The sequence below is a fragment of the Primulina eburnea genome, chromosome 18 (assembly GCF_022965805.1).
Source record: "Primulina eburnea isolate SZY01 chromosome 18, ASM2296580v1, whole genome shotgun sequence".
Lineage (NCBI taxonomy): Eukaryota > Viridiplantae > Streptophyta > Magnoliopsida > Lamiales > Gesneriaceae > Primulina > Primulina eburnea.
In genome coordinates this window covers 30,537,091-30,607,260 of record NC_133118.1, presented here as the reverse complement: position 1 = coordinate 30,607,260, position 70,170 = coordinate 30,537,091, and the positions used below count along the sequence as shown (strand labels likewise).

Below are 70,170 nucleotides of genomic sequence, written 5' to 3'. Positions count from 1 at the left end.
TTCCTTAATCTGGTAAAAGTCAGTGTAATAATAGAGAGACGCTACCTTGGCACGGCGTAGCAGGAGGCTGGCCTTTTATTCATCGGGATGTAACGGCTGCGAGGGGTATGAAATCAAGAATCGAGGGGCAAGATCTTTTATCCATTTATTTATCAGTAAGTAGCATGATGCATACGTAATTTCAATTATATTATAAAAATTAAAATAATATGATTTTTTAAAAAATAATTTGAATCATTTTATTATTTATCTGAGCTTAATTTCTTATTATATTAGACGATTTATAAGAACTTATAAACTTACTTTCAAAATTGTTTCCCAAATTAAAATTCAAGCAGTTGATTTTATGTTATATAATAAATTATAATGAACATAATATATAGAACAAAATGAACTGAAACAAAATTTTATAAAAAAAATTATATATTCAAACACAACGTATAAATCATAATAACCTAAAAATCAACCAAATTATGTATTTTATCAATGTATAAATCATAATCTACAAAAGCAAAGCGTACTAAAGACAAATAATTATCAATTTAAAATCACTATGACTAACTCATAAAAACAATATTAATACAAATGAAATAGTAATATTGATAGTAAAATATAATTCATAATATTTAATTTAACCTCTTAATTTTTTTTTTTTACTTTTTATTTTTACAATTCTATATCATGGATGATAAATTTTATATATCGATTTTTCGTAGAGTAACATTGATGACTATTAATTTTTGTTAAATAAATTTTAAAATAATTAATAAATTAATATATGTAAAGATGACTTTTTTCCGTTATCAATTTTTCATATAATATTTAATTATGTCATATTCCATTTAAAAAAAAATTATTTCATTCTCTATACATATAAATGTGTGGATGATAGAAAAATTTTCCAATTATAAATTTAAAATCACCATGATTAACTCATAAAAAAAATATTAAAACAAATGAAATAGTAATATTGATAGCAAAATATAATTCATAATATTTAATCTAACTTCCAAAAGAATTTTTTTACTTTTTATTTGTACAATTATATATCATGGATAATAAATTCTATATATCGATATTTGGTAGACTAACATTAATGACTATTATTTTCTTGTTAAATAAGTTTTAAAATAATAAATAAATCAATATATGTAAAGAAATGCACATTCAAATAAGAATATATGGTAAATATCAAATAAAATCATTTAATAATTATTAGATATAGATTTTAAACTATTAGTATGATTTTCTAATATGCATCACGTATATTAATTTAACCTCTTAAATTTTTTTTTACTTTTTATTTTTACAATTCTATATATCATGGATAATAAATTCTATATATCGATCTTTCGTAAACTAAGATGACTGTTAATTTCTTGTGAAATAAGTTTTAAAATAATAAATAAATCAATATATGTAAAAAAAACGCGCATTCAAATAAGATTATATGGTAAATATCAAATAAATTCATATAATAATTATTAAATATAGATTTGAAACTATATGATTTTAAACATTAAAATTTGAAATATAACAAAAGGAGTAGACATTCATATATATTTTTGTGATACTATAATTTATTACTTAATTAGAAATTGCAATAAAAATATAATTACAAAATTACAATAAAATCATTGGAAAAACATGCAGAGAGAATTAAAAGGATAAAACATTTAAATGTAGTATAAAGATGAGTTATTTGATAAAATTAATGTAGGAGTTACATTCTAATCTTGAAGTGTGAATAAAAGATTAATTATGTCATTGCACAATTAGAAAACAATACCCTTCATCCACACTTTTATAGGTATATAGATATAGATATTGTTTACTTGAATTTGTTTATATACCCGATACTATTATTATTTATTTTTAAAAGGATAACGGAGAATTTAACCACCTTCGAGTTAGTTCACTTTGCAAGCTCCAACAAACTTCGAACTCGAGTAGACGAATCAACCCATCTTTATCACACAGGCATTCTCGGCCATTTCCTTTACCTGAATTCTAGCAAGCGGTATCAGCTGCAAGCTGCTTAATTTTTTTATCAAAACCCAAAGGCCGCAATCCGCATCAAGATCAGTACTTTCTTGACTTTTTTTCTAAAAAGGTTGGTGATCATTCATGAATTTCCGCCGACTGAAGCATCAAGATGACGCCCGTCTAAGTTTGCATGCGTCAGCTTGCAACCTTCTCATTTTCCTTACCGCCGCCGGCCTTTGATTCGTATCAGCTGATTACTTTGAATTTCAAGAAATGATTTAGGAGTCAGAATTTTTTCTTTTTGGATATTGTTTGAAGTTTAATATGTTGTTTTGGTGTGTTTAGTATTCCATTAATTGAATTTTCAGTTTTATTACTTGTACACTAGTATTATGATTCTTGATTTAATCTCCCTTAACAAGTTTATGATTTTGTGAAAGAAAAAGTTTTATATTGTTGTGGATATAAATAGATAATCGATGTGTCTTATGTCTGATTTTCCGCAAGATATTTGCTTTGAGTAGTCACAGTCTAGGATTGAGGAGAACCGTCCAACTCTAACTAGAATAAGCTAAGCTTATGGGCATTGTCAAAATTAGGACTCGAAATAATTCAGTTTGTTGAGAAGGGTAGTTATATAATAAAATATGGACTTTAATGACTTCGTGATTGGGCCTCGTTTTAAGGAAACGATGAATTGTCATACTTTAAAGCTGTATTTTTTTTGTTGGCGGTGTTTGTACTGATTATGTTCGGCCTGCATTAGGATCCAAGCACAATGGGAAGATAAAGTACTGATATATTTTCAAGTTTGAAAGTGTATTAGTCTGATTTAATTATGCTCAGTTATGTGTTTCTTTATGGATTTGTCTATTAGCACTGTGCAGCATGTGCACTATGGCTGTGGGACGTTACTGCTTGATTCTTGGCCTTTTCGGTGTCTAGATCCTCTCTATTTTTTTGCTTATCTCCATATTCTCACTCTTTTGAAGAACATAGCGTGCATGTGAGATTGTTGATTCAGCTTCACTCTAATTTGGTGCTTTGTACACTGACTCAAAAGTATGATAGCAATTTCTCTACCTTTACTTTCTGTAGTTTGATGTGAAAGGCAGTTCACTTTTCCACTTTTTCACTCTAATTTGGTGCTTTGTACACTCCTTATTCTCATCGCCTCCTTCCTATTATTTGCCATATGTGTTTCTTGTATTTATCTTTAATTTCAAACTCGTGTTTTTACATTGTTGCCTAACTATTAACTGTATTTTATCTTAACTTCAAGTGTTTGGTTTAAACTCCGAAAAATTTATTTAGTAACTTCTACGCCCGCATTGTTATTATAGAAGGGGATATATGCATTGAGTGAAAAATACGGCCTTTTCTAGACCTCCGTGTCTCTTTTACCGCTGGAGTGCACTTTGACCTTGTAAAACGTGTTCTGAGGGATATCCAACGGGCTGGACAAGAACCTGAAGAGATAAATCACCAGATATCAGAAATAGTGTATGTCTTTCCTACAGAATTGTCTCCATGATATATGTAGCTCAATTATTATGCTAAATCTTAGTTTTACTGATGATGCACTACAGGATCTTATGGTATCCTTTGCCGCAGGTATATCCCATGTACAAGGCTTATATTGAGCCAGATCTACGAATAGCTCATATAAAAATCACTATTAAATTTAATCCATTCTCTGGATTTCAGAATCTGATGTATATTTTAAAGGTGAGTCTTCAGCTTCTGGCTACCGTGCAACTAAATATTTTGCAGGTATCTGTAATCTACTTTGAGTTTGATTTTGGTCTTGCTATAGTCAAAAAGGGCAGTTACAGTGGATCAAATTGAGGATGTCTTTTCTGGAGATTATAAAGAAATTACTGAGGAAACTTATGATATTTATCTTCTTCCACCTGGTGAAGATCTTGAGGCATGCCAATCTTATTTGAGAATTAGGAACAGGGATGGCAAATACAATCTCATGTTTGAGGTTTGAATGTTTGAGACTTAAGGTTCCTACTTACATTTATCCTTGTTGCAGGCCTCCTGGGATACTATTTTATAATGTCATTACTTTCAGGAATGGGCCACGGACAGTCCCTTCATTGTATCACCACGAATTACTTTTGAAGTCAGCATACGCCTTCTTGGTGGGCTGCTGACACTGGTGTATACAATAGCTTCCATCCTTAAAAGAAGCAGCCATGTTTTCTCCAATGATTAAATTTGTGTAAGAACTGATTGGCTAGAGCAACTAAATCACAAGTATCCAGGTACGATATCAGTCTAATTGTTTTCTGTGTATTATCTTGTTTAATGTTTTGGTGGTTGACTCCAGGATCAACACAAAGTTAATCTATTTCTGATGTTCTCCCTGCAAGAAGTTTTTTAATGAATTTTTGAATCAGGTCATATGATCTAGCTGGAGTCATGAGTAAGACGGAAGGTTAATGTAAATGGGAAATCAAGCCTAACATTTTCATTTTTATACTTTTAACGATACAAGATTGTCAAAGTGTATTTGTTCTTTTCTTTTGTTTCAGGCAGTTTCCTCTATGATAATATTATGTTATCTCTTAGGTCTCATTCTTGTCTGAGCAGCCCTCGTTTTTTTAACTTCACCCATGACTGATTTTGTACACAGGTGCAAGGAAGAGATCGGTTGTATGTGAAATATGTGGCCGAGGAGTTGGGTTTGGTGTTAGAGTAGATGCCCTACAAGTCAACTGTTGACTAGGGATTTTATTGACTCAAGTGTAATAAACAATCTTTATTTTAATATAATTCATTATTTCATGGTTTGTTAATTCTTTATCTGTATACCCATGTTATCAAACATAGATAAAGACCTTGATCATACTTTAATACAAATGAATCGTAATTCGATGTTGAAACTCGTTTGTAAATACTGTATGATCTAAATTCGTTCCTAGTCGATTCAGCCGCCTAAAACATGGATAAAGGTCGCTTGAGCTTGAGACTAGCATCTGTGATGTTGTGTACTGCGTTTCTTGGTAAGGGCATGGAGATGTCCAAACATGCAGATGGGTAATCATATGATGATTATACCGAACAACCCTCCCTCGAACTTTCCAAGTGGTTATCATTCATCGAGAGGATAAGTCCGTGGTTATGATTGTACACCATTAGTCCTTATGACCCGAGACAACTCTGAGGCTCTATATGCTAGGGCTGTGCTTTGACTCGTTTACCGGCTCCAGGAGAGTCATCAGGTGGCGAGGTTGGGTACAGTCGCGACACATATAGGAGCCAGTGCATTGTAGTCGGGGATTCACCGCTCACCTACGGGTGTGGATATCCTATGTGATCTGATGTAATAATAGTGCATGGAATCTCTGGCCAGAGTATGAGATGTACGTTGGAGAAGGAGTTCTCCAATAGTACACGCGATGCCACTATTATATGTAACACATAGTTATCGAATTAATATGCAACCCTCGATGAACCAATGGTTGCAAATTCGATCGGGATATATGAGATGAAGGGACCGTACTGTACGTTAATCATAATCGACTGGTTCTTGCAGGCACTATCAGTGATACCTAGGGGATCATGGGACGATGCTACTAGACGCTCCTACCATGATCCGATGGGTGCAATCAGAAATGAGTTCTGACATTCTTGATCAAGGTGTTGATGAATAGAATGGGGCTAACTAGGGTAAGCCCGAATAAGAATAAATGTTATTCTGAATCACAAGGAGTTGTGAACCCACGGCTAGCTGTATCCCTGAACCATTGAGGGTCACACAAGTACTGGATTGTTTGTTCCCGTAGAGAGAATAAATTCAAGAAGTTGAATTTATATTATATAGTAAATTCAAGGAGTTGAATTTATGATAAATAAATTTTGAGAGAATAAATTCAAGTAGTTGAATTTATAAAAGTGATAATTTAATTTATTAAACTCAAATGTTGGGTTTATTAAATATTAAATTTTGGAGGTGATAAAAATTCAAATAGTTGAATTTATAATTTAAATAATAAATTCAAATGTTGAATTTATACTGTATTTAATTTATTAAGCTCAAAAGTTGAGTTGATTAATTAATAAATTAAATATGGTGGGTATTATGTTTAATGGGCTTGTAGGAGTACAAGTCCAATATAATAAATAATTAAAGTTTTAATGGGCTTTGATTAAATTAATTAAACTAGTTGGACTAGCTCAATTAATTAAATCAAACCCATTAATGTTAATTATGTAATTAGGGTTTAATTAATTATAAATAATACATATAAAGACAAAACCCTAGCCCACCCACCTCACAACCTCACGTGAGCCTCCATTCAAAAGTGAGAAATTCGGCCACCTTGATTTATGGTTAGGGTTTGAGCCGTCTCTCAATTTTTCTCTCCTATGCAAAAGTTCTTCTAAATTTCTAGTGCAATTTAGAAGAGGAACAAATCTTCTAGTCGTGGACCTAATTAGAAGAATCGAAGAAAGTTCGTAGGGAATCATCAAGAGCTAATCCGTTCATACCGGATCAGTTGGAGCCAAGTGATTTAATTCACAAAGGTATAATTTTCAACTCCCTATGAATGTTTTGTTAAAATCATACGAGCGTCCAAACAAATTTTGATTGTCAAAATAAATAAAAATTTTAAAACTTCCGCTGCGTTTGGGCGTGTAGAAAACCGGATCCAACAGTGGTATCAGAGCCAGGTTTTCTGAATCGTATGATTTAAATTATATTGAATAATTTGTTTCTAACCACACAAGAAAATTTTCAGAAATATTGATGCACCATAAAAATTAAATTTTTCGGAAAAACAAAAAAAAAAAAAAAATTTCGCGATCTGCCCGGAACTGTTCCGGGCAGACCCCGCGCAGGGCTGCGCGCAGGAACGCGCAGCGTGCGCGCGCAGAGCGGCGCAGCGTGCGGAACGTCCGCACGCTGTGCGCCGCCCCGCGCGGCGCACAACGCGGCGCAGCGTGCGGAGCGTCCGCACGCTGCGCGCGGCGTTGCGCGCACCTGTGCGCGCCTGCGCGCACAGGTTGCTGCCACTGCCCGAAACGTTCGGGCAGCGGGCGGGCAGCGGGGGCGACGACCCGGGATCGTCTCGGGAAGCGTGCAAAATTGATGGGCTTGAATTGTTTGGGCCCGGGGTGCAATTTTCTGATTTTTCAAAATTATGGGGAAAATTGATATTTTTGAAATTGATTCAATTTTTATTTTGGAAAATTAATTTTTGGAAAATTAATAATTTTCTTGTAAAATAAATAATTAGAATATGATTTTAATTATTTATGGTAAAAATGAGTTTTATAAGAAATCAATTATTATTGATTTAATTGGAAATTAAATAAAAGAGTTTATTTAATTTATTAAATTCTTTAATAATTGTGGTGGTTAGTGATAAAATTATTAGATATATGATTTATCAATTAATTAAATTGTTTAATTAAATTGATGTTAATATTTGATATTAAATGCATGAAGGATGATCGAGAGCCTTGACCAATGTGTTAGGTGTATGTTAGGATATTTTACTGTTTTTATTCAATTTTATAATATTTGATATTATTAAAGTGGGCCTGGTTTATGGCCCGTTCCCACCCCCATGAGATGTATCCCTTATGTGCCATGGCTATTCAAATGTAATAATTAGAAGTAGTGGGAGATCAAGACTGGAAGATGGTGGGCCCGATGATCAAGATGAAGACATGTAAAATATTGGAAGCTTTTGTAATAAGTTGCATTTGCATCCCTGCATTCACCTAGGTTTGGACCTGGATCCATGTATGGCTCACATGGATCTATTAGTGTTGGCAATCGATCATCCTTATTTATTGTTGAATGTCATATTATGATATATGTGATATATAGTAGTATGCATGTATGTATATTATTATATAATATAGTTGCATGAATCCGGCAAACATACAAACTCGTGGCACGCGATTTTCAAATAAAATGATGAGACAAATTTTTTTAATTAAAATCCCTCATTTTGAATATGATTCAAAATTTATATCAAACCGAATAAGTAAAAATTAAAAGAGTTTAATTTTTCCTTGCCTTCCATCAACCGTGGTTGCATGTTGATCGCTACCCGCGGACAGTGTCTGGCTCATATTATTGGGGAGGCCTGTACGCCGGAAAACTGTGACTTCCACCGGACATATGATGTGAATTGAGTGGAACTCCCATGACTTCGGCTCATATTATTGGGGGAACTCATGGCGACCGTCCACTACAATTCAATATTGATGGGTTGGTTTGACACGTGAAAATAAACGGCGTCATATTATTGGGTCCTTATTAAACGTGAGGCAAAACACGCGGAGGTTGCATAGGGATGCAATTGGACTCTACCTTTTAGAAATTATAATTGGCTGATATTATTCGGGATTATAATTGGCTAATTGGACTCTACGTGCCTACTAAGGAAATACGATTTCCCTTTTTCATCAGAGGGTGGTGGAAATGTCAAAATAGTGGGAGGGTAATTTATAAAATGAAATCCATATTTTATATCTTAGAATTATTTTAAAATTATCAGTAACATTTATCTGTTTTCATTTTCAGTATATATACGATGTCTACTCGTAACCCGCTTTCAATCATTCTCGATCAAAACAAATTGACTGGCCCTAACTATAATGACTGGTTTCGAAATTTAAAGATTGTTCTGAACTCGGAAAAGATTCTGTATGTGCTTGATAAGAAGCCACCGAAGGAAGCACCTTCAAATGCCACTCCGACTAAATTGGCTGAGCTTGAAAAATGGTGGGACCATGACATTCAAGCTAAGAGCTACATGTTGGCTTCTATGTCGAATGAACTGCAGAAGCGGTTCGAGGAGGCTGTGAATGCTGCTGACATTCACTTACATCTGAAAGAATTGTATGCTGTACAAACTCGTTCAGAGAGATATGCTGTTGTTAAAGAACTCATGACTACACGCTTGCGAGATGGGGCTTCGGTCCATGAGCATGGTGTTAGGATGATTGGGCTCATCGAGAAGTTGGTGGGACTCGACTTGGTTATCCCTAGTGAGCTCTCGACTGATATTCTCTTGCTGTCTCTGCCCTCTTCGTTCGATGGATTTGTGGTTAACTTTAATATGAATAAGCTTGAGGCCACCCTTGAAGAGTTGGTCAATATGCTTACTAGTTATGAGGCCACAATCAAAAAGGATAAGCCTGTTTTTCTAGTGGGTTCTTCGTCCGGCACGAAAAAGGGAACCCCATACAAAGGCAAGAAGCGTTCTGCCCCTCCAAAGAAGAACAAGCCTAACAAAAAGCCATACAAGAAACCTAATCCGGGGCCCACAAAGCCTGACAAGTCAGAACAAATCTGTTTCCACTGCAACAAGCCTGGACACTGGAGGCGTAATTGCGCGGAGTATCTTGCCCAGAAGCGTTCTGGCCATGGTATGTTTTATATTGAAGTTAATGTTTCTATTAATTCCTCTTCTTGGGTATTGGATACCGGATGTGATTCTCATCTATGCAATGATTTGCAGGTGATGGGAAGAAGCAAGAGGCTTAGAGATGGTGAGACCTTTCTAAGACTAGGAAATGGAGCAAGGGTTGCTGCTACTGCCATTGGAGACGTTACTTTAATTTTGGACAATAATTTTAAGTTATTTTTGAGAGATGTTTTATTTGTTCCTGAATTGGTTAAAAACATTATTTCTATTTCTATGCTTGATAGGGATGGTTATTCTTGTGTTTTTGCTAAAGGTGTTTGCAATTTATACAAGAATGAATGTTTGATTGGAACTGGAGAATTAACAAATGATCTCTATAACTTAAAATTGAAAGAGATTCCTTTAAACAATGTCCAAGCGCATACGAAAACAACAACAAACAAAAGAGAAATAGAAAATCCAAATCCCGCACAAATGTGGCACGCTAGACTAGGTCATATTTCTCAAAGAAGGATGCACAAGCTAGTGGGAGAAGGCATGTTTGACTTGTCAGACATAAATTCTCTACCTACTTGTGAGTCCTGTCTAAAAGGAAAAATGACTAAGACTCCATTCAATGGAAAAGTAGAACGTGCACATGGTCTATTGGATTTGATCCATACAGACGTTTGTGGCCCGCTAAGTGTTAGCACAAAATTTGGGCATTCCTACTTCATTACCTTTACTGATGACCATTCGAGGTATGGGTATGTTTATTTGATGAAACATAAATCTGAAGCATTTGAAAGGTTCAAAGAGTTCAGATCTGAAGTAGAAAATCAGCTAGAAAGAAGTATTAAGGCACTTCGATCTGATCGAGGTGGAGAATACTTGAGTGCTGAATTTTTGGGTTATCTAAAAGAGAATGGGATTCTCTCACAGTGGACTCCACCAGCAACACCACAATTGAATGGTGTTTCTGAACGTCGTAATCGAACATTGATGGACATGGTTCGATCTATGATGGGATTCACTGAATTGCCTACAATGTTTTGGGGTTTTGCGCTTGAAACTGCGGCAATGTTGTTGAATAATGTCCATACTAAAGCAGTGGATAAAACACCATATGAGATATGGATGGGGAAACCTCCCAAGTATTCTTACTTGAGAATATGAGGATGTCCTGCTTATGTGAAGCAGACAGTGGGAGACAAATTGGATAGTAGATCCACTTTGTGCTACTTTGTAGGATATCCAAAGAATTCTATTGGATATTATTTTTATCATCCTAATAAAGCAAAAGTGTTTGTTTCAAGAAATGCCACCTTTTTGGAAAGGGAGTTTCTATTAGATAGAAAAGGCAAGATGATAGAACTTGAAGAAATTCAAGATACTCCCTCAACTTTAGAAGTTGAACCTAATCCCCTAGAACCAGTAGTTGAAGTACAAGCTCCTAGAAAGTCTGATAGAGTTATTAGACCACCTGCCAGATATACACTTCTTCATGGACAAGGCCATGATGGGCCTTGTGTTGGATGCGATCCAATGAATTTCAAAGAAGCAATATCTGATACTGATTCAACTAAATGGCTTGAAGCCATGCAGTCAGAAATGGACTCTATGTATTCAAACCAAGTCTGGACATTAGTGGATCCACCTGAGGGAATCGTTCCCATAGGATGCAAATGGATCTACAAAAGAAAGCTTGGGGCGGATGGGAAGGTACTGACCTTCAAAGCAAGACTGGTTGCAAAAGGTTATACTCAAAGGCAAGGAATTGACTATGAGGAAACTTTTTCACCAGTAGCTATGTTTAAGTCCATTAGAATACTACTAGCCATAGCAGCATGGTATGACTATGAGATATGGCAAATGGATGTAAAGACTGCATTCCTCAATGGAGACATCAAAGAAGAAATTTATATGTCTCAACCTGAGGGATACACATCAGTAGGAAGTGAGCATAAGGTATGCAAACTTCAGAGATCAATATATGGTCTCAAGCAGGCATCGAGGAGTTGGAACCTCAGATTTGACAGCACTATCAAAGAGTTTGGTTTTGCTAAAAATCCTGAGGAACCATGTGTGTACAAGAAAGTTAGTGGGAGTGCAGTGACATTCCTGGTACTTTATGTTGATGATATCCTGCTCATTGGGAATGATATAGGATTACTGCAATCAACTAAAGTATGGTTAGCCAGTAAATTCTCCATGAAGGACATGGGTGAAGCATCATATGTATTAGGAATACAAATCTATAGAGATAGATCAAAAAGGATGTTGGGGCTCACCCAAGCCACATATATCGATACCATTATAAAACGATTCTCTATGGAAGAGTCCAAGAGAGGATACTTACCAATGTGTCATGGTATTTCTCTATCTAAAGCTATGTGTCCCAAAACTGATGAAGAGATAGAGATGATGACACGTATTCCATATGCGTCAGCCATTGGTAGTATCATGTATGGTATGATATCGACACGTCCTGATGTTGCTTACTCTTTGAGTGTTACAAGCAGATATCAGGCGAACCCTGGTCCAATGCATTGGAAGGCCGTGAAAGATATTCTTAAGTACTTGAGAAGGACTAAGAACTTGTTCATGGTCTATGGGGGTGGAGAATTAAAATTGGAAGGCTACACTGATTCTAGCTTCCAATGTGATGTAGATGATTCGAAATCGACCTCTGGTTTTGTATTCATGCTTAATGGTGCGGCTGTCTCTTGGAAAAGTTCCAAGCAAGACACCGTTGCGGATTCCACCACTGAAGCTGAGTACATTGCTGCATCTGCTGCAGCGAAAGAGGCAGTTTGGATGAGGAATTTTGTCCAAGAGTTGGGCGTTATTCCTAATGGAGTTGATCCAGTCCCGGTGTACTGCGACAACACTGGTGCCGTTGCGCAAGCAAAGGAACCAAGGTCTCATCAGCGATCCAAACATGTACTGAGGAAATTCCACATCATCCGGGAGATTGTGGGAAGGGGAGACATATCAGTCGAAAGAGTCCCCTCTGCAGATAACGTTGCCGATCCACTTACGAAGCCCTTGCCAGGACCATTGTTTGAGAAGCATCGCGAAGCAATGGGATTAAAGTTTATGGGTAGTTGGCTCTAGGGCAAGTGGGAGATTGTTAGAGTAGATGCCCTACAAGTCAACTGTTGACTAGGGATTTTATTGACTCAAGTGTAATAAACAATCTTTATTTTAATATAATTCATTATTTCATGGTTTGTTAATTCTTTATCTGTATACCCATGTTATCAAACATAGATAAAGACCTTGATCATACTTTAATACAAATGAATCGTAATTCGATGTTGAAACTCGTTTGTAAATACTGTATGATCTAAATTCGTTCCTAGTCGATTCAGCCGCCTAAAACATGGATAAAGGTCGCTTGAGCTTGAGACTAGCATCTGTGATGTTGTGTACTGCGTTTCTTGGTAAGGGCATGGAGATGTCCAAACATGCAGATGGGTAATCATATGATGATTATACCGAACAACCCTCCCTCGAACTTTCCAAGTGGTTATCATTCATCGAGAGGATAAGTCCGTGGTTATGATTGTACACCATTAGTCCTTATGACCCGAGACAACTCTGAGGCTCTATATGCTAGGGCTGTGCTTTGACTCGTTTACCGGCTCCAGGAGAGTCATCAGGTGGCGAGGTTGGGTACAGTCGCGACACATATAGGAGCCAGTGCATTGTAGTCGGGGATTCACCGCTCACCTACGGGTGTGGATATCCTATGTGATCTGATGTAATAATAGTGCATGGAATCTCTGGCCAGAGTATGAGATGTACGTTGGAGAAGGAGTTCTCCAATAGTACACGCGATGCCACTATTATATGTAACACATAGTTATCGAATTAATATGCAACCCTCGATGAACCAATGGTTGCAAATTCGATCGGGATATATGAGATGAAGGGACCGTACTGTACGTTAATCATAATCGACTGGTTCTTGCAGGCACTATCAGTGATACCTAGGGGATCATGGGACGATGCTACTAGACGCTCCTACCATGATCCGATGGGTGCAATCAGAAATGAGTTCTGACATTCTTGATCAAGGTGTTGATGAATAGAATGGGGCTAACTAGGGTAAGCCCGAATAAGAATAAATGTTATTCTGAATCACAAGGAGTTGTGAACCCACGGCTAGCTGTATCCCTGAACCATTGAGGGTCACACAAGTACTGGATTGTTTGTTCCCGTAGAGAGAATAAATTCAAGAAGTTGAATTTATATTATATAGTAAATTCAAGGAGTTGAATTTATGATAAATAAATTTTGAGAGAATAAATTCAAGTAGTTGAATTTATAAAAGTGATAATTTAATTTATTAAACTCAAATGTTGGGTTTATTAAATATTAAATTTTGGAGGTGATAAAAATTCAAATAGTTGAATTTATAATTTAAATAATAAATTCAAATGTTGAATTTATACTGTATTTAATTTATTAAGCTCAAAAGTTGAGTTGATTAATTAATAAATTAAATATGGTGGGTATTATGTTTAATGGGCTTGTAGGAGTACAAGTCCAATATAATAAATAATTAAAGTTTTAATGGGCTTTGATTAAATTAATTAAACTAGTTGGACTAGCTCAATTAATTAAATCAAACCCATTAATGTTAATTATGTAATTAGGGTTTAATTAATTATAAATAATACATATAAAGACAAAACCCTAGCCCACCCACCTCACAACCTCACGTGAGCCTCCATTCAAAAGTGAGAAATTCGGCCACCTTGATTTATGGTTAGGGTTTGAGCCGTCTCTCAATTTTTCTCTCCTATGCAAAAGTTCTTCTAAATTTCTAGTGCAATTTAGAAGAGGAACAAATCTTCTAGTCGTGGACCTAATTAGAAGAATCGAAGAAAGTTCGTAGGGAATCATCAAGAGCTAATCCGTTCATACCGGATCAGTTGGAGCCAAGTGATTTAATTCACAAAGGTATAATTTTCAACTCCCTATGAATGTTTTGTTAAAATCATACGAGCGTCCAAACAAATTTTGATTGTCAAAATAAATAAAAATTTTAAAACTTCCGCTGCGTTTGGGCGTGTAGAAAACCGGATCCAACATTTGGATGGTTCATTTGTTCCACGCACTTACATAGAACAAATTCAATTGGAAAAATGACGTTATGGTTCGACCCCATAGAAATTGTCATGATTGTTCATGTTTATTTCATCCATCGGAATCTTTAATCTTATTTCAAACTTCACAGGCACTACCTGATTATTTGAAGACAAAGCTCAGTATAGATAATGATTTGGATTCCAGTCCTAAAGAAGCTCTATCCTAGCCTCTGGAGACAGGAGAGCGAAGTTCCTCAATCGGTATGCTGCTTTTTGCCATTAGCCTCTTGTAGTAAATAGAAAATTATGACAGATGAAGATAGTTCTTACTTCTTGTCTCATTACCCAATTTGGTGATCGTTTTCTCATTTAGTCTTTTCATATTTTTTTCATGTCCCTAATATTATGGTGCCGATTTCTTGAGGAGATCAATATGTAATTTATTTTTGTCCTTTTTGGCAGTGGCATCCCACACTCATACTCTACACAGCGTGATAAAAGTACACCAAAGCTGACAAAACTTGCTGTACAGTAGGAGGTATGATGGAAGAACCCCAGATTCACTAGCAGCCCTTGCTAATCAGGTCACCTCACAGGCATATATTTGGTTAACAGTGCTCTTTAATGTTTTATGTCATTAGATTTCTGTATCTCCTCGTCTTACATGTTAAGGTTTTATTAGAATGGAGATTATGGTGATGATTAAAACAATTTAGTATCATGACAATAAACCTTCCAATTTTCAGGGAATCATCAATCAGTTATCTGACCAAATTTCAAAACTGAATCAGTGAATGGATGAGTTTACATCACGAATTGAAGAGCTGGATTCAAAATTCTCTGCAAGGAAGTGTCTGCTAGTCTACAAAATTTGGTGATTTGGGCTAAAGCTTGCAATGCCTCCGTGCCCACTTCTCTTTTTGTTTCTGGCACAGACAATGTCTCATCGACTGGTTCATGATATCTACCCAATTCCTTATCATCTTCCCAGTTGGCAAAAGAGTCTCCTTTCATGGAAGAGGTAATTTTATTACCCCAAATCTCCTAAATATAGATAAAACCTCTGCTGAGAGGGCAAAAACTCAAAAAGACGAAACAAGAAAAGAACGGACCATGTTAGTGTTGGTTCTTTTACAGGTTCTTTTTGAGAGATGTCATAGAAAACATTTCAGGATATGAAGGGTTTGTTTGACCATGAGCACGTGAGTTAGAGTTGGGAAATAAGACTTTGAGATGGAGATTCTTTCTGCATTTATGAATATTTGAAAATACCATGTTTTTTTATTGTTTTTCAAGATCTTGATCTTTTAGATGAGTTGGTATAAACTTTTTAATTTTCTGTTTAGTTTTGATCTTGGTAAATTGTTTGTTGTTTCATTTGTTTCCATCGACTTTCTTAGACAACTGTTATCTGGGAACAGATTTTACTCGTTGCTCGCGGAGAGCGCGAAATCATGCTTCAGATAGACAATCTTAGTAATCTCATGCATGAGTATTTCGGGGAAAGATCTCATCAAAGACGAACAAGTTTAGCCCGGCGGTGTGACAGACATGGAAGTATTCATCGGCATTCCTTTTCTTGTTTCTTTGGCAATTGGCGTCATCGAACTCCTACTGCGCTAAAAAATAATGTGCATTCCGCTCCTGAACAATTGTATTGTGTGCATATTTGTGCTAGAGCTTGATACAAGTGATTTTGAGTAATTTGAGCTTCTGAAATTATATTTTGGGAGCATGAGAGCATCTATCAAAATTTGAGTTCGGTTGTATATAGATTTGGGGATGATCGAAGAGATTATTTGGACTTAAATAAATTATTGTTTGGATTATAAAAATTAATTATATTTAAATAAATTTTATAATTGAAAGTATTTTGTTTAACATAACAGTAAGGATTGTGTGTATCAGATATAAGCATTGTATCGGATGTCATTACAAACTTGTGACAACATGTATTGGAATAAAATTAAACAGATATAAGTTACTATAATTTAAAGTAACACATAGATAATTATGTACAAGTAAACATACTTGTGTGATATCTCGTGAAAAAATAATCACTAGAAAAGAAATCGAGTTTATAAAATTAATACTAGTGAAAAAACGAAAAACTATATTCTTTTGCATACTAAATATCAATAACAAAAATAACCAAACACAAAATGCAACTTGGTGTAACCGAAATTCGGAGCAACAAAATCATTTTTCAATCAACACTTTATATGAGTGTTGTCTTCAAATGTCTGCAACACGTCACGTCAACACACTGAAACAACGATGTTTCGTCTTTGCGAGTTCTTCAGAAAAGTTTCTCTTTGTTATCTTGTATCTCGCTTTTTTTTGGTGCAACTATTATTCTTAAATATATATACACTTGTGTTGATTTGGATATGATTCTTTGAATAGATTCCTAAAAGACAAGGAAAGTAATTTTTCATTTGTAAACAAATTATTTTAAATATTAAAAATTAAATCTAGAAATGAAGAAACTCAATATTTTAAAAAGGTAAAACTCTTATTCAAAATCTTATTAAAAAATGAATAGAATTTAGGAGATAAATCAGTGTCTTGAAAAGTAAGGCATGTTTCTTTTCAATTTCCCTATTTTTTTCTTTGTGGACAAAATGATCACAAACAAGTCCACGTAAATTGATTCAACTTCATTTAAGTCCCCCTAAATTTGACCAATATATTTCCTCCTGAATTTTATCATGTTAGCTTAAGTGTTAGTAGTATTGACAACACGAGGGCAAACACATTCATCAACTGGTACCAAATCAAAGCATAGCATTAAAAACATTTAACATCTAATGAATTAACAAGAACTTAAATAAACATGAAAAAAGCTTAAAGCTAAACAAACTCAGAGCACATAAAATGATAAAATAATATCACTGATATCAGTATTAGTGTTAGCAACTTCTTCAGCTTTACCTTCAGTGTTATCACTTTCTTTTGTTATTGATGGTCATGCTTCCGAAGTTTGTGCATTACTCATATCTCTCTTTTTTTTGTCCATAATGGACAGCCAAATCCAAAAGGAGACAATATTTCGCCACTTGGGCTTCATAATGAGCAATTAACTCTTTAGTCTGGACAATTTGTTTGAGGGCAAAATCAATCTTGACCAGAGAGAGATATGCTGGAGTGATCAATATGAAGTCAGATGGGGATTAAAATTTATCAAATGGATATGACTCGATGTAGGAGGCCTAATTCCTTAGTTTTGTTATTAAAAGTCCATTTTGTTCCAATGACATTAACATGTTCAGGCCTTGGAACTAAATCTCACACATCGTCACGGACAAACTATTCAAGTTCATTATGCATAGCATGAACCCAAGATTCATTTTTTAATGTTTCATTAATGCTCTTTAGCTCAATGTGTGACACAAAGCATGAGTATCTTACCTAAGAGTATAGGAAACTCATACATACTAGTCCAATCATCTTTTGGTATTCAACTTTTTCCTTCCTTCAAGTTTGCATGTCCTCATGTACATCTCCAATTATATGTGACGATTGATGTTTCTTCTGTATTTTGTTGAGAATATATTTTCTATCATTTTTTATATCATCATCACTTTGTTGATCCTCCTCAGATTCTGTCGATCTCAACGGCCATGTTGTGATGGGCGTTACAAAATCAGGCACAACATCTGTATTATCAAGTGTCATGAACACTTCCAACAAATCTTTCCTATCATCTTCAACTCTACTTTCCTATGAGATCAGCTAAATCATCAAATACAACATTAATAAATTTCATAATCTTCTTAGTTCTTAAATTAAACATTCGATATGCACGACTATTTGTAAATTTTTCAATAAACAAACACTCATCCTTCTTATATTCAAACTTGACTATTTTATCTTTATCATTTAAAACACATCATATGTATTCAAAAATATGAAAATATTTAAGATTTGTCATCTTTCTCATGATCATCTCAGAGGATGTCATAGTAGAACCACTTCTCAACTATACACGATTTGAAATATGACATTCCGTATTTAGGGCATCGACCCAAAAACATTTTGAAATATTCTTTGAACTCAGCATCACCCTAGTCATATCTTGCAAGGTATGATTTTTCCGTTCCGCAATAGCATTTTGTTGGGAGGTCTTTGGGGCAGAGAGCTCACGAGTTACACATTTGTTATCACACAATAATGAAAACAGAGATTTCCCGAACTTCTTACCATGGTTGATTCTGACTTTTCTTACCTTCAAGTTATGCACGTTAGTAATCTTTGCAAGTAAATTTTTAAAAGTAATGAAAGTTTATGATTTTTTCCTAAGAAAGTTTACCTATGTGAACTGTGAAAAACATCGACACAAACAAAAGAATACTTTTTACCTCCATAACTTTCCACTTCCATTGGACTATAAAATCCATATGTTATAGCTCAAGGTAGTCTGTTGTGCCAAAGAATGGCAACACAGGTTGCGACACCCGAGTTTGCTTACCATTTTGACAAGCTCCGCAATATGGTACTCATGAGGATAAATTGAGCATACCTCGTACAACATCATACTTATTAAAATTCTTTAATCTCTTCAAGTTTGCAACGACCCAACTTTTGATGTCATATATCAAGTTCACTGAATTTGGGTTATCAACCTCGGCTCCTTAATCGGTTGGTGTTGCTGATCTCGAAATAAGAAATATATATCTCACAAAATTAGATATGAGAAAGATCTCGATATAAGAAATATAAGTTTCACAATATTGAACATGAGAAGGTCTATAATTCTATACGAGTTTTTTGTGTAGAGTAGGTCTTATGTGAGACCGTCTCACGGATCATAATCTGTGAGACGGGTCAGTTCTACCCATATTCATAATAAAAAGTAATATTTTTAGCATAAAAAGTAGTACTTTTGCATGGGTGATCCAAATAAGAGATCCGTCTCACAGATACGACCCGAGAGACCGTCTCACACAAGTTTTTGCCTTTTGTGTAATATCATTAGCAAAACTAATGGTGAATTTTGATTATATCCAAATAACCGAACCGCTTCAATTTAGCAATTGATTTCGATTTTCTTTTAAATAAAAGCTTAGCTTACATTTTTCTGGCGGGAATTGGAGAAATCTCAGGTTTCTGTCTAATGGAAGGAAGCCAAAGCGAGGCGATATTTGAATCCTTGAATCTCAGCCCGCAGCTCTTCATCAACGAGGTCCTTAATGTTGTCGACTATCTCCTCGACGAGGCTTTTGATTACTTCAACCAGTAATTCCCTCACCAATTTCTGTTTGCCGATTCGATTCAAACATTCTACTGAAGTAACTTAATTTTGATTTTTTTTGGTGTGTTACAGGGAGGCTTCTACGCTGCTGAAAACTGAGGGCACGGATCGATCTGAGGAACTAACAAAGGTTTTTCAGACTAACCCTTTTTTTCGTTTTTCTTTTTTATTTGTTGAATTTATGCTGTTGGGGTTGCTTAAAATGGTTTTTTTCCCTACATTTTATGGCTTAGAATTCTAACTTTTCTATGATTTTGGTTTGCATCGGTAGGGGGTGGCGTACATTCAAAATTTAATCCGATCGAGCCTCGACCAGCGGATGCAGAAATGGGAAGAGTACAGCCTTCGCTTTTGTTTTAGTGTGCCAGAAGAATTTTCACTGCCAAAAGCCGTATGTTTTACTCATTCTCGCTGAAACGCGACAGTTTTTTTTTTTTAGTCTTGCCTGAATTGATTGAAAGGTGTCAGAAGCATAAATTTATTGGGGGAAGCTTTGTACAATGCCATCATTTAGTGGGTGTTCCAGGATCTTGACAAGATACAAACTTTTTACGAAATGAAAACTAGACCATTTTTGTAAATGACATTAATTCTGCAGGTGCAGCGATTTGACCTAATTTTCTTTGAAGGATGTTTAGGTAGTTTAGAGAAATTAACTTCTAGGACACAACATTCTAGTCTTCAACTCGAATGTTACACTCCATTGAATTGATTTGGCCTAGTCTGAAATTGAAGAAATTCTGAATCATCGTTTTGGGTATTTCTGTTACATTGGTGGACAAGTGGTGCCCTGAGGCCTTGCCTCTGCAACGGCTACAAAATGGAACTAATTGCAGTTTCTGGGATTACCCACATTTGATTTTTGGTTGAAGTTTCAAGGCATGTGTTGCTTTATCTAACATGCATAATGGGTCATGATATTGTATCAAAATTCTATTGTGATAAGTGAGTTCATCTGTTCATTTTATTCCACTAGTATATGGAACTAAGACTGTAACATTATTTGCTCAAAGCTGCTGTTATAGTTCATGGAAACTCGATAGTTCCATCCTATCTCATGATTTGATATTTCTTAAATACCTTCCAAAACTGTCATTCTAGAATGAATCCTCTGGAGATGATTTAGCAGACCTTGATGCTCTTACTGACACAGAGCTGGATGCACAGTTGAAATCTTTGCGTGACAAACTTGCTCTGGTAACTTCGGTTTTACTGTCTGCACACATTTCCTTCGTAGTATGGTTATTTAAAATTTTTGCTCATGAAACTTGAATTTAAAACTCAGGTTGGAAAAGAATCTGCTGAACTTAGTAGAGAACTTCGTTTACTGGAGAGGCAGTCTTTGTCAAGCAGTCGCTCTGTTGGGTTGATTGATGAAGCATTAGAGTTGTACCAGAAACATGATACCACCAAAATGTTCCAAGGTAGCTATAACTAGTGTCTGACCGTGAAGAAAGATGACTTTGTAGCTTTGTGGATCTAGATTTCCTCCAAGTCTCAGTTTCCACTCGGTATTTTCAGTTTACCTTAAAGATGTGCAAGGTCTCCTCCATGGATATTACCTATTGGCATCCACGAACTAGATTGTGTTATATGGGCTATCTGAATATGAGATAGTTTTTGCCTTTGACTCGAATTTCACTGCTTCATTACTTCAATAGTTTAATCAAAAGAAAAGCTACAAATTTGACAGATAACGATTATGTTACCATGCTAAACACCTTCTTGATTGATTTGGACAGAGCTGATAAACATGGTGTCAGAATTCCGCCCACGCCTGGGGAACCTGAAAAGGAGAAGAGGAGAAGAATTTCGATCCGGTGATGTGTTGCGCAAAAATCATCAAAATGGTAATTACCATAACATAGTTGCAGAGATGGTCTTCAGTTGCATACCTTCATTTTATGCATATCACCGTGAATATCAACTCGATTTCTATTGATTTTGTAGGACTGATCAATGCTCCAGTTGAAGAACTTCGGGAGTTTCTGGATGGGATAGCACCATAATCAGCTTCTGCATTGTGTTCAACCCTCTAGTTGTGTGAGAATTCTGGATAATTGGTTTAAGTGGTTGTTTTTCCATTTTCATGAAGCAAGTGAAATTAAAGTGACTTATATATAAAAAACATATATTATTTCTAATTTTCAAGAAATATTTTATTAATTTATAATGTATGAATAAAGTAATCATTATAATTATATAACCCAAAAATATGTGTTCATATTAAGATCCATAAATCAGCATATCTTTTTTTATAAGTATTTTTAAAAAAACATATTTTTAAAAGCATATTTTAAATAAGTGTAAATCCGATTAGCTAATTTTTTGATTCGTTATTTTCTTTGAATTTTTTTTAATTAATGATCTTCATATTGACGAAAATACAATGTAATATATATAAAAGTAGTCTCCATTGATGCATAATGCTTGAATGCAAACACATTAAATTTCCTAATTTAATAGGAAATTTAATATCAATTATATTAAATCTTTGTATAAATTGTAATTGTATTGAAATAATGTTTTTAAATATTGTATTAAGTTTTTATTTTATCGTTTTTTAGGATGGATATAAAAATTAATGTATTCAATCATCATAAAAGGATGATGAGATAGGAGGGCCATGAATGACCTTCATTCTTTTACATGGAAAATTTTTCCTCTTAAATTACATATTTTTCATTTTTATTCTATTTTCCATTTATTTATGGAGTTACTCCACTATTTTTTTTAAAAAAATTTGTATTCGTTTTCATCATATTATCGTGATATTGGAAAATAATGATGTAATATCAAAAAATAATAATATAGAACCTAAAAATGTTGACATGAAAACCATCAATATCGATTTATCAGATGTCAAATATGAAAAATGATTTATTTGGTTCATTAACTTGTTTGATTTAAATTTTAGATAGTTAAATTGTCAAAGTATATTTTGGTAAATTAACTTTTATTTTCAGAAATTTTGACCTAATTGTTGATATGTTTATATCGCAACATCATTTTTTAATATCATATCAATAAGTGGCGCAAAATAATCGAAAATTAAATGTTATTACGTGAATATCAAACTTTCTAAAATCAAACTCCAAATTGAGACGAAAAGGAAAAAATATTATTATTATTATTATATATTTTTTACCCGCACTATTTTAGCTTCATCCTCGGTAGCTTTGAACCATAGCCTATTGAATGAAATGTCAGCCGAGTAAAACCAAGCAACGGTATGTGTTTTCATAGGAGGTTCTTGACGATGACGATGAAGAAGAAGATTCCTTCTGTTCAAGCTCTCTACGACCTTTGCAAGCAGACTTTCTCGCCTTTCTCCCCGTCTCCGCCTTCTTCTCAGGCCATCAGAAGCATCTCCTCTTTAATGGGTATTTCATCTTCCTGCTTCTGGGCTTTCAATTACTGTGCTGTAAATACCATGGGTTCTTCCAGTAGCGTTGAATTCGTTGTTTAATTGTGATAACTTTGAGACTGAAGAAGATTTGAGAATGGGTTTAGAAATACTGGTGCAATTCACCTTATTTGCTGTTGGATTTGAAAGAGTCAGTTGTTTCTTGGCCTCCTACCATCTGTTGAAATTTCTTGTTCAGAATTCAAGCTAATGGGACGGAAAAGTTTTTTTATCATACTGTGAACTCGGGAATATTCTTTTTTTTAATTGAGTTTATGCCGGTTACTGAGAACAAGCGTATCGTATTACTTTGGATGAAATTTTCGTGTGTGGTTCAAATGTTTTGAGTTCTATGATCTTTTAGTGGAACTCCAATGTTTTGCTTCTTACATTTGACTGCGCAGATTAGTTTTGTTGGTTGTTGATCAGATTGTCCTCATGTTCTTACCCTTCTATTCTTAATCGCCTTGTTCATCCTGAGATGTTCACACCGAATGTTGTTTTTTGTGGTTTTTAGCTCATTGGCTTCTGATCTTGAAATGTGCATGAGGATTTTTTTTGATATCCTTTACTTGAGTAAGCCCAGTTGTCTGTCTGGTGTTTTTTACTAGTGGATTTTTCTGTTTTGATCAAGCTCAAAACATCAGTTTTGACTTTCTATCATAGATTCCGCAACCACTGTCGAGTGTGGGAACAAGTATATTTATGCGTGTAAAAGCTTGCATGTTTTTCAGATTCACTTAGTCCTGCTGATGTTGGACTTGCCGAGGCTGGCAAAGAGGATGATAGAGGTCATGGTCCTTTTGGAGTTCAGTTGTTCAATCGAGTAGATCGATGGGCTCAACCAATAACTTATGTGGATGTGCATGAGGGAGAAAATTTCACGGTATATTACCATTTCTTATGGTTTCAATCTCCTTACTTCATATTTTCATTTGAAATGTTCATCATATGTTTAACATCATATCAAGTCTGCTTTGTGATTAAAAATGTCCAAATTCTTGCTCATTTTGCTCCTACATTGAAGACATCCATAAAGTGTATTCCATGCTGCAGGTGATTTTTTTAGTGCCAAACAAAGTGGCCTGGGCCAATTTAGTTATAAACTCTATACTTGTTTTCTATCTCCTGATTCTATACCTAGTGTCCTAGGATCATTTGCCAGTCGTTGCTCAATGGCATTAGGGGTGCTATAGGACAAAACTTTAGAAGTACCAACAACTTTCACTTGGCCAATGCTGACATTAAATTCCTTATGAACTAAGAAATCGACATTTAAATGAAGGCAGTTTATTGTTATGACATGAAAATGCTGAGCAATATAAGAAATCCTTATACTGTCCATGTACCATTCTTTTACCTTTTATATCTCACCTGATTTGACTAATTAATGTTATTCATACAATACACTCTAAATGCGTCCAGGATGTAATATTGGTGTGCTTCCAGTTGAGGGAATTATGCTATATTCTGAGTTCTCTAAGCTGTATCAACTGATTGAATTATTACATGATTTTTTTGCAGATGTGCATATTTTGCTTTCCAACTTCCTCTGTTATTCCACTTCATGACCATCCTGGCATGACCGTTTTGAGCAAAGTCCTTTATGGCTCATTGCATGTGAAATCTTATGATTGGGTGGAGCCAGCCCAAATACAAAAAAGTGCTGGCACTGAACGTTCTAAAGGTCTGGTATCATATAAAATTTGAATCATCCTTTTGCTTCCTGCTGCATACAGGTTTTCCGTATCACGTTCTGACCATCCTCCATTGGAAACACACGACTTTGTGTTTTCCTAAAAGTAACCATGTGTTTAATATAAAATTAAATTTGTCATCTTGGTAAATGTGTTTAATCAACTTTCTTTCATTGATGATTGAAACTTCATGTCCGTTGAATTTGATGAAACTTCCATTATATGTCAGTTAGATTAGCTAAACTGGTTGTTGATGAAGTTCTGACCGCACCATGTAGTACATCGGTTCTGTATCCGAGGAGAGGAGGGAATCTTCATTGTTTTACGGCAGTCACTCCTTGCGCGGTACTTGACATCCTTGCACCTCCATACGATGAAACTTGTGGAAGGGGCTGTACTTATTATCGCGATTATCCTCGTTCCAGCTTTTGTGAGTATACTCTGCTTTATCAAAACTCTCTCGTAGAACTCTTAGGAAATTGTTAGATGAGTAGTCCTGAGTACATATCTGGCATGGAAATCAAAGAAACCATGAACAGCTGGCCTTAAATTTTGCAGATGTGAAGGAAGATGAGAGCGTTGGCGGAAAAGAAGACGAGTATGCTTGGCTTGCTGAGGTCTCTACGCCAGATGAACTGTATATGCGCCCCCAAAAATATACTGGTGCAGCCATCAAGATTTGATGGGCAAATGATGCAGTGTCGTGGTTGACGGTGGAATGAGGAGGTTTCTTCAACTTTTGGTAGTTGATTTATTGTGGCCTGTGGACTTTATAAATATACTATAGCAGCCTTTAGGAGGTTATATGAAGTTAACACCAAGTCATTAATGGTGTTGCGATTTGATTAGTCACAATGCTAATGCTTGCTTTGGTGATGCTTTCCTATGATTTCCTACCTTTTCTGTTGGGTTAATTACACCCACTTCCTCACTTTGTCGTACTAAGATATCGGTCATATTAAGCATTAGTTAACATAAGCTAACTCTAAGGATGTGCCTGAGAATGCAGTTATGTAAACGTGCATGAGTGCCTCAGAGAGGAGCTTAGTATTAAGGGAAATCTCGCTTGAAACATAAAAGTCATACAAAACACAGAAATGAAGCGGTTCTCTGTGAAACCTGCCTTTTATTTCCATCAGCTGCGTGCATATTATCGAGCTTTGTGTTACAGTTACAGAACCAACTCTAATGGTTATGCCTTAAACCATCTCTCGCGCAATCCAATGAACATAGCATGTTTTTCCTGAATAAATTAAGTCTACTCTTATCCTAAGGGGATCGGAAAGCTTCACCAGCATATCGAACATTTCCGAGTTCTTCTTCAATACGAAGCAGCTGCAACCAAACCAAGAGTAAATGGTATCAACTAGTAACTAATTTTCTGGAATGTTAGTTTAGTTTGAATGACTGTTTCTATTCTTTTTATATATTTCGAATTATCTATTATATTTGGTATCAAATCATCTATCATATTGTCGTTGCAGTAAAAATCTCAATGTTGTACCTGATTGTATTTGGCCAACCGTTCACTTCGGCACGGTGCTCCCGTCTTGATCTGCATAAAGAAGAATCGAGATTTAGATTAATATGTTAGTGAAAACATAGGGAAATATATGGAGCAAAGGTATGCATGTAGTGTAGTTGTACAACCTGTCCACTGGCCAAGCCCACAGACAAATCTGCAATAAAGTTGTCTTCGGTCTCGCCACTTCGGTGACTGACCATTACTCCCCAGCCAGCAGCTTTTGAGTCAAGTGCTGCCTGAATAGATTCAGTGACTGTGCCAATTTGGTTCACCTGCCATATACACAGATGAGTTAGACATCTAGTTAAAGCCATCCACAAGTATACATTATGTCGATTTATACCTTCAGCAGCAAAGCGTTGCAGGCCTTCTTTTGAATCGCTTCGGCAATTTTTTTTGGATTGGTGACCAACAAATCATCACCTACAATCTGAATATCAACTGAAGATTGCAGTGATGACCATGAACTCCAGTCGTCTTGGTCAAATGGATCCTCAATCGAAACAATAGGAAAATCTCGGACGAACTCTTTGTAAAGATCGCGAAGGCTCTCGGCTTTCAGCACGTGGGCACCATCATTTGGCTGTTTCTTGAAATTGAGATCGTATCTGCCATCCTTAGTCAAAAACTCCGAAGCAGCAACGTCCATCCCTATTTTAATCTGAAATATATTTTCCCATGAATATCCTTCAAGAAAAGTACACGCAACTATGAAATACAAAGAAAGGTGATTGTTATACCTTGCTGGTGTAACCGGCTTTTTCGATAGCATCCATGAGTAGTACCAGCCCTTCCCTGTTATCCTGCACATTGGGAGCAAATCCACCTTCATCTCCGACGTTGCATGCATCTTGTCCATATTTAGCTTTGATAATTCCCTTAAGAATGTGATAAACTGCTCACAGAAGACCGAGTATCATAAGCTTTTTCATCCGAATCTAATGACTGGTAGCACATATGATTTAAAATGTACGGTAAGTAGCACCAAACTAATACAAGAAAAACTAAGGATCTGCCATCGATACGGAGATGGTTGCATAAAATTTAAAGCAGTGAAAATCAATATCCATCTCTACCAACCTTCACTACCCATCCGGAGAGCCTCAGAAAATGTGGTTGCTCCTACAGGCAATATCATAAACTCTTGCATTGCCAGATTGTTTCCAGCATGGCTGCCTCCATTTATCACATTGAAAGCTGGGACAGGCATTACAAGTTCTTTGGTGTTTGATATTTCCTGTATGTGCTTGTAAAGGGGAACACCCTTTGCTCCAGCACCAGCTCTACAAACGCTAAGCGAAACTCCTAAAATAGCATTAGCCCCTAGTTTCGATTTATTCGGAGTCCCATCAATTTCCAGCATAACCGAGTCCACTTCAGCCTGATTCCTACAATGAGAACGAATGGTAACCAGATAATCATCGGAACCTAAAAAGGTTTCCCAGCTTGAAGGCATATCAAATTCTTAAAGAATGCACAATCTCTCCCCAACTCCAGTCTCCAAGCACTCAAAAAGATCAAGATGAGCCCTGCCAGAAGTCGGGTCCTGAGCCGAATTTTCACAGACAATTATCTTTTGTTATCCAACGCTTGATCAACCTTGTCATGTGATAAACAATATGCATAACGCCTTTATATTTCCTTGAATATGAATCCAATCAACTATAACTAGCTATGGATCATCCAACTCCAACATAGATATAAGTTCGAAAAATTTTAAAAGCTCGATACCAATAACCAAAATATGGTATTCTGAAGTATAGCCTCGTTACAATCATTTTGCAATATAGAACCAAAAATGCATCCGAATTCGAACTCGAAATAAAATGAAAATGAAAAAATAAATAAATAAAATCCAACAGACTATGCAAATACAAAAGGAATTTTTGTTACCTGACATCGACACCAAAAAGCTTAGGACCCAAATATTCATTGACATTTTTGACTGCATTGAGGACCCCTTTACCACCATAAACAGACTTGTCGCCATCTCTGAGCTCGAGGGCCTCGTAGATCCCAGTAGAAGCTCCACTGGGAACAGCCGATCGGTATAACGAATTATCCTCCGTGATCAGATCAACCTCGATCGTCGGATTGCCCCTGCTGTCCACGATCTGCCGGGCCTTGACATTCTTAACCTTCGCCGAAGCCTTCGACGCAACGGCCGCCGACGGCGTTGCGACTACGGAGCTGCGGATAGTGAAGGGACGAGATTTGACCTTCTGGGTCGTAGGCAGCGAAAACAAAGGTGCATTCGAAGTGGGTTTGGTTGAAAAAACGGGATTTGATAGCTGAATCGGAGTCAAAGCCATCAGAGAGCACGCGTGGTCAAATGTATATGAAAAGAGCACGCAAAAAGAGAGAAAGGGTGGATTTATGGGCGTAAAAATAAGAAGAATATAAAGAGAAAGAAAGAAAAGGGTTTATGGGAAAGTCCGCCCTGGGGAGAACGGGCGAAGAGAGCAGAGCTGGAGAATTTGTCCGATGGACGTTAGGATCGAGGGTGGCAGCACGGCGGCGCAGGTGTTAGGTATGTGAGCCGCTTGTGTTTGAATATTGACGAGTTGGGCTGCTGTATATTATATATCATGTGCATGAAAAGTTGATAAAATAATATTTTAAATTATAAAAAATTTTGAAATTTTATACAATTTCTTTTTTCATTATAATAAATTAATAATTTTAGAACTTTAAAATGATATATTTCATCGATAATAAAATAAATGATGATTTAAAACACATATGGGAATCAAATGATAATTTTTCTGTATACTTTTTTAATTAATAAAATAATTTAGAATTTAGAATTATAGAAACTAATTTGCATACCCTCTTTATTCCCATTTGAATGACAGTTTATTTATCAATTATTATTATATTATTATAATATTAAAAGTTTTTATTGATTGATTACTAAATTTTCTTCGTGCCTAATGTTTGTCTTGTGATACATCTCATGTTATAGTTATTTTGTCATATGTTGTTTAACTTCGATTTTTCTTCATTTTTGTTTTTGGTTGGGTGATTTAATTTTTGAATTATATCTTGACGTTCAATTTTTGCATCGCTACTCCCTTTGGTAGCATTCGAATTAATTTGAAAGTCATATTTCTACCCGGATGTTTTCGAGATGTCACTAATAACCAACGAATGATAAGTGTTTTTCTTTTTATGGATCATATTTTAGTGGAAACTTGATGAGTCGATCAACTTACACTTATTGATATATCATACTTTTATAATTTTGTTATTTGTCGGATATTTAATTTTGAGTTTTCTTTTTTTCTTCTTTTTTGGTTGGAATACTTATTTCCATAATCAAATCTCAAGTACCGAGGTTCAATTTTTTTTTATCATATTTGTTGCTTACTTCCTTTGGAGATTTGAAAGTTTTTCAACTTCGATTATATTAAAATAAAAAAAATAGATTTAAATATTGTATAGTTTCAATTTACAATTTTAACTTAATAAATTTTTTTAGACGGTGATTATTATTCCATTCTCATATGAAGGTGTTGAACTTTTTGAATCAAATGAGTTAATGTATTTTGATTTCACAAAAAGAAAGATAATTTAATGTGTATTACTTTGATTGATAAATCTATACTATCTATATCTATACTATTATATATTATATCTATACTTCTATACTATATTATTAAGTGTGAGGACATCATAATAACTACCTAGAGAGGACATTATCTTTTTTTCCAGTTTTACCCTTATATGATACTAATATTACACATTTGTTTTTTTTTTTTAAATTTCAACACACACTTTTTTTTTATTTTTTTATTTCAATCATTCAAATATCAATTTAGTCCCTTCATAATTTGTCAAATTTCACTTTAGTCCATCGATAATGATAAAAAATATTGCACACACACAACACGTGTGCAGAGTAACTAGTATATTATTAAGTGTGAGGACATGATAATAACTACTTAGAGAGGACACCAATTTTTTTTCCAATTTTAAGCTTATATGATACTAATATTACATTTTTTTGTTTTTTTTTAATTTCAACACACACTTTTATTTATTTTGTATTTCAATCATTCAAATATCAATTTAGTCCCTCTATAATTTGTCAAATTTCACTTTAGTCCATCAATAATGATAAAAAAGATTGTACACACACGAATCGCGTGTACAAAGTAACCAGTGTATAAATAATGTGTGTTCTTCAATTTTTATTCATTTATTTTTTATTTGTTAGGTAGATAGATTTTTTTATATTAATAATGATATATTTAACTTTTTCGTACAAAAACTGAATCAATAGATTGCATTCATATGCATTTGATTTTGTCATATTTATCATAAACAATAAATGTATCCATGATATATATGTTCTCTTTTTGATTTAGTTTGTGTATGTTGTTAAAATGTTCAGAAATCCAATCTCTAACATTGTATTTTAGATTCAAGTCAATTGAATTATTTATATTATTTCATTTCACATCATTTTTAATTAACACACTTAGTTAGCAGTAATTATTTTTAGAAGTACGCCTTATGTTATGGTTATTTTGTCATTTGACTATTTAACTTTGAATTTTATCATTTCGTTGTTTTTGGTCGAGCGATTTAATTTCTTGGTTATATTAGTTACTTTGCACACGCGATGCGTGTATGTACAATCTTTTTTATCATTATCGATAGATTAAAGTGAAATTTGACAGCATATGGAGGGACTAAATTGATATTTGAATGATTGAAAAAAAAAATGTGTGTGTTGAAATTTAAAACAAAAAACAAAAGTGTAATATTAGTATCATATAAGGGTAAAATTGGAAAAAAAAAATTGGTATCCTCTCTAGGTAATTATTATCATACTGTCACGCTCAATAATATAGTATAAAAATATAGATATCGAGGTTCAATCCCTACGTCGCCATTCCTTTTTGGCATTATCAGGAATTTATAATGTTTTCGAATGAGTCAGTGTAATATCTAAAACATGCCCCCACGTTTGCATAAAATAGCGACCACGTGTGTATCCAAGAATAACTGTCTGGCGACGTGGTGACTCCACATCCATCCACGTCACCTTTCCAAGTCACGCGAAACCTAGGAGTTTCCGAATAACTTCTCCTCCAGGGCTAAATCGGTCAAATGACCCGAAACAAAACCGTTTCGATGCAAGAGCGTTACAACCCAGCATTTTTGCCGTATTTTTCTGGCCATTTTACGTTCTCCATCCCTCTTCTTCCCTTCCAAAACAAGGCAGAATTTGCTAGGGGTTTTCTCTACAGATCTGATCACCATTTCCTCTCCATCTTTCGACGAAAACAAAGATGGCGAAAATCAGCAACGGCGTCATCACGGGACTCAACGTGGTGACCCTTCTGCTGGCATTGTCAGCCATCGGGTTCTCCCTCTATTTCCACGTGAGTTCGGAGTCGGCGTGCCAAAGGGTCCTCAAAATGCCTCTCCTCCTGCTCGGGATCGCCTTGCTTGTGGTCTCCTTGTCGGGTCTGTTGGGATCGTGCTGCAGCATCTCTGCTTTCATGTGGTTCTATTTGTTGGTGGTGTTCTTGCTCATCGTCGGCCTCATAGTCTTCACGATATTCGCGATCGTCGTGACGAACAAAGGCGTCGGGAGAGCGCTTTCGAACAGAGGTGTGGGGGATCACAGGCTGGGAGACTATTCCAGGTGGTTGCAGAAGTATGTGGTTAATGCAGAAAACTGGGATGAGATCAAGAGTTGTTTGGTTGGTGTGAGGCTCTGCCAAAGCATCGAGGCTGGTAAGGAAGAGGAGTTTTACAGACAGCGTTTGACTCCTATTCAGGTATTAATTTAGTATTTCTTTCATATTTGTATTAGTTTGTTTTTAAAACAAAATTTGGGTAAGAATTTTAACAAGTTAAATCAGAAGCACAAGAAATTTATTGTTTGTGTCATAAAAATGGGATTCACTAATTCAAAATTCTCATTTATTACCAGTCCGGTTGCTGCAAGCCACCGAACTACTGTGGCTTCCAGTTCCAGAATGCCACATTCTGGACCGTGCCGAAAGCCGGTCCAGCGCAACCAGACCCAGACTGCAAGACATGGAGCAATGTCCAGACCCAGCTCTGCTTCGACTGCGAGTCCTGCAAGGGAAACATTCTCGAAGACATCAAGAGGGAATGGAGGTTGTTGGCCATCATCAACGCCTGTATACTCGTTTTCGTCACCACCGTGTACTCCGTGGGTTGCTGTGCTCTTAGAAACAACAAATCCAATGGACACTCGAAGCAAAGGCCGAAACCTTGATCGGATAAGAATTTGCATTTTATAGAAACAACAAATCCAATGGATACTCAAACATCCTATGTTTGATGTGAAATAGTATGCACTAACTATTGGTAGCTAATTCTGTTCTTGTTCATGTATGAAGGAATCATGGTCATTTGTTTCATGACTAAGACGTAGTTTATGTTTTAGGAAACATATGAAACCTGGTTTGTCTTCTAGTTCTTAGATGTTGGAACTTTTTATTTTTTCTTTACCTATTTGAATTTTTATCTGTGCGCCAGATTCGGGTGTTTTCCCAAAACCCAGAATCTGGGAAAAATTTATTTTTCATCACAGCATCAAAATGTGAATCTCACATTGGAATTGCATTTGCATTTCAGCCCAAAAAATTTAGCTCAATCAAGTACTTTACGAATGGTCGAAACTCGAGATCTAATCTCAAACTTAACATCAGATGAGTGGTAAGTCGATTCGTAACTCGAGATCTAATCTCAAACTCAACGTCAGATGAGTGGTAAGTCATCGGCCGTTTTACTACATGAATTATAAGTATATATTTGAGTTAAAAAATAAATTTGGTTTTATGAACATATAACTCAACAATTACTTAATTGCAAAAATGTAATTGAGGTGAATATACTTGGACTAATGTATTTTTTAAGAAAATAATTTTAGCTCAAAATGAAACCAAAACTTTGATTAATTTGTTATAATTAAATTAATTTTAAATTTTTTGAGTAAATAAAGTATTTAATTACAAATAAATAAAATTTAATAATAGGCAAAATTTAGTATGCCATTGGATATTTATTCTTAATATTGATTATTTACTTAAATCTTATCGTCTGAACTTAGAATAAATATGGCTCTCCACAAAATTGTATGGGCAATTTGGGCCAATTTGAGTTGATATATATTGAATAATTTTATTCATTTCCATACTGAAATTTTTTTTAAAAAAAAATAAATTAGTTTTCAGAAAATGTAAATAATTAACACAAAACTCCTGTGAGATGATCTCACGGATCAATTTTGTTAAACGAATATTTTATATGAGTCACCCACGAAAAATATTACTTTTTATTGTAAATATGGACATGATTGATCCGTCTCATGAATAAAGATCCGTGTGACCGTGTTATGAAAGACCTACTCAATAATTAAATGTGTAAATTTGGTTTATGAAGAACAGATGAAGTAGGCAAGTAGTTTTATCTTTTCACCAATGAACAATATAATATATACATTGAATTTAAAAAATTCATCACAATTTGGAACTTTGGTCACTTTGTGATAATTGCCGTCTCAAAACCCTTCTCATGACTTTGTTTGTGGCGGTTCTTGGAAGAGAAGGGAGGGGAACTACAGCAGAAACCTGCAAGTTCTGTCCTTTATGAGAATGGAATGGCCGATTTAAACGCACACGACCGAAAACGAATCATGTCATACCTTGAACAAAGGGTTCAACTTTTTCTGAAGGGCTGAATTGAAAGTTGCAGCTAAATTACTCATGTCCGGTAATGGCTTGTGAGGCTCAGGATCTTTCAGCACAACTACTACTACTAACCGCTCTGGTCCACCATCAGGAGGTGGCACGCCAACTGCTGCTGTTTCTAGTACACCAGAGTCGACTGCATTACAAATGCGCTCAATCTCAACTGAGCTCACCTGAATGGAAAAGGATAGTGTGGCATCAAATTTTTACATCTATCACGACTTTACGAAAGTAAACCAACAGGGAAATGCTCAAGTAATGTAATACCCATCACAAATTGGTTTGCAGTTTGGACATGTTTATAAGGGGGTATAAAGTGAATCTCTTAAAAATATGGGTATATTACTTTTGTAAATGGGAACAGAATCAGAGTAGTTGACATTCTATCACAGAGAGTTTTGCTCACAAGGGCCTGCAGGCCCAAGGCCTAATAGTACATCCCTGATGTTTGCTTGGGCAACAATTTCCGCATGGCAGCTCAATCTTACTAACAGAGCTTAAAGCATGTATAATAACACCTTTTACTCCCACATCTGATCAATTTAACAAGTGTATGAAGCTCTGGCATACCTTTATACCCCCAAGATTCATAGTGTCATCAGCGCGACCATGTGCACGATAGTATCCTCTTGAAGTGCGCTCAAAGACATCACCATGTCTTCTGAGAACCTGTTAAGGAAAGATAAGGAAAAAAGACTGAAAAGAAATAAATAGCTTTAACAATTCATGGTATGAGTCGGAGAGAAAAATGGTCAGCAGTGCACCTTTCCATTCCATGATGGCATATGCTTAAAGTAGATATCATCGTGGTCTGCATTAAGTAACGTGCTTGAAGCTCCAAACATAAGTGGACCAAGGGCTAATTCACCCATTCCAGGAGAATCTGATGGCTTCATAAAATAGATTATATAAATTGTAATTTCACAAGAACTTCTCAGGGGGAAGGGAAAGTGAAACAGCCACTATGCTTCATCTTCCTTTTATTTCATTCAAAATACTGAACAAATGGAAGATTTTCTATCAACTTAACCGCATATGCTCTTGGAACATTTGAATATTTTCCAAGAATAATTTGAATAGCATGCGCAGCTAATCTGAACACAACTATTGTTGTTTCAGGATCAAGTTTCAGGGATTCTTACAATTGGAAATCCATCCTCTCCAAGTATAAATAGACTACAGCCCATCGCAGGTGTGCTAAATGCTGCAAGAGATTGATTTTGCAACAACGAACCAGTAACAAATCCACCACCAATTTCAGTGCCACCGCAGTATTCGATTACAGGCTTGTATTGAGCCCTTCCCATAAGCCAAAGGTATTCATCCACATTAGATGCCTCCCCCGTGGATGCAAAGCAACTATCACAGGTCAATAAATGCATTATATTTATATCAGGGACATTTTTAACAACATTAAATGCATAAACATACATTACGTGCATAGTCACTGCAGCAGGTTCGTGAAACAAATAAGAGAACTGACTGATATCATTTCTAAGAAAACTAGGAGAAATCTATATGATATGGGTTCACTCACTAAAAGCTGAACAGGAACAGTGACGGATGATTTTTAAAATAAAACAAAGCATCAATATAACGTACCAACAGGGTTAATTAATATTAGCGATTCAACCAGTCAATTTCCAACACTCTCAATCATAACACAGACTGATCAAATTCATGTTACTAATTTTTTTTTCTGTGAACTCATGTTATTAATTTTATTTTTCTTCTTTAACTTATTTTTCATGTCACAGAAAAAACTTTTGTTTCATTTCTCTTCCTTTCTGATTGGTGATTCACATCTGAAGCATCTGCGGATAGAACAAGCTAGAACCTGCCAAATTTAAGCTCTGTTTCTGATTAGCCATTATTTTGTACTTATAGTATAGCATGAGTTACTATTTGTTTCGCCAGTTCCTTAAGGAATTATGCATCATTTTGCCAGAGATCTCAATGAATCTTGTACGGTCCTTGAATACAATGAAGAATTATTTCTAAAAATGATTCCAGCAACTTAGAGTCTTCAAATTTTGCCAGTTAGCAATCAGATCTCAGTTTTCACTCTTCATTTTTATACGAGTATACAATGACTTTAATCTCCAGATGTTCCTACTGATTTTAAAGCTGCACACTCCACCTAAACTCTAACAACCATAAATAGATTTAAAAAAAATTAATAGACAAGTCACTTTTAATAGCAACCTATGACCTCAAAACAAATTCCCACCTACCGGATGGCTGACCAATCACAATTAGCTGTTGAATTTGTATTTTTCCATGCCCTTACGATACTTGGGATCACACCTAGCATTGTAACTTTTGCATCCTAAAAAGTACAATATTTTTTTGAATCAGTGCGAAACAAAAAGGTAAGACCAAATTAAACCAAACCACAGGACAAATTGATTCAAACTTTATGTGTGCCTTCATACATAATATGCCCTAATTGATATAAATTTTTAACTACTCTACAATATTATAAGTATAAAAAGAAGAATGAAAAAAGACGTGATTATTCTCTCTTCTTTCACGTCATATTTACCATCATTCATAATTTGTTCCTTTATTTATCCCTGTTGCCTACAAATCAAGAAAGTAAGTTGATGGTATAAATAAAATATAAGTATAAAGCAATATCAAGTACGCTGATTAAATTTGAAGTTCAAATAATCATTACTTTTACCTTGTCTTTTGATATGAGCTAGTAACAAACCCTTCTGTTTCTTTTTTCATTTTCAAAATGTAATGCAAAACTGCAGATGATGTTACTTAGATTGGAAGGTATAAAGGTTGTATACAATCCACAATTTTCATATAAAGTTCTCACCAAAATGCACCTCTAAACAATAAAACAATATCAATTACTATCTCACCTGGACAAATTTGGCAAACCCAGAACCAAGGGGAGATCCAATTATAAAGAGCCATAGAAGCACCATTTAGAAGTGAAGCATAAACAAGCCAAGGACCCATCATCCACCCAAGATTAGTGGGCCAAGAAACTATATCACCTTGGCGAATATCCATATGGCTCCAACCATCGGCGGCAGCTTTGAATGGGGTAGCAACAGTCCATGGGATTGCCTTTGGATCCCCTGGGGTATATGAAAACCACAGTTAGTCTGATAGTTTCTTGCATTTGTAGGAAAATTCTTAAGACATACAGCAGTTTCTGCCAAATTAACTTTAGAAAGCTGCCAGTAAGATTATAAAGCATGCCTATAAAAGGCCAATGAAGAAACTTCACTCACAAGGACAAAATCAAGGACTGATGTATGTTAGTACTCCATCCTGCTACTGAAGCATAAGAAGTCAAATACTTGATGTTCGACAAAAAAAATTTATGGTTAGGTACCAGAAAAGCTTCTTAGAAATAAATTTGAAGTTCACCATTTATTATTCATCACTGACAATTTTTGGTTATTATAGTCCAATGGAGAGCGCTGGGAGAATTGAAATGTAATGCTACCCTTAAATTGCACTACATAAAATTCAGTAACAGATAAACTTTATGTTACATCATCTGAAGCAGTGCAAAGGTGGAGCAGATATCACCAAACATTTTAACATGACAAAATTTTGGAGACTTGCATTACAGTATATGACAGACAAGGGGCTAGGTATTTCTTGATTGCGATTATGACTATGAAATGACAGATCATTGTGGTACAGATATGACCGAAAATTTACCATGACACTTTTGGAGATTAGCATGTCAGCATGTGAAAGACAAGGGGGTAAGGTCAAGGTATTTCTTATTGCAGCTTTCAGTTTGAGTACAAGACTATAAAATCGTTGTTTTAGAAAAACATTCTGAAACAAGCAGGAAACTTTAAATCCCCAACTTACCTGTAGTTCCTGATGAGAAAAGAATATTAGTGAATGCGTCAACTGATTGTTCAACAGCAACAAACTGGATATCTCTGCAAGTTTCTATCGTGTTGGTATGAGAGAGTAAAGTTTGAGTTGTTCATATTAACAAGATTCTAAGATGACTCTTTAACGCTATTCCTGAACTGTTTATCACTACTAGTGAATCATAAGTCTCCTTGACATGATGAGAATGCATAACAAAATTTGAGGGGTGCGTAAATGATGATAGAATTTATTGTTTGTTTTACATAATAAAGTTTTATTTGGAAACAACAACAGAGGGAAAATGTGAATGAATAGAGGGAATATTCTATTTAAAAGCAATTCCATAACACTATACTTCCATTTAAACTTGTTCTGGAACTCAGAGTAGGAGAGCTTACATTATATCACAAAAAAATCAGTACATCATATAACAAAAATTCAGGTAGAATGAAGTTTCAACAACCAATAAATAAATTCTCATACTTCTGTGGAACAAGAAAGAATAAATTTCATATGGTTTGCTATCTAGAATAGAGGAGTTCAAGCAAATACCATAAAAAATAATATTGATCAATATGCTTACTTTGAAACATTTGCTCTTTCAAGAAAATCATGCCACGAAATGTCCTTATCACGCAATTTCGTACTGAAGTTGGAGGCTTCAGTTGGAATTACAATTGCCATCGGGGATTGAGCATCAACAACTCGACTGCGGTATTAACAATAAATATGGTAAAAGAATGATAGTAACAGTGGATAAAAATATAGTGGGAAATCAAAGGACTCTGGATGTAGTGGCAGAGGTAATTTGACAACTGAGATTGCTTAAATTTGACTAGGAAGAACAACTAAACATGATAAAAGTAACAAGGACACAAAGTGATGGCAGTAGTAGCAACTTCCCTACGAAACTGACTTCCTTGTGTCAAATACAAGTAGTAGAATAGCAAATGCACAACAGATTGATGTATTTTGAGGTGGAAATTAAGTAGCAAATCATTATCAACACTTCTCTTTCGTGGGCGAACAGTCAAAGAAAATATTTGACCTAAAAGATCACTGAAGATCAGTTGTATACTGTCGCAGGTAGCTATTTTATAGGAGATTTCAATGCAGAGCCTTTTATTCAAAGTCAGAGGGGTCTGCTTTACAAATAGAGTAAAATACTGTTCTCTCCATTTTCATGAATTTCCCAACTCGAACAGATAGGGGCATCCTTGACCAAAATTTGCTAGTTAACATCTTGATATAAAATTTTGCCAGTTCCTCCTTGGTCTTACTTTCCTTTATTTACGATTTATCATCCAACATATATATGGTTATAGAGGTCATAGAGCTAGAATGACAAAAACTGGGGATGGTGGGAGGGTAAAGAGAGAGATAAAGACAAAATAAAAGAGTGAAAGTTTACCTGTATAAAGGAATTCTTTTATCACCACGAATGATAAGATCCTAGATATGATAGCAGGAAGGGTGAGAGAACAAAATTAGGAGAAAGAAACAAAGATATGTTAATGCAGGAGAATATGTCCCTTCAACATGTTTCCAACCAGAATACATTTCAAAATTGTAACTGATTTGTTATCCAAATATGACTAATGTTAGAACAACTACAATGTATAATAGGGAGAACATATCAATTCCATCAGTCGTAATAAAATACAAAGTGACAACTGATAATTCCCGAAACGCAGAGAGCTGTCTATTGCTAAAAGTCAAACAACAGAACTATATATTTGTTGTACTTCCCAAGAAGATATTAAAAACACTAAGGCTGACTTTTAAAGTAAGAGGCAAGGATAAACAAGAATTTTGGAGATTAAGTTCATTGGCAGGGAGAATACAATAATTACGTAAACTTCTTGAAATTGTACTGACAATTGTGAAGGTCACGAAATAATCATGTTTTAGCACCTAAGTTTCTTCAGGTTCATCTGGAAAGACCAGTTTTTCTCGTCATGATCATGGAAGTGTGAAGTGTGGTTGTCATCAGTGGGTAAGCTTTACCATTGAAAACTATAGGCTCATAACTTGCCTAACGATCTATCAGTATCATCAGGAATTCTCTGGTTCATGGGGAGAACAGACTCACGAAGAAAGTCTTTGATAGTTCAAACTCGTTTCATGTAGAAAATACTCTTAGGTAGTGGCTTGATATTTCGAGTTTAAGAAACACTATAAGCTACCATGATGCTCTTCTATTGGATAAAGGGAATAACCTGAGTAAAAATGGCTTTGGCTTTCGATATTTTGAGCCTTGCAGATATTTCAGTTGATGCAAAACTATCAGCAATAGACACAACAACGTAACCAGCAAGTACTATGGCCAGGTAGATCACCACAGAATTGACATCCATGGGCATATCTATGGCAATAGCTGATCCTTTCTTCAAAGCCAGGGTTTCAATTGCATAAGCAACATGCCTAGGAAAAAAGATAGTACGCGGTGTTTCATATAATCCAAACACTAAACATTTAGATCTCTTGAGACAATGAGCAGCAAAGAACACAAAGATAATGTGGATGATACAAAAAATATATTAAAGCTCAAGAAACCCACTTTAAAAAATGATTGAAAATATAAATGAGTTTCTCCTAGGACTGAGAAAAACACGAATAAAAATTACTTTTCAGTAAAATTGTAAAAATGGTACAACACACAAGGCTTTAAGGAAAAAGATATTTTAGCCTTCTCAAGGCTGATAATTGACCTTAAAAGCTCTCATTTAGTTCAGAGAACCTATTTGATGCCAATTTTATGAAATAGATGGTGTTATCTACATGGTTTCTGCTTCAGCATCTGCTACATCTCTTATCAACAAAATCAAGAGATGAATCCAATTATAAAAATTAAATCAACTCTTATACATTTGACTGCCAAATAATTCAAATGTGTGATCCCCTGCTCTACAGTTTGCCTGATTGTGGTCTCAAAGTTGGGATGTCCAGTAGTTGCTATCGAGATTGCAGCAGACGCAACTTTACAGGGCGTTTCACCTTAGCTTATCAGACATTCCAAACATTTACCAAAAAAATATCACAACAAAACAATCACAACAACAAAGTACTCGACACAAAAATATCATACCAAACTTCAGCACGCAGCTTCTTGAGGGTCATTTTATTCACTGGTGACTCATCTTCTCCTTCATACCGCCATATCAAGGCAGTGTCATCAAGAGTCCTTTCACCACTTGGATTCAGGCAATTCTTTGCTGGATTGGTGCACGCCTGAGGAAGCCAGTGACCACCAGGGTAAGTAGGACCCTCATGCAAAATGCATTCAGGAGGAACTGAAAATGAGATCTTCATTTCCGCTAGTACAGTTTTCCAATAAACCTAACAAACGCAAAGAAGAAACATCAGATGGAAAAATGTACTTGCATCTTTAATTATCAAGTACAAGTACTCAACCTATCAATACATTCCAACCTCAGGGTTTGAGACTGAAAATTCCTGAAAATCAATGAAGCTTGAAATAGGATCCACATATTTTGTCCCAAAGAATTCACTTCCATGCTTCACCAGTAGTCGTCCAACATTAGTCGCATTTGCACTACCACTGTATACAACATTCATCATGATTAGTTTAAAATGCAGATCCAAATATTTGAATAACTATCTTGATCTTGTATCTCTAAAGTACACCTATTTCACTTATTTTGCAATTTCTATTTCTTGTGTGCTAGTATAACTGCAACCATACAAATGATCAATCCTTTCTACAATAAGTAAGCAATCCTGTCGACTTCTACGTAGCTAAATATGAGAAAATAATGCGATAAATAGGCAACAAAAAACCAAAAAAAAAAAACAACAACTAATGCTTTATCTAATCGATGGAGTCAGAAAGAGAGACGAAAATGTAAAGTGACCAAGATTGAATCATGTCGCAATTTTTTTCCAATAAACGATGTTGGAAAAAAGTACAAAGTGTTTGAGTACTACTAGTTATAACTTCGTCAAGGTCGCTCGCAATCGCACCGGAAGCAAAAATGAAATTATACATACGAGTCCGGCGACCAAGCCGGCGGGTCGGGTCCAAAGTTTTTGTAGCAGCCGTAGTACATCATCTGATGCAAAGAAAATGAAAGCTCCGGAGTGAGAAGGTGCTTGGAGATGTCGTGCCAAGTCTTGGGAGTTCCAGCACCGGAACTACGGATTATTCCGGCGAGTTTGCGGATGAAGTTGATCGGAAACATCGTCAGGAATGCCCAGCGCCGATATATCCTCGGCGGTGATACAGTCGAGGGACTTGTAACTTTCACTCGCCATTCTCCCAATCTTCTTTCCACGCTATCTCTGTGCCACTGCCAACAACAAGAATAAGCTCTATAGCCCAAAATATTTTATATAATTATATTATATATAATAAATAAATAAATAAATATGTAAAATTGTCAAAATACAACATTGACAATTGATTTTCAAAAAATAATATTGATTTTTATATGAATTGTAAAAACTAACAAAAACTTTACATTTATTGTTCTACCTTATTAATATTTTATGGTAAAAATTTGTGTGAGACGGTCTCACGAGTCACGAGTCGTATTTTATGAAACGGATATCTTATTTGAATCATCCATGAAAAAATATTATTTTTTATGCTAAGAGTATTAATTTTTGTTTTGAATATAAATAAGGTTGACATGTCTCACAAATAAAGATTCGTTAGATTGTCTCACAGATAAAAATTCGTGATTCCGTCTCATATATATAAACGATATTTAGATATACAAAATATTATCATTTGAAATCTATTAATTGCTATTCAACTCATTATAGAAAAATCATATTATAATATAATAAAATTGTTTTAATTTTTAAATATTATGAACTAAGATCAGAAATGAAGTTATTCATTATTCTATATGATAAAAAAACAAAAATAAATATTAATAATATATATTATTATGATATATTTGTATATATATAATAATAAGATTGATTCATTGTCTTCCTTACATATGAAAATTTCAAAAACTCTATAAAAAGTAATAACAGAATAATACTATGATAAGAAAATCAAGTACATTTATCACAGCGGTAACAGATTTTATCTCTGATTTTCAGAACATTATGATCTTCGTTTTTTTAAATTGTTGATGTGATTTTCCCTCGAAAAATCATTTGAAAAAAGAATTCTACACTTAATCAGAGCCACCCGGAAGTAACTTGGCCGAGCTTGGTGTGCCGAATCTGCGAGTTGGTGTCGTGATAACTTTCGAAGGTGATATAACTTCAGCTACGGCGAAACTAGCAGTATCCGCCCCTAATCGGCTCTGCAACCAGCCATTGCCACCACAAAAGCCGCCACTCATGATCCAGCAATTCTTGAACCCGAGACTTGTCAGCGCTCTAGCTACTATTTTTGCTGAATCTGTATACCTGGACGACCATTTGTCCGCATGAGAATGGGGGGCGGCGCGCCTTTGTGTACAGACAAGAATTACAAGAAAGATACAAGTTTAAGGTCCAGTTTTCACTCACGAGTCCATTATGACGATGTTGGAACTTTTGCTTATCTTCTTGAGATAAGATATCTTCAGTGCAACGAGTTCAGCTTCCACTATCTTGGTACTTCTGACCAGACCTTTCAGCTTGCTCGGTAAATCTTCTAAACTTTAATAGTCGAGGGAGAAGAAAAATTAACTTCGATCAACTGCCTAAGAACCACTTTACAAAAATAAAATTGATATAGTCTATATAGAAAAAGTGTACAACATACGGGATGGAGATCAATTTGTTTTTCGCGTTTGAGGGAAGGCGAGGGGTGCCATCCTTGCTTTTATCCTTTTCTGGCCTTATATCTATCAACATGTAATTCTTTGTGGACATCAAATCCAAGGTTTGAGCAGGAGTCAGATCACCTGGAGAAGCATCCAAAACAAATGAAAAAATTCAATCCATAATTGCCATTAGTCCTTGGCTCAGTTTCATGCAAGCACAATATGATGTGGGTCGAAAAATTCAGAAGAAATTCAGAGAGTGCCTAAAGCTCGGATAAATATCTCATGTATCCCACATCTCAAGACCATTAAGGTGCCTTTCAGTTTGAATCTCATACAGATATTTCCCGTACTTGTCAGGAGTGGAGGAACACTGCTGCCATTAAGTGGTCTGCATTATTTTTCGGAGCTCAGCAAGATGGCAATCGATTCATGGAATACATTGCAGGTCAACTTAGTCAGCAAGATGATGAGGTATTTGAAAATATTTCGTATTCATGCCAATCCCACAGGCTTGAGGACTTAAAATAATTCGATTTTCCAGTCTTTATAAGCAGGAAAATTTCTTAGTTCATTCAATTCATAGAGTAAGCAGAGTAGTCCCCTAATATTTAACCATGCTATTGAGGAAACTAGAGATGCTCAAATGGATAAGCACAGATAAGTTACCTTGGTAACCCCGAAATTTGAAAGAGATGGCAGAAAAGACGGGAGGGAGCAAGAAATACGCAAGAACTAGCGCACCACCAGTCCCTAAGATCACACTGGGCTCTGCAGATAATATGGTTTCCGCGGTGGAAACGGCTACTGGTTTGGCCTTAACAATAACTTGTGTTGTTTGCTGCGCCGCATCAACTACCGTCTACAACAAAAAATGATCATTTAGCGGGGACCCAAAAATTATGTTGAGGAGGCGAGCCGATGCATCTTGAAGGTGACAAGAATTTTAGGAAAACTACACATGAAACTTGAGTTTTTCTATTATAGATGAGAAACCATCCTGTCTGGTAAGCATTCAACACACTTAATTACCTTATTGAGTGCATAATGTACATTTAGACGAATACTACATAAAGTACTTGACAAAGCACAATGGCACTAACAATTAACTTTCTCATAAATCATCGCAAGTTTACCTTAGCTACTGTTTTCACTGGCTCAGTGTCGATTCCGGAACTTTCAATGGCTTCTTGGGCTTTCTTAGAAGCCTCGGAAAACACAGGAGAAGCTATCTTCACCGCCTCGTCTCCAGCTTGCTTTAAAATTGGCAGTGTTGCATCAACACCCGGCTTCACAGCTTTAACAACAGCTCCAATCACTTGTCCAGCAACACCGAAAATATTAGATCCCACATCTAAAACTTGATCAATAGTTGTCGCCACCTGAAAAACCAAGAAAACTATGAGGTTTCAAGAAATGGGTATCATTTATTTTCTCCAGAAAAATGTGTTATTGGTATGGATGAAAGAGCCCTCAATCTTCCTCTGAAACTAAAACATTCTATGAAGATTAGTGAAGTTGGAGCTAAACACAAAAATCAGCAACTAAAAGAAATTCCAAGAATTGGGATATATGTGAAATTGAAAAACATAACAAAAACTTTATTTTTCACAAACTATATCCATTAAACCAAAAGATTAAACTGAATGGGAAATTGTGCCTTATCGATAGAAGAAACAATCTGTTCCTTGGGAAGTGTTACAGCTCTGGCTTCAAGAGGCACGGCAAAGGGAGCAAAGAGGGGCAATGCAGTTGTAGCAGACAGTAACAAAGAGTTGGGTTTCGATTGAGGCTTTGAAATACTGAGATTAGTTGTATGAATGGAAGTCTTCAGCGGCGACACGGACGGCGGCGGGACAGGTGGACAACACGGTGGTCGCGCGGTGGCTGTTGCTCTGAGGGCCATCACCTAAGGCCTCCTGCCACCACTCACACTTTGGTTGGTGTGAATTGGTCCAGGCAAATGACCGGTAGTGATTGTAGAAATTCCATTATTCTGGTAATTAAATATGAACCCAACGTGGCAGTTGTACTATGAACTGACCTCTAAGTTCAAGCCACGTGGCGTTCAAGATTAGATTTTGGGATTTAGTAGTGTCTTTTCTTTTTTAGATCATTTAGTTGCTCGCCGTGAGACGATAAAATTTATAATTATAGTATTAGATTAAGAAATCAACTCTCGTATTAAGTGAAAACAAAGAATGGTACATGAACTAGGAAATTTTTTTATAAAGAAAACAAATTTCCTAACCAAAGCTCACAATTTACAAATGGTTTGCATTGGCAAATGGTCTGCTTTTTTCCAGGATGAACAACCGCCTTTTGCATCAACAAGCAGCAAATAAAGCATTTGATAGTAACTCTCTACGTTTGCTGTCAACCTTTCATCTTCTTGAGAGAATCAAGCAAAGAGCTAGTTTCTTGGTTGTTGGATGACTTGGCGAAAGGGTTGGAGGGGCGACTAGGGATTTGTTGATTCGTCTCTCTTGACTTGGTTTCTTTTACACTGTTGATATCCTTCAAACTCCTCGAATTCCTCACTTCAATGGTCTTTCCTGGTGCTGTAGTTTGATCATGTTCCTTTGTTCCATTTGAGTCTTTGGCTGGCTCCTCTGCTTTTTGTTTCCTTGCGAAGAAGGTGGACGACAGTTTGTTTGATGGAGGTAAAATGTTTGATGTTTTGGTAACGTCTTCTTGTGTTCCAATTGCATCTATGGCTGGCCCCTCCACATTTTGTTTCCTTGTCAAGATGGTGGACGACGTTGTGTTTAATGGAGGTGACATGGTGTTATCTGATGTTTTACTGATATCTGGTGCTGTAAAGAACTTGGTGGATGCAGCATTATTAGCTCCGATAGAACCTTCACTGCTTGATTTGATGTGAGGGAGGACTGTGTTACCAGCGGCTTCATTGAGCAATTTTTCCTACAATTGTAAAATTTGAGAATATTCGAAGTAAGCGAAATGTATAAAGCCACCAGTAAGAACTCGGTTGGGGTCTCACCTCGAGTATGTTATTGAATCGTTCAGCCAGATTTGGCAGTTTTAATGCTGTCACAAGCTTTATGGCACCTCTTACAGATTTTTCTAGTGAAAGAAGTTTCACAAGTTCGGTTGCTCTTACAAGTTTATCGCCTGAAAAAAGTACACAACATATTCGGTTATTCTGGTGTTTCATTTGAAACCAAGGGAAAAGGGAAATGAAACCATCAAGATTGATGCACACTCTTTACTCCCAGTCTAGTTTGAGTCATATGATGCATCAATTTCATTCTCTTTTTTATTTCCCATTGACACGCGAATCCAAGAACAAATTCCGAGACCAACAATTTTAATCAATTTATGCTAGTGTGAAACACTCACCATTGCAACAGGACGCAATGAGCCTCAAGATGCATCTATCTAAGGAAGTTTCCAGACCAAAGGCCTCATCATCAAGAGAGGTTATATCATGGCCAAGAGCTCCCATTTCTTCTATGCTTTTCTGAATCTGTGAAAATATCGGCATTGATTATCAGCAACAATACATTAATAGATTCCAGAAGAAAGCACAGAGAATGAAATTAAGTAAATTCATCTGTTTACTGTCTAAACATTATACAATTCTTAGTCTGATTATCTAACATAGCATTGGCGCTATAGCAGAACCATTTGATGATATTGATATCTTATTAATCTTATAATGATCTATAGACAACAAAAAGCAAATCCATCGAATAAAGTAAACTTGCCTGGGAGAGATGCATGTTGTGCATGATAAATTCATTCTCGAGACTATCTGCGCCCAGGTCAGAAGAAGCGAGAGGAAATGTTAAGTCTAGCAAGGTGAGGACGGGCTTGGGAGTGCACTGAGAAAAGACAAATGAAAATATAATTCTTTGAAGATAAGATGCTGACTTAGCAAGACTGCAGTTTATGAATAACCATAATACCTGAGGGAAGGATTCAGGAGACTTGCAGACAATGCAAAATAACTTGCTTGTGTTCAGTCCAACGACCCAAAAATTTTCCTCAGACTTGTTTAATTTGCTGGCACTGATAAGTGCGAGTTTTATACCTATGTATTGATAAAAATTTTGATAAAAGATGTACGCTTTAAAAATATTACTGGTACCTGAAGAGTGGGAGCCAACTACCCCCATATAGATTTGTGTACACCCTCAAGACACCCTACACTTATGTTTAATTTAAAACTCAGATGTATACATTTTTTAAAAAAAAGTCATGCATTTGAGGTCAGAGTTTTGCACCTTGGAATCAAACGAACTTAGTTGTCCATCATCACTAAAACCAAACCATGTTAAACAAGACCCAGGAGTCAATGGAAGTCTTCCTCTGAGAGGTTGTGTCCCATTCTGAATGTTGAACACTTTAAATTCAAGCATCTGCAAGAGGAAATGTTTTAAAAGTCAGAACAAGCTGACCTTTGGAACATAATTCAAACTTCATAACATAATAAATGAACAAAGTATGCCTTGTCTCACGCAATGACTGAATAAGCAATGAGGATTTTGGAAATCCTGGTATGCTTCTTTAAGGCCATCAAGGATAGGTTTTCAATATCAAATCCAAGATTTCAATAACTTTGTTCTTTTCTTTTGTATATTATGATCAGTGACATCTTATGATATTGATGGATCCAAGAATCAAGGTTTAAGATCATACTTAGTGCAACTATTGACTTATAAATCAATTATCAAACTTTCAGATGAAATTACCTCCAGCTTTCAGAAACAGGTGTATGCCCGCTTGAAATTTTTTTTATGCATAAAAAAATAGACCCCTTCCAAACTCACGAAAATAGAACACTGCCGTATTGTATTTTATTCTAGACAAACATCAAAAGAACATTTTTTGTGGTACCTGCTCTTCTGAAGGTAGAGAAGGGGAAATGTGCATGACAACCGCTAGCTCATCCTTGAAGCCCGCTGCTGTAACCACTGGTCCATCAAGAGAGAGTATATACCTCTAACAAGTGATATTAAGATGTCAGATTGCAAAAAGAAAAGTCTAGTATTAAAGCGTCCATTGAATTATTTGTAAGTACAATGTTGGAAAATTTTGTTGGACTAGTCAACGAAATTCAGAAACTAATGATAAAAATTTCTCAAACCTGCAAACCACCATGAGTGAAGATGCGGAGAAAATTAATGCTGGTTACAGCAGCAACCCACGAATTTCCTAATGCTACTGCTCTGATTTCTTCCCCCTCAAATCGCATAGACCACTAAATTTGCACAAAGAGATTAACATCAGCTATGGTTGACTAGACATTTATTTTGTCAAATCACAAAACAAGGGAAGTCAATTAGAACATCTATGATAGTGGGATGCATGGAGGTGATAATGCATGATAGGATTATGCTGAAGAGGGCTAACCTCACTGTTATTAGCCCAGGTACTAAATGGGCGAAACATAAGTGTGCTCATATTCTTCTCTCCTTTGCATGGATTAGCAAATGCACAGCCATTTTCACTTATAGAAGCCATTGTGAAACCAAAATAATCAGTCATAGCAGGAACACGTGGACCACTGCTAGTATCGTGGAAATCTATCTGCAGTTAATCATGAATTAATTCTGTTAACAAACCTCACTCCAGTTAAAGCAAGTCTCATGCATCGATCTCTTCGTCTTAATTATCTATAAAAGGAGATTCGGTTTATCATTCTTCCTTTTTGCTTCCTTAAGTTCAGAATACCTTGTTTTCAAAAAAAAAGTTCAGAATACCTCTATATGTGAATACCCATCATGCTCCATTGTGGTTATACTTCCAAGCATATTGTAGCACAGAAAGTTTCTCTTTCCATCCTTTGCAGGAGTAGCTCCTGGCTGAAAAGCTTCTTGCATTTTTGGCCCCACATTTGATATCACATTTCTTGACCCAATCTTCCCATTAGCAAGGTCATCTTTTTTACTATGGTAGGACTTTTTGCGAGATTCAAACTTTAGAATTGATTCCAACTCATCATCACTATCTTCTTTCCGTTCATCCTCGTGTTTCTGTTGTTGACGTAGCCTTTTTCTGCTGGGCGGCAATGATTCATCAAAACTATCTTCATTAAGATCACTTAAACTACCTGATGCACTAGGTTCTTCTTCCTCATCAAACAACAGAAAGCCATTTCCATTATTTGAATGCAATCCAGGAATATCTTCAGTTGGAGACTTCATTGGTGATGGTACAGCTGGCTCCCACACCCCATACTTCCCCGTAATATCAATAACTGCAAGAGCATTGCCATGTGGTTTCCATGCCATGCAAGATATGTACTCACTAAATTTCTGCCTATCAATGTCCTGCTTCTTATCAACATCCCAGATAAGAATCTGTTTGTCTAAACCAGAAGTAGCCAAATATTTCCCATTAGGTGACCAAGTTAAGAAACAAATAGGTTGTAGATGATCCCCTCGAAGAGAATACAACTTCTCAGCAGTGTCTCTATCATACATTACAACGTCGTTTTTCAGACCTGGTACTGCTAATATTTCTCCATCAGGACTCCATGCAAGTATATTCATTACTGAAACATCAGAACCATTATTAGGAGCTATAGCTTTCAGGACATGGAAGGGTACTTCCAGACTGAAGTTCCCAGTAAATGACAGTCCCAATCGAATCGAGTGAAGCCAAGTATTCATTCTTCGGATCAAAAGCTATGCTAGTGATAGATCCTTTATGTCCTTTGAGAACTCTAGCAATCGTACCATCAATTGTATTCACAAGTTTTATGCCCTCATCATCACCAGCAGCAGCCAAAACTGTTCCAGATTTGTTGAAAGCGAGAGTGCGGATGGGTAACGTGAATCTAGTGATGTTGGTCTCAAAATCTCCACCTGCAGAAAGATGATTATGTAGCATAAGTACACAGTTACCTTCGTAGAAGGTAAAGTTCCTTGATCCAAGTAAAGAAATAGTATCGTGAGATTACAAAGGGAATAAGAGACAAAAAGACTGAAAATGCGGGAAAATTAAAGTACATAAAAAAAACTATGTGCCGGAAATTTGTAACAGTCAGCTTTAGCAGTGCACATCCAAACTCTACAATCCAGAGTTATTTAGAAAACATAAGATATATCTCACATTTACATTTTCCACATCTCAATTGATCGCTTCCTGCATAATTATAAGCTTACAAAAATCATACTGGCAACCATCAAATTCAGACAAAAGACCCCCAAAATCGTAATCTAGCTAGCTCTTGTAGCAAATGAAAAATAAATATTACCAGGAAATTTGTATAGCTTAACGGAATGGTCTAGAGAACCAGAAGCGAGGCAGGTGGAATTCGGACTAAGGGCCAAAACCGTGACACCCTCACGATGATTATTAAGAAACTTCGGCGGATTCGACGGCGAAACAGAATCGTGAATGCAGATCGAGTTGTCGGCGGACGATGCCGTTACTAAGTGCTCGGCTTTGGAGTCCCAGAGAACGGAGCAGAAGGAGGACTCCCCATCTTCACCATTCTTGTGGGCTTCTCGGAGCTTCATCGTCCGGATCTTCATCTTCTTTGCTTCCTTCGTTAGGGCTAGAATCTAGTCTCCTCTCTAGGGTTCCATCGAAGGGGGAAAATGGAAGTAAAGGAACATAAGCAGAGAATCCATTGGCGGGAGAATGGCCTTTGAAAGCTTTGGGCTCTTCGCGGGAATTGAGTTGACCGATTGGGCCATGTTTGGCTGTTTTTCAAATATTTATTTTTTCTTTAAATTATTATTATTATCATTATCAAAGAGTTTGGAAATTCAAATAATAATTAAATACTAAAGTTTCATTGTTATTTATCAATGAGATGCAATTTTTGTATTTTAATTATTTAATTTCAGTGTGGGTAAATGAGACTTAAATGTATATCAAGTTTTATCTAATTAAATATTTTGTTTATATAAGTTGCTACTTAATATTAATGTCTATGCGTGCATCGAAACGTAGCTGCCGCGAAATCTCGAAAGGTTTATTTTTGTGTTCGTTTAAAAATTTTCAAGCGGACGCGCCATCTTGTATTTCATTCTAGACAATCATCAATTTGTGTCATGTAAAATATGAGTTCACGCGCAGATAGATTTAATTCAAAATTTCGGGTATCTTTTAGTTCACTATCATGTAGCGCGTTACTAATTAATTAATTTGTGCGATATAAAATATGAGTTTACGTGAGCATTGCAAGTGTTACATGCTAGTTGCTATAAATTTAAAACTTTAATATCAAATCTATGAACTCAAAATTAATTACTAATGTGTCACATGCATTTGTTGAGGTCACTTATATTTGCTCAAATGACCATACATAGGAGTTGAATATCTACTAAAGAAATATTTAATCCTCATCTACATATAAATATAGATATAGCATGATCCAAATGACTTCATACATAAACAATAAATTAAATTAAATTTAGCCCATATAATATATAGTTTTCATATGTTTTCGCTGACCATGTTCATCTCTGTACGCTAACAGCTAATGTGACACTTACCTATTGGATGTGATATTTTGATATGTTTCATCACGTTCAATAGGTGAATGTCGTCTTAGCTTCGAACATGAAATAGATACAAATAGCGGGTAGTACATCAAAATTGTATATCGATATACAGAATCTAGGAAAATTGTTTCGTCACTCAATAATCAATATAAGTGTGAATACTTCTTCAGTTATGGCTGGGTGGATGTGCTCTTGGAGAAGTATAATCTACAGCAAAAGCCATTAAAACTTGTTTCCGATGCTCTTCTTTTTCTTCCCCTTCAGCGCCATGGATTAACGCAGACGAAGAAGCTTCGGTATTTCGCCGCCCTTTCTGATCAGCAGTACCACCGTAACTCATTCTTCTTCCTCCGATTCTATACGTTTTAGCTGCTGCTGCTGAACTTGGAACATCACCACCAACAATATTCTCCTGCAAACAAAAATTCGAGACGCCGATGTTAAGTTCTCGGTTCGATCGACCATTTGTAAATCGTTTCAAACTTAAAATTTAAGTTGATGAGGCAAGAATTTATAAATATACACTAGTCTAAGGTCCTTTTTCAAACCTGCTCCCATTTCGAGTCAAGACATAGATAAATAGACACATCTCATTACACTGATCGGGCGTTGTACACGAACATGAAAAGTACCTTTTGTGAACTGAAGCTACTGCCTCCATGGACTACTGCAAATTCTTTCTCTATGGCAACCACAGTGCTAACTTCCAATACTGCTGAACATGAAAGGGAAATCAAGACAGTCAATATTATAGCTAAACTTTTAACTTGAACCGATACTTTCGTCCCGAATCTTGCACGCATGCGCGTAAATTAATCGAGATCATGTGTAGAAGAAACACGACGAACAATCACCTGGACGAGCATGCGAAAAAGACTTCCCAAATGTAAGAGAAACGAGAGTCAAAATTGCTAGCAACTGGGGAAAGGTAGTAACCATTTCTGCTCACTTTTTTTCCTTTAGGGTTCCTTCTGCATATAGAAAATTTTGGAATTATATATGTGCATGTCTTTATTATAAAGTGTGGAAAGTGTAAAATCAAGTCAAATATTGGTAAATTCAAACACATAAAATATGGGTTTTATAGTACAAGTAACACTTTGGGAGAAAACAAATTCAAATTGTAATTATATATAATAATATTTAGGTTGTAATAAAGTAAAGGAGGTGAATTTTCTTGGTCGGTTCACAATGTTAGGGAAAAGGCAAATACGGGTGTTTTGGGTATGTTTGCCGCCATGCATGTTACGAGGGAACATTACATTGTTCATTCTTAATATTTTATTTTCAGAGGTTGGTTATATTATTTTTTTTTCCGAATCTCAATCTCATGTTATTTGCGATTTTAGTCATTTATGTTTATCGAACTTTCAATATTTAGAAATTTAATAATGTTTCATCGGAAATTATATGTGTCGGAGTCATGTATGAACCACAATAAGTTCCACATTAACATCACGTAGAGAGAAAAAAATTAAAATTGCAGAAATAATGAAAATGTGGACCGAGACTGAAATTTAACAAAATAGAAGACCGAAATCGCAGTGGGAAAAAATGATATTTAAAAATCTATGCATAAATGTTTACTTATAACAATATTCGACGAATAAGTCATTGAAGTAGTCATCAAAAATCACATAAATACCGAACTTTGTATGATTTACTATACGCAAATAGTAAACATCACACAATGGTTAATATTCAGGAAACAACAATGGTCAACTATATCAACTGTACTTGAACTATTAAATAATCATATTCGATGCTAACATCAAAGATTACATTATGTAGAGAAGCTATAACATATGCGAGTATGTTGATCGATCTTGTTGAGCAGTAACAACCGTCTTTGATAGAAGAGCGATTGAAACAACATTTGAACTGTTATACGATTTAAAACTTTAGAATAATATACACACATATTATTATCATATTCGACAATAACTTTTAATGAAACAATAAACATGAGAGAGATGAAAAACAATGCAAATCTAACCGGAATTGAAGAACATGGGGGGCAAAGTGGGGACGTGCCCGCATCGAATTGCAGACCTATCATATGACTTACCATAACAAACACAGACATTTTTAACTTTTATTATTTTGTCAAATTTACTGTCAGAAAATTACAGAGCACGAGGCCATGTTTTTAGACTTTAGTAATATGGGTTGCATGCCCCTTTGGTAATTGGGTCGATTTAAGTAAAATAAAAAAAATTTACCATTGTTCATTTTGTGTTTATCTTCAGACAAATTTGCCATGTGCAAGAGCGTTAACAGCCAAAGATAAAAAAAAAAAAAAATTGGTATTCACTAGGATACAAATTGTATGCCAAGTTAATTGGCTAGTGATCTTATTATACAATCGCGTCGATGTGGGCGTGGACGACTAAGATCAAGCGTGTGATAGCTGACGTCAATAATATGCACAAGAACAATCATTCCCGAGATTTTTGAGTTGGATGGAGCAAGACGTTGCCGACATGGCCGATGACAGAAGCTGGAGCGAAGGGGAGCGGGTAGCACCGGCCGGCTAGGTTTTATTTTTATAATTCATATATGTTTCGAAAAATATATTAGTTTTTCCCAACTTGTGTGTGTTTGAATCTTTACCATTTTCGTCACAGACACTTGCATGGTGGATTTGTAGATGGTTGCCATATGCTTTAAAATAAAGGGGCATTTATTTAAATATATAATTAATTAATAAGATAGTTCAGCTAGACTTGAGACAACCTACATTACCTAACCATCTAACGTTGGAAATTGTTGAAATTTAGTTGACTGCCATCGGGCTTCGCAGAGTTTATTTCCTAGTACACACACACATATCTAACATACATATATATATATATTTATAATGCATATTGAATTTATCAACTTACCCATAATTTTTCTATGTTGCTAAATAAAATTTGTTACTAAAATTAGTGTTGATACTCACGGGAAATTTAGGGTCCGATCCCAACTAACGTCACTAGTTCAGACGTGGGCTTTAAGATGACCCTGAGCCTGAAATCAAGAAAAAGACCGTTAAGAGGGGGCCAGGAGGGTGTCCTTGTAGTGACCCGTTCCAGAATCACCTACTAATTGAAAACTAAGCATGCAATTAACTTAATAATTACTAATCAGAGATAATAGCGGAAACAACTAACAAATGATAGTTATACAACCCAAACGAACTCTAGAACAACTCAAAATAAGGTAAAGAATATCTGGTACAACCATATCGAATCAAATGATACCGAAACTAAACCAACCGGCTACTCAACGTCCTCCTCCTGCTCCTCCGGAACCATCCAACCTGAGACCTGCCCCGAGGGAATGGGGTGTCCAAGATAAACAAAACCGAGGACGTGAGCGATAAGAACGCCCAGTACAAAAGTATGAGTATACAGACCTATATGAAATGCACATGCTATGATCATGATACCGGGGTAGTCAAGAAACAGGAATCACAAAAGGATCTCAACAATGCTCAGTCTAGAGGCGCCAAGTGGATAGTGCCGCGCGGTCCAACCTCTGGGTCACTGCATCCACTACAAGACAGACGTGGACCTAAAATGTCCCGGACCACCGAAGCCCTCCCGACCCGTCGGCCACTGTGTACTCTCGGTGTCCATGCGTCCACAAGACAGGGCTGAGCGGCCCCAAGATATAGCTTATCTCGAAAGAGATACAGCTCAACAGCAAAGGCTATCTCGAAGGAGATACGGCTCAACATGAAATGCAACGTGCAGTAATAAACGTGACATAATAGCATGCATCATATGACATATATCAATGCACCACATAATCATGCAACACATATATGAATGTATACTCAACCAGGATATCTCGGATAGTACTTTCGTACCTCTATCACAGCAATCCTAATCCACTGGAACAACCAGACAACAGGTCTAATCCAAGCCTATTCATCAAGTGAAAACCATCACTAAACTTATCTACCAGACTTAACTAGATAATCCTGAGATAAATACTGATAAAATTCCAAACCTTCGTCCGTCGCTAGCCCGCTGATGCCGCTAGCTCCCAACTAGAGCACAGCTCTGCTACAAGACCAGCAGCTCCCCGCTAGTGCCCAAATCTCGGAACAAGACTAGAACCTGTCAGAAACGACTGAAATGCTATGGAACTCTCTGAATTGGCGAGTCAAAATGAGGAAATCCGACCACTATTTATAGGCCATGTTCGGATCCTCCGAACACCACTTCGGAACGTCCGAACGCTACGTGTCCACTGGCTCTTGACAGCTCATGATCGGATCCTCCGATCATACACTTCGGACCGTCCGAACATGCACGTGTCCAGCTGCTCTTGACACCTCATGATCGGATCCACCGAACCTACACTTCGGAACGTCCGAACTCCCACGTGTCGATCAACTCTTGACACCTAATGATCGGATCCTCCGATCTCACTTCGGACCTTCCGAACTCTTCGGTGCTTCCGAACCATCTTCGGACCTTCCGATCATGATTAATCACCATTAATCCGTTAATTACCCAATTCGGCATTCGGGCTACTACATTCTCCCCCCCTTAAAAGATTTCGTCCTCGAAATCAGGCTTAGAGAATGAACAAAACGAAATAACAACATCGCTATTATATCTCAATTGTTGTTGAATACAACTGATATCTCGATTACAATTGAAAAACACAAACATATACAAAGCAAAACTCAAAAGAGCTCTGGATGTTCTGAACGCATACGACTCTCTAACTCCCAAGTGGCTTCTTCAGTGCCTCTGCGCTGCCACTGTACTAAGACAAGAGGAATGATCTTATTCCGCAACACCTTGTCTTTGCGATCGAGAATCTGAACTGGTCGCTCCACGTAAGACAAATCTGATTCAAGTTGAACTTCAGAGGGATGCAAGATGTGAGACTCATCTGCTACGTATCGTCTCAACAAAGATACGTGGAACACATCATGAATACCGGACAAATACGGAGGTAATGCTAACCTGTAAGCTAAATCTCCCACACATTCTAGAATCTCAAAAGGACCAATGAATCTCGGAGATAGCTTACCCTTGAGACCAAATCTCAAAATCCTGCGAAAAGGCGAAACTCGGAGAAACACTTTCTCACCTGGCTGAAAATAAAGAGGTCGCCGCTTGGTGTTCGCATAACTAGCCTGTCGATCCTGGGCAATCTTAATCCTCTTCTTGATTACTGCAACTTTATCAATAGCCTGCTGGACTAACTCCGGTCCCTCAACATGTCGTTCACCAACTTCGTCCCAGAATAAAGGAGTACGACAACGTCGCCCATACAACGCCTCAAATGGTGCCATACCAATACTACGATGGTAGCTGTTGTTGTACGCGAACTCAATCAAAGGCAAATGATCCTGCCAAGCGGGTCCGAAATCCATAACACAGGCTCGCAACATATCCTCAAGCGTACGGATAGTCCTCTCTGACTGACCGTCAGTCTCCGGATGATAAGCAGTACTCAGACTCAGTGTAGTACCCAAAACTGACTGGAAACTACCCCAAAACCGTGAGGTAAAACGAGGATCTCTGTCACTGACAATACTGACAGGCACTCCATGCAAACGTACAATCTCCTGAATGTACAATCGAGCCATACGATCGAAAGTGAAATCCCGGTTATAAGACAGAAAATGAGCAGACTTGGTGAGTCGATCCACCACTACCCAAATAGCGTCACTATTCCTCGACGATAATGGCAAGTGAGTAATGAAATCCATCGCGATATGCTCCCACTTCCATTCAGGAATAGGTAGATTCAACAATAATCCTCCAGGTCGACGGTGCTCTGCCTTAACCTGTTGACAAACAAGACACTTGGAAACAAACTGATAAACACTGCGCTTCATCCCTTTCCACCAAAATCGTGTCCTCAAGTCTTTATACATCTTATTACTTCCTGGATGAATACTCAACTTACTTCGATGAGCATGAGATAAGATCTCCTCCCTCAAATTATCATCTTCTGGTACTACAACTCGATTAGACAAACACAGAAGACCATTAGACTGATAATGGAAACTGCTATCTCCACCCGCTAACCGAGCTAATCTCTGAGTCTTGAGATCAGACATCTGAGCATCTCGAATCCGAGCGAACAAGGCTGGCTCAGATAAAATGGTAGCAACACGAATGCTCTCCATACCTTTCCGATGTTTGAAATTAAATCCCAACGAACAACAATCCTGAATAGTACTAATCATAGCACTGGTCTGAAGTGCAGAAACTCTCACTTTGCGACTAAGAGCATCAGCTGTGAGATTTGCAGATCCTGGATGGTACTTGATCTCGCAGTCATAATCTTTCAGCAAATCCATCCAACGACGTTGCCTCATGTTCAACTCAGCCTGAGTGAACAGATATTTCAGACTCTTATGATCAGTAAAGATTTCAAACTTAACCCCGTACAAGTAATGACGCCAAATCTTCAGCGCGAACACAATAGCTGCCAACTCTAGATCATGAGTAGGATACTTCTCCTCGTGAGATTTCAGCTGTCTGGAAGCATAAGCAATCACATGACCGTTTTGCGTCAACACACACCCTAAGCCTTGAGAAGAGGCATCGGTGTAAACACTGAAACCATCAGATCCTGACGGTAACGCCAAAACAGGTGCAGAAGTCAGAAGTCGACGAAGCTCTCTGAAACTATCTTCGCACTCAGATGACCACTCAAATGGAACATCCTTCCGAGTAAGTTGCGTCAAAGGTCTAGCTACCTGGGAGAAATTCACGATGAAGCGACGATAATACCCTGCTAGACCTAGAAAACTACGGATCTCAGCCACCGTCGTAGGTCGTGACCAATTTAGCACTGCCTCAATCTTGCTGGGATCCACAGAAATTCCTTCCTTGGAAATCACATGACCAAGGAATACTACACGATCAATCCAGAACTCGCACTTACTCAGCTTAGCATACAATTGCTTCTCGCGAAGAATCTGCAACACAATCCTCAAGTGCTGGACATGCTCTTCCACACTATGAGAATAGATCAAGATATCGTCAATGAAAACCACCACAAACTGATCCAGAAAATCTCGGAAGACTCGGTTCATCAGATTCATGAACACCGCTGGCGCATTCGTCAATCCGAATGGCATAACTAGAAACTCGTAATGCCCATAACGAGTACGAAATGCAGTCTTGGAAATATCATCATCTCTGACTCTCATCTGATGATAACCTGATCGCAAGTCGATCTTGGAGTAAACAGAAGTACCCTGAAGCTGATCGAACAAGTCATCAATACGGGGTAATGGGTACTTGTTTTTGATCGTCACCCGATTCAGCTGGCGATAATCAATGCACAACCGCATCGATCCATCCTTCTTCTTGACAAACAAGACTGGAGCTCCCCAAGGCGAAACACTCGGGCGAATATAACCCTTATCAAGAAGATCCTGCAATTGCTGCTTCAGCTCTCTCATCTCTGACGGAGCCAGACGATAGGGGGCACGAGAAATCGGTGCAGTCCCTGGCATTAATTCAATGCCAAACTCCACCTCTCTAACCGGAGGAAAACCAGGAATCTCTTCTGGAAATACATCAGGAAATTCACAAACCACTGGAATATCCTCTATACCAACACTACCTGTGGACGTATCAATTGTATAGATGAGGTAGCCTTCCCCGCCCGCCTCTAAAGCACGACAGGCTTTCAGAGCAGATACTACTGGCATCGGAGGTCGCGCTCCCTCACCATAGAAAAACCAACTAGAGCTCTCAGTCGTACGAAACTGAACAAGCTTCTGGTAACAATCCACAGTAGCTCGGTAGGTAGTCAAAATGTCTATCCCCAAAATACAATCAAAATCTTCCATCTCCAGAATCATAAGATTCGCAGTCAACTCGTTACCCTCAAAATCTAAAGGACAACCCATCACTAGACGCTTGGCTAAAACCGAATGACCCATCGGGGTAGAAACAGAAAGAATGACATCTAGAGAAACATACGGTAACTTATGACGTTTAACGAATCGTGCAGAAATGAATGAATGAGATGCTCCGGTATCTATAAGAACAAAAGCAGGAATACCGCATAAACAAAAAGTACCTGCTATGACTCTCTCGGTCTCGTCTGCAGCCTGATCCTGGTTCAACGCAAAAACTTGACCTTGGGCACGAGGTCGAAGATTCGAACTACCCACTGCCTGACCCTGCCTCCTCTGCTGAACAGTCGCCTGAGATCCAGAATCAGATCCTGCTCCACCTCGCAACTGAGGACAATTCTTCTTAATATGCCCCATCTCTCCGCACTGATAACAAGCTCCTGCGGCTACTCGGCATTGCTCCGATGGATGGTTCTTCCCACAATGCGCACAAGACTCCTTCTTCTTACCAAAGCGGAAAACACCGCTAGATCGAGATCTAGATCCAGAAGAAGACGAACCAGATTTCTTGAACGACTGAGATCGAGGCCTCAAAGTACTCGGAGGTCTAGAAGAAAGAATAGCCCTACCACGCTGGAGACTGATCTCTGCTTGACGACACCGGTTCACCAACCCATCGTACGAAGTAGGATTATCACAGACAGTGACTCGATCAAAGATCTCCTGATTAAGGCCCTGGAGGAAATGATCATACTTGGCCTCAGAACTGCCACTGATATGAGGAGCGAAGGGTAATAACTCAAAGAATTTCTGCTGATACTCATCAACAGACATACTCCCCTGCTTCAGGTTCAAGAGCTCAATCGTCTTGGCCTGGCGAAGGGCTGGAGGAAAGTACAGCTGCATGAACGCTGCACGGAAATCGGCCCAAGTCGCTCTACCCTGAGACTGAACTATCGGCGCAGAAGTCGATCGCCACCACCTGCGAGCACGGCCCTCAAGAAGAAAACTAAGGGTCTCCATCTTCTGCTCATCGGTGCACTGGAATGCGCGGAAACAACTCTCCATGCGCTCTAACCAATCCTCCGCATCATCGGGAGTCTCACCGCCAACTAAAGGCTTAGGCCCCATCTGCATGAAACGATGCATATCGAAACGCCTAGGACCATCCCGACGATGACGATGCTCATGGTGACGCCTAAGATCATCCTGGTCACCCCATCGACCTACACTCCCCTGACTACTCCCGTCATCAAAATGGTCAGCCATCGCTACAAGATAGAATAGGGAAAAATGGTCAACGGAAATCCCAAAACAAAATCTATATCCCAAAATCATACGCATGCTCTGATACCATAAATGTAGTGACCCGTTCCAGAATCACCTACTAATTGAAAACTAAGCATGCAATTAACTTAATAATTACTAATCAGAGATAATAGCGGAAACAACTAACAAATGATAGTTATACAACCCAAACGAACTCTAGAACAACTCAAAATAAGGTAAAGAATATCTGGTACAACCATATCGAATCAAATGATACCGAAACTAAACCAACCGGCTACTCAACGTCCTCCTCCTGCTCCTCCGGAACCATCCAACCTGAGACCTGCCCCGAGGGAATGGGGTGTCCAAGATAAACAAAACCGAGGACGTGAGCGATAAGAACGCCCAGTACAAAAGTATGAGTATACAGACCTATATGAAATGCACATGCTATGATCATGATACCGGGGTAGTCAAGAAACAGGAATCACAAAAGGATCTCAACAATGCTCAGTCTAGAGGCGCCAAGTGGATAGTGCCGCGCGGTCCAACCTCTGGGTCACTGCATCCACTACAAGACAGACGTGGACCTAAAATGTCCCGGACCACCGAAGCCCTCCCGACCCGTCGGCCACTGTGTACTCTCGGTGTCCATGCGTCCACAAGACAGGGCTGAGCGGCCCCAAGATATAGCTTATCTCGAAAGAGATACAGCTCAACAGCAAAGGCTATCTCGAAGGAGATACGGCTCAACATGAAATGCAACGTGCAGTAATAAACGTGACATAATAGCATGCATCATATGACATATATCAATGCACCACATAATCATGCAACACATATATGAATGTATACTCAACCAGGATATCTCGGATAGTACTTTCGTACCTCTATCACAGCAATCCTAATCCACTGGAACAACCAGACAACAGGTCTAATCCAAGCCTATTCATCAAGTGAAAACCATCACTAAACTTATCTACCAGACTTAACTAGATAATCCTGAGATAAATACTGATAAAATTCCAAACCTTCGTCCGTCGCTAGCCCGCTGATGCCGCTAGCTCCCAACTAGAGCACAGCTCTGCTACAAGACCAGCAGCTCCCCGCTAGTGCCCAAATCTCGGAACAAGACTAGAACCTGTCAGAAACGACTGAAATGCTATGGAACTCTCTGAATTGGCGAGTCAAAATGAGGAAATCCGACCACTATTTATAGGCCATGTTCGGATCCTCCGAACACCACTTCGGAACGTCCGAACGCTACGTGTCCACTGGCTCTTGACAGCTCATGATCGGATCCTCCGATCATACACTTCGGACCGTCCGAACATGCACGTGTCCAGCTGCTCTTGACACCTCATGATCGGATCCACCGAACCTACACTTCGGAACGTCCGAACTCCCACGTGTCGATCAACTCTTGACACCTAATGATCGGATCCTCCGATCTCACTTCGGACCTTCCGAACTCTTCGGTGCTTCCGAACCATCTTCGGACCTTCCGATCATGATTAATCACCATTAATCCGTTAATTACCCAATTCGGCATTCGGGCTACTACAGTCCTGGCGTAGCCCCTCCGACGCTCAAGTCAGTGACTGAGGATATATGGGGGGAGCAGCTAAGGGCGCTGCTGAAAACAATATAGTGAATTGAATTTCTGAATTGAACACTCAAACCTGGTATTTATAGGAGAATACCTGGGCCCGTAATGAGCTTGGGCTTGGGATGGGCCACGAGCTCCTGGGCCGGATCTTGATGGGTTCATCCCTGGGGTATCACCAGTCTCCCCCTCCCGAGTCAAACTGAATCGCAGGTTCGAAGTTCGATTACTTGTGATGTCCCCGAGTTAACGGGTGCGAGTTGTACATTTTCTTCTACTGCTCATCAATCTCCACTCCATCCACAGCTTCTCCTCGTTTAATAACCGCACACTCCCACCTATTCGCACGCTCATCCCCTCGCCTTCGCTCGTCCTCGCCCTGCACTCTCCCGCCTCGCCTCGCCAGCCTTCACCCTCGACTTCATTCACCCTCGCCCCTCGCCAGCAGCACCTCGCCCACCGCCTTCGCTCTCGCCCGAGCGCGCCATCTCGCACACTCGCCCGCCCACTCCAGCTCGCCTCGCCCAGCACCTTGAGCTCGCCTGTTCCGCCCTCGCCTGCTTTCTCCTCGCCTCGCCATCTCCCCGCGCAAGCCACCGCCCAGCCTCGCCATGCACGCTCGCCCTCGCCATGCACGCTCGCCCTCGCCTGCCCATACACCTGCCAAGCTCGCCCTCACCAGCCCTGCCAGCTCGGCCAGTCCCTCAGCTCACCTGTCACGCTCGCCCATCACCTTGAGCTCGCCCAGCACCTCGAGCTCGCCCGCAAGCGCTCGTCGAGCACTTTGCGTTAACCCCTCGCCCCCTCGCCCACCAGCGCCTCGCCTATACCTCGCCCCCTCGCCTGCCAGCACCTCGCCCAAGCTTCGTCCTTGCCTCCTCGCCACGCTCGCCCTAGGTGATCGCCCCACGCCGTGCCACGCTCGCCCGAGCGCCCCGAACGCTACGCTCGCCCCTCTCCCGAGCGCCCATCCTCGTCCAGTACATTGAGAATTTTGATATATTCCCTTGCGAATGGTTGCGAAGGGAATTTTGATATATTCCCGTAAACTCTGCTCCCCCAACAACTTTCGTTATCGACTAACCAAAAAAATGTTTTTCCTCCCAAACTCTGCTCCTTTGCTAGGCGATGCCTTAGCAGGAAAATTAAATTCTCCTCCTCCTCCACTCTGCTCCTCTGCTAGGCGACGCCATAGCAGGAAAATAACAATTCGCCACCTCCACCCTCTAACTCCTCTGCTAAGCCGGGTCTTAGCAGGAAAATAAAAACTCAACATCTCCACCCTCTAACTCCTCTGCTAGGTGACACCATAGCAGGAAGATAAAATTCAACGCGCCCACCCTCTAACTCCTCTGCTAGGCGATGCCTTAGCAGGAAAATAAAATTCAACGCGCCCACTCTCTAACTCCTCTGCTAGGCGATGCCTTAGCAGGAAAATAAAATCAACACCTTCACCCTCTAACTCCTCTGCTAAGCCGGGCCTTAGCATGAAAATAAAAATTCAACACCTCCATCCTCTAACTCCTCTGCTAGGCCGGGCCCTAGCAGGAAAATAGAAATTCAACACCTCCACTCGCTAACTCCTCTGCTAGGTGATACCTTAGCGGGAAAATAGAAATTCAACACCTCCACCCTCTAACTCCTCTGCTAAGCCGGGCCTTAGCAGGAAAATAAAAATTCAACACCTCCATCCTCTAACTCCTCTGCTAGGCCGGGCCCTAGCAGGAAAATAGAAATTCAACACCTCCACTCGCTAACTCCTCTGCTAGGTGATACCTTAGCAGGAAAATAGAAATTCAACACCTCCACCCTCTAACTCCTCTGCTAAGCCGGGCCTTAGCAGGAAAATGAAAATTCAACCGCCCCCACCCTCTAACTCCTCTGCTAGGTGACACCTTAGCAGGAAAATAAAATTTCTCTCCTGCCCTCTGCTCCTCTACCAGGCGATGCCTTAGTAGGAAAATAAAATTTTTCTCCTTCCCTTTCGTAATACAACAACATTCATGAACTGAAAAGAGGAACCTGATTTTATTGAATTCCAACGGATAAATAAGACAAATTCATAAACGAAATACATCAAAATTCAAGTCAAAATTAATATTCTCTAAGGTGTCAAGCGTTCCTGAGCCTCTTTAGACCCTGGCCCAGCGCATTCTCCAACTTTCATCTCTGCTCCTCTTGTACCACCCCAGGACAAAGTTACTCATTTCTTCCTTTCCTAATCATGTTAAGCTCCACACTCGCTTTCTTCCCATCTTCTTTCACTATCCCCTCATAACACCGACGCGCGACCATCTGGTCCCCGCATAAGGCTCCAACCTCATTCCCTACAGGAAACTTCAACTTCTGATGATATGTGGACGCTACAGCTTTGAAATCCTTTAGAGCTGGTCGCCCCAGAATTCCATTATACGCTGAAAGGGTATCCACCATGGTGAACGCTATCATTTTTGTTACCCGCCGAGGATCAGTCCCCAAGGATAGGGGAAGCACAGTTTGACCCAAAGGTGGGATGGCGTGTCCTGAAAACCCATACAACGGGGTGGAGACCGGCTCAAACTCAAATCCTTCTACCTTCATTTGATCCAACGTGCTCTTGAACAAGACGTTCAAGGAGCTTCCATTATCAACAAATATCTTTTCCACATCATAATTGGCAATGGTGGCCGTCACCACCAAGGCATCGTTATGAGGAGCCACGATGCCTCGAAGGTCTTCCGGCCCAAAACTGATGACGGTGTCTTGTGGTAAGTCTGCACCCCTATATATCTCAAAGTTCTCCAATCTTCTCCCACGTGCTTTCCCAGCTCGCCTAGAGTCTCCATCAGTAGCACCCCTCGAGATCATATGAATCATTCCTCTCGTAGGGTGGTTATCCTCGTTCATTCCTCTCCTCGGTTCTGCGTGCTCTCGAGGGACATCCTGACCTCGACTTTCTCTCCTCGACTCCTCGATCCTCTGATGTACCCATGGAGGACCTTGACCACGTCTAGGGGACAGGAGAGACCTCGGTCGACTCCTGGATGCGGATCCTTCTCGTCTGTCCCGCGAAGGCAATCTAGCCCTGCTCTCAATCCTTTGCGACTTCTCCCACCTCCATCGGACTCTCCCACCTCCATCACCTTGTCATGACTTCTATCCAGATGAACATGAGATGAGAACCGTCCTCTACCTCTAGTTCTATCCTCCTCCCTTTCACCTGCACCCCTCTTCCTTCCTCCTCTCTCTACTCCCTCAACTCTTCCTCCCCCGGGCCGCTGCTCCATCCTCTCGTGCCGCTGGGCATCCTCTAGATTTACATATTTTTCCGCCCGAACTAACAAATCATCATAGCTCGACGGAGGTTTCTTGACAAGCGATTTGAAAAATTCTCCTCCTCTAAGTCCTTGGGTAAAGGCACTTATCATGATGTCAGGAGTGGCCGCTGGTATCTCCAATGCTACGTTGTTGAAACGCTGAACAAACTCTCGCAGAGTTTCAGCTTCTTGTTGTTTTACCACAAACAGGCTCAAATAGTTTTTTTGGTGTTTCTTGCTGCTAGCAAATCGGTGCAAGAAGGCAGCTGAGAAGTACTCAAAAGAACGTATAGAGCTGGGCTGCAAAGTGTTAAACCATTGCTGGGCTGACCTCACCAACGTGCCCAGAAACACCCTGCACCTGACCCCATCTGAATATTGATGTGATAGGGCCGCATTCTCAAATCTCCCCAAGTGTTCTTCGGGGTCAGTATGTCCATCGTATTCTCCCACATTCGACTGTCGAAAATTTGGAGGAAGTCCTTCTTCTAAAATAGCTAGTGAAAAGGGACTTCCTCTCTTGGGTGCCGACGCTCTGCTTCCCAACTGCTGCCTCAACATCTGTATTTCCTTCCACATTTCTTCCATCTCCGGATTCTCCTCACTTGGGCGGGGTCGTGTCTCCTCCACCCTACTCTGACTTCCCTCCACATTCTCCTCTCGCTCCTGGCGAGCGGCCTGATCTTCTGCGAACATAGACTCTTGATTCCTCTTCATGGCCTCATCCACTGTCCGGGTGATAAATTGACCCAACTGTTCTAGGGTCAAGTTCCCCACATTCTCATTGGGACGGGGTTGCTCAACCCTTGTCTCGTGAAGGGGCTGCTCGGTTCTTGTCTCTTGACGAGGTTGCTCCTGTCTCGTCTCGTTGTTGTTCCTGTATTGTCTCAGCACGAGATGGTTCAGGTCCCCTCCGAAGACGTGATGATGCTGAGGTAGCTCTTCCACTCCCTCTCTTACCTACCATATCTACGTCTCAACTCAAATCTCCCACAGACGGCGCCAAGTGATACTCACGGGAAATTTAGGGTCCGATCCCAACGAGCGTCACTAGTTCAGACGTGGGCTTTAAGATGACCCTGAGCCTGAAATCAAGAAAAAGACCGTTAAGAGGGGGCCAGGAGGGTGTCCTGGCGTAGCCCCTCCGACGCTCAAGTCAGTGACTGAGGATATATGGGGGGAGCAGCTAAGGGCGCTGCTGAAAACAATATAGTGAATTGAATTTCTGAACTGAACACTCAAACCTGGTATTTATAGGAGAATACTTGGGCCCGTAATGGGCTTGGGCTTGGGATGGGCCACGAGCTCCTGGGCCGGATCTTGATGGGTTCATCCCTGGGGTATCAAGTGTATTTTTTCATTGTTGCTAATAAATATTTAATATTATCTTTTCTTTTCTTTTATTTTATAAATTGATTTAAGTAATAATTAAATAAATAGTTACTCAATAATTTAGTGATTTCATTTATGATTCATTATGTATTATGATAGAAATTTAGATAAAAATGTTTTTAAAATTAAAGTTTCTCTTATTATATATTTTGTTATTAATTTTTTTGATTGCGTTCTAAACATAATACAAAGTATGATTATATTAGCATTATTCTATTACGAAATCATCGTATATAATATATTGATTTGTTATCTTGTTTGTTTTTTTCCAACCTATTAATTAATTTCTAATTGTATATGATGAAATTACATATATAAAAAACAGTTTTTTTCTCTTTTCTACATATTAATTAATTTATCGTTATATCTAATCTAACATACATATAAATATATGACTTCTAATTGTGAATTTTCCAATATACTCTTATCCATTTAATGTAGCAAATTGAATCAATAATTTTTTTGATGGGTTTTTTTTTATTTATTGTCTATCTTAAATACTTTTGGATATTAATGCATATTGAATTTCTCAATTTACCCATAATTTTCCTTTGTTGCTAAATAAAATTTATTACTAAAATTAGTGTATTTTTTCATTGTTGCTAATAAATATTTAATATTATCTTTTCTTTTTTTCTTTTTTTATAAATTGATTTAAGTAATAATTAAATAAATAGTTACTCAATAATTTAGTGATTTCATTTATGATTTCGTAATAGAATAATGCTAATATAATCATATATATATATATATATATAAACTATTTTTCATATTTCAAAATAACAAAATTGTTATTTAATATTACTCGCTTATTAAATTAACTAAATTATGTTTACCAATTCATTGTGCATTATTACTATGATTGCAACTTAATGAAGCATAGGTGATGACATAGATTGGTCACCCAAACAATTAATATTTGTGTTTAAATTATTATTAGTAATTAAAACTACTTTGTGTTCAATGAAATTATTTGATTAATGAGAATAAATTTGATTTAGAAAAATGATTTTTGAGTTAGGTGCAATAATTGTTTATATTTGTTAGGTGCAATAATTGTTTATGTAAGGTATAAAATCCAAATGTGACGTTTGAGTTGTTTTACGATTTTAAAAGATTTTAGTTAATGTTGCATCGTTAACCCGATTATAACTTTTGGTAAACCGACAAATGCATGATCTTACAATTAGTATATATAAGAGTCAAAGTCATGAGATCGATTCTCATAGATTGCAATTAGTGTAATTATTGATATTGTTGGAATGCAATAATTGTTTTTGTTGGATACATCGATCGAATCATGATGATTGAGCTACTATACCGTTTAGAATATTTGAGATGGTGTGTAATATCTATTCTATAAAAGGAAAAAAGTTAAACAAAATTCGCAAGGAGTTGAAAGTTAGCAAAAACATAATTGATATTAACTTAATAACAAGTTTAGGGGTTTTATTTTAACATCATTATGATAATTTAGTTAATTAAGATAATTTTATATGACAGTCACTATATGCACTCTATTTAAATATATTGTGATTTTGGTTTTAGTAAAATTTACTATTCTCTTAATTTTATTTTTATTGTTTTTCATTATGAATGATATTTGGATGGAAAAATATCTTTGTTAATTTGAGAGAGCTGTCATTATGTTATAATCATGCAAATTAAAAATTGTTATATAAATAAGTGAATATATTTAATTTATCGTCATGATGTATTTTTATTTTTTGTGTTTTGATATATTTAGATTAATAAATACTCATAAACAAGATGTTATTCAAACGATTTTAAAAATTATCTAAATCTTGTTATTATATTTTTCATTATTAATCACCCACGTGCATCGCACGTGATCATTCCTAGTATATATATATATATATATGAGTAGGCCTTTTGTGAGACAGATCAACCCTATCGATAAGGTCGATCCTAACAATATTTGGGCCCGAGTCTAACTTTTAAAAAGAGGCATCTGAATCATAACGTGGTTTCATATATTATTTAGTTTCATAGCAGTTTTTCAAATTAAATCAACGGTAAATTTCAAAAAAATGCATCTGCGAATGTTTCGATTAGAATTCAGTACCTAGCTATAATTTTTTAAAAATCAGTACCTGACACATCTATACATTGAGTTTTAACTACCCATAAAGCAAACTTTACATTTTTACCCTTTATTATTTAAATAAATATATTATTTTATCCACAAAAATTATATCATTTTTCTCCATTTAAAATATAATTTTAACAAAATATTGTTTCTCAATTATCATAGAATAAAAGTAAATACTTATTTTGACATACAAAGTACCTATTATGGGGTTTCAGATACTTGATTTCGCTCTTTGAATACTCCGAATATATAAGAAAATACTATATTTTCGAGCATTCACCATAAATTCAATCATTGTTGGTCTTTTCATGAAAATGCATTAGGATGATTTATTCATGTCATTTTATTTTTTAAAAAAAATCATAGGCCATCATTCATCATGAAATAAGATTAAGTATTTATTTTGACCAACAAAATACCTATTTTGGAGTTCCAAATGCTTGATTTTACTCTTTGAATACTCTAAATATGTAAGAAAATACTGGATCTTCAAGTT

At 37.4% G+C, this 70,170-nt stretch overlaps 9 protein-coding genes across 13 annotated transcripts in view; 4 read left to right on the top strand and 5 right to left on the bottom strand.

Moving 5' to 3' along the window:
* Positions 1 to 3,057, bottom strand: part of LOC140820290 (uncharacterized) — a 6,101-nt gene extending 3,044 nt beyond the window's left edge. The window contains exons 1-2 of one of the 2 annotated variants that reach the window (XM_073180629.1): positions 1,904 to 3,057; positions 46 to 96 (exon numbers count right to left, since the gene is read on the bottom strand). The gene's annotated coding sequence lies outside the window, so the exon portion shown is untranslated. The remainder of the gene's footprint in view (positions 1 to 45; positions 97 to 1,903) is intronic. The other variant, XM_073180630.1, reaches the window with a different exon arrangement.
* Positions 1 to 16,251, top strand: part of LOC140820292 (inorganic pyrophosphatase TTM1-like) — a 16,274-nt gene extending 23 nt beyond the window's left edge. Inside the window, exons 1-10 of one of the 4 annotated variants that reach the window (XR_012115408.1) lie at positions 1 to 105; positions 3,085 to 3,714; positions 3,803 to 3,976; positions 4,067 to 4,259; positions 4,631 to 4,685; positions 14,473 to 14,532; positions 14,614 to 14,725; positions 14,927 to 15,048; positions 15,211 to 15,783; positions 15,886 to 16,251. The exon at positions 1 to 105 is cut by the window's left edge and continues 23 nt beyond it. Coding sequence is in view for 2 of the 4 variants with exons in the window: in XM_073180635.1 (XP_073036736.1) it covers positions 3,562 to 3,714; positions 3,803 to 3,976; positions 4,067 to 4,210 (471 nt within the window). In the remaining 2 variants the exon portion in view is untranslated. Of the gene's footprint in view, positions 106 to 3,084; positions 3,715 to 3,802; positions 3,977 to 4,066; positions 4,686 to 14,472; positions 14,533 to 14,613; positions 14,726 to 14,926; positions 15,049 to 15,210; positions 15,784 to 15,885 lie in introns of those variants that run through there. The other 3 variants (XR_012115409.1, XM_073180635.1, XM_073180634.1) reach the window with 3 other exon arrangements.
* Positions 16,252 to 19,451: 3,200 nt separating this feature from the next.
* On the top strand, positions 19,452 to 21,873 carry LOC140819555 (protein MIS12 homolog). The gene is made up of 7 exons (XM_073179692.1): positions 19,452 to 19,702; positions 19,791 to 19,848; positions 19,990 to 20,109; positions 20,820 to 20,915; positions 21,004 to 21,142; positions 21,461 to 21,568; positions 21,669 to 21,873. Exons 1-7 carry the CDS (start codon positions 19,581 to 19,583, stop codon positions 21,725 to 21,727), a joined length of 702 nt encoding a protein of 233 aa, XP_073035793.1. The 5' UTR covers positions 19,452 to 19,580; the 3' UTR covers positions 21,728 to 21,873.
* Positions 21,874 to 22,855: 982 nt separating this feature from the next.
* On the top strand, positions 22,856 to 25,717 carry LOC140819362 (plant cysteine oxidase 3-like). Its single transcript, XM_073179418.1, has 5 exons — positions 22,856 to 23,101; positions 23,859 to 24,010; positions 24,649 to 24,811; positions 25,051 to 25,251; positions 25,380 to 25,717. Exons 1-5 carry the CDS (start codon positions 22,951 to 22,953, stop codon positions 25,502 to 25,504), a joined length of 792 nt encoding a protein of 263 aa, XP_073035519.1. The 5' UTR covers positions 22,856 to 22,950; the 3' UTR covers positions 25,505 to 25,717.
* A 199-nt stretch (positions 25,718 to 25,916) lies between these two features.
* LOC140819361 (enolase 1, chloroplastic) lies at positions 25,917 to 28,916 on the bottom strand. Its single transcript, XM_073179417.1, has 7 exons — positions 28,240 to 28,916; positions 27,427 to 27,734; positions 27,087 to 27,241; positions 26,690 to 27,007; positions 26,472 to 26,618; positions 26,326 to 26,376; positions 25,917 to 26,156 (listed from the first exon to the last, which is right to left on the bottom strand). The coding sequence occupies exons 1-7, from the start codon at positions 28,656 to 28,658 to the stop codon at positions 26,091 to 26,093; spliced, it is 1,464 nt and encodes a 487-aa protein (XP_073035518.1). The 5' UTR covers positions 28,659 to 28,916; the 3' UTR covers positions 25,917 to 26,090.
* A 2,637-nt stretch (positions 28,917 to 31,553) lies between these two features.
* Positions 31,554 to 32,843, top strand: LOC140819799 (tetraspanin-8-like). The gene is made up of 2 exons (XM_073180027.1): positions 31,554 to 32,141; positions 32,297 to 32,843. The coding sequence occupies exons 1-2, from the start codon at positions 31,647 to 31,649 to the stop codon at positions 32,606 to 32,608; spliced, it is 807 nt and encodes a 268-aa protein (XP_073036128.1). The 5' UTR covers positions 31,554 to 31,646; the 3' UTR covers positions 32,609 to 32,843.
* Positions 32,844 to 33,737: 894 nt separating this feature from the next.
* On the bottom strand, positions 33,738 to 42,280 carry LOC140819369 (probable acyl-activating enzyme 17, peroxisomal). Its single transcript, XM_073179430.1, is given in 16 exon segments — positions 33,738 to 33,965; positions 34,040 to 34,258; positions 34,656 to 34,754; positions 34,850 to 34,975; positions 35,228 to 35,444; positions 36,320 to 36,414; positions 36,962 to 37,000; positions 37,002 to 37,183; positions 37,938 to 38,011; positions 38,530 to 38,655; positions 39,358 to 39,398; positions 40,166 to 40,370; positions 41,035 to 41,285; positions 41,379 to 41,508; positions 41,958 to 42,127; positions 42,129 to 42,280. Coding segments are annotated over 16 exon segments (2,178 nt in total). The 5' UTR covers positions 42,222 to 42,280; the 3' UTR covers positions 33,738 to 33,854.
* A 657-nt stretch (positions 42,281 to 42,937) lies between these two features.
* On the bottom strand, positions 42,938 to 45,672 carry LOC140819039 (calcium sensing receptor, chloroplastic). The gene is made up of 6 exons (XM_073179049.1): positions 45,339 to 45,672; positions 44,815 to 45,060; positions 44,348 to 44,540; positions 43,678 to 43,819; positions 43,440 to 43,571; positions 42,938 to 43,337 (listed from the first exon to the last, which is right to left on the bottom strand). The coding sequence occupies exons 1-6, from the start codon at positions 45,582 to 45,584 to the stop codon at positions 43,100 to 43,102; spliced, it is 1,197 nt and encodes a 398-aa protein (XP_073035150.1). The 5' UTR covers positions 45,585 to 45,672; the 3' UTR covers positions 42,938 to 43,099.
* Positions 45,673 to 45,883: 211 nt separating this feature from the next.
* LOC140819038 (protein ENHANCER OF LHP1 1-like) lies at positions 45,884 to 51,296 on the bottom strand. Its single transcript, XM_073179048.1, is given in 13 exon segments — positions 45,884 to 46,603; positions 46,683 to 46,813; positions 47,042 to 47,168; positions 47,410 to 47,526; positions 47,611 to 47,713; positions 47,793 to 47,848; positions 47,929 to 48,063; positions 48,542 to 48,646; positions 48,792 to 48,905; positions 49,058 to 49,234; positions 49,408 to 50,256; positions 50,258 to 50,514; positions 50,907 to 51,296. Coding segments are annotated over 13 exon segments (3,000 nt in total). The 5' UTR covers positions 51,187 to 51,296; the 3' UTR covers positions 45,884 to 46,054.
* Positions 51,297 to 70,170: the final 18,874 nt, after the last annotated feature.

What these genes read in the sequence shown, in the direction of transcription:
- LOC140819555 (XM_073179692.1), top strand. Translation starts at nt 19,581, where the DNA reads ATGGAAGGAAGCCAAAGCGAGGCGATATTTGAATCCTTGAATCTCAGC. An exon ending in GCTTTTGATTACTTCAACCA is followed by an intron (nt 19,703 to 19,790) that starts GTAATTCCCTCA and finishes GGTGTGTTACAG; the next exon opens with GGAGGCTTCTACGCTGCTGA. An exon ending in GATCTGAGGAACTAACAAAG is followed by an intron (nt 19,849 to 19,989) that starts GTTTTTCAGACT and finishes TTGCATCGGTAG; the next exon opens with GGGGTGGCGTACATTCAAAA.
- LOC140819362 (XM_073179418.1), top strand. Translation starts at nt 22,951, where the DNA reads ATGTGTTTTCATAGGAGGTTCTTGACGATGACGATGAAGAAGAAGATT. An exon ending in ATGAGGGAGAAAATTTCACG is followed by an intron (nt 24,011 to 24,648) that starts GTATATTACCAT and finishes ATTTTTTTGCAG; the next exon opens with ATGTGCATATTTTGCTTTCC. An exon ending in TTATCCTCGTTCCAGCTTTT is followed by an intron (nt 25,252 to 25,379) that starts GTGAGTATACTC and finishes TAAATTTTGCAG; the next exon opens with ATGTGAAGGAAGATGAGAGC.
- LOC140819361 (XM_073179417.1), bottom strand. Translation starts at nt 28,658, where the DNA reads ATGGCTTTGACTCCGATTCAGCTATCAAATCCCGTTTTTTCAACCAAA. An exon ending in CTTTTTGGTGTCGATGTCAG is followed by an intron (nt 27,735 to 28,239) that starts GTAACAAAAATT and finishes TTCTCATTGTAG; the next exon opens with GAATCAGGCTGAAGTGGACT. An exon ending in TGGGCTTGGCCAGTGGACAG is followed by an intron (nt 26,377 to 26,471) that starts GTTGTACAACTA and finishes TTCTTTATGCAG; the next exon opens with ATCAAGACGGGAGCACCGTG.
- LOC140819799 (XM_073180027.1), top strand. Translation starts at nt 31,647, where the DNA reads ATGGCGAAAATCAGCAACGGCGTCATCACGGGACTCAACGTGGTGACC. An exon ending in AGCGTTTGACTCCTATTCAG is followed by an intron (nt 32,142 to 32,296) that starts GTATTAATTTAG and finishes ATTTATTACCAG; the next exon opens with TCCGGTTGCTGCAAGCCACC.
- LOC140819039 (XM_073179049.1), bottom strand. Translation starts at nt 45,584, where the DNA reads ATGGCCCTCAGAGCAACAGCCACCGCGCGACCACCGTGTTGTCCACCT. An exon ending in TTGTTTCTTCTATCGATAAG is followed by an intron (nt 45,061 to 45,338) that starts GCACAATTTCCC and finishes TTGGTTTTTCAG; the next exon opens with GTGGCGACAACTATTGATCA. An exon ending in AACATCGTCATAATGGACTC is followed by an intron (nt 43,338 to 43,439) that starts GTGAGTGAAAAC and finishes ATGGTCGTCCAG; the next exon opens with GTATACAGATTCAGCAAAAA.